General features: G+C 44.5%; 2 protein-coding genes across 5 annotated transcripts; one reads left to right on the top strand and one right to left on the bottom strand.

The window, feature by feature from the left end:
- The first annotated feature begins 26,281 nt into the window (after positions 1-26,281).
- On the top strand, positions 26,282-30,914 carry GAST (gastrin). Its single transcript, XM_075845556.1, is given in 5 exon segments — positions 26,282-26,608; positions 26,716-26,878; positions 26,881-26,902; positions 30,012-30,221; positions 30,646-30,914. Coding segments are annotated over 4 exon segments (435 nt in total). The 5' UTR covers positions 26,282-26,608; positions 26,716-26,782; the 3' UTR covers positions 30,753-30,914.
- A 1,360-nt stretch (positions 30,915-32,274) lies between these two features.
- Positions 32,275-64,210, bottom strand: HAP1 (huntingtin associated protein 1). Of its 4 annotated transcripts, XM_075847060.1 has the most exons (18): positions 64,135-64,210; positions 58,636-58,913; positions 56,137-56,331; positions 43,070-43,146; positions 42,245-42,361; positions 41,956-42,053; positions 40,849-40,957; positions 40,364-40,442; positions 39,918-40,048; positions 39,670-39,744; positions 39,247-39,384; positions 39,054-39,118; positions 38,622-38,855; positions 38,240-38,538; positions 37,938-38,156; positions 37,242-37,344; positions 36,463-36,554; positions 33,693-33,773 (listed from the first exon to the last, which is right to left on the bottom strand). In XM_075847060.1, exons 1-17 carry the CDS (start codon positions 64,152-64,154, stop codon positions 36,506-36,508), a joined length of 2,286 nt encoding a protein of 761 aa, XP_075703175.1. In that variant the 5' UTR covers positions 64,155-64,210; the 3' UTR covers positions 33,693-33,773; positions 36,463-36,505. The 4 variants fall into 4 exon arrangements, 3 of the variants coding, with proteins under 3 accessions (XP_075703174.1, XP_075703176.1, XP_075703175.1); XM_075847059.1 differs by lacking the exon at positions 36,463-36,554 and having other exon boundaries at positions 32,275-33,773; XR_012851742.1 differs by lacking the exon at positions 37,242-37,344.
- Between the last annotated feature and the right edge of the window lie 7,879 nt (positions 64,211-72,089).

Raw genomic sequence — 72,089 nt, 5'->3', positions numbered from 1 at the left:
GTCCCACCTTGTAACTTACAGGACCTAAAGGATCTGCTGCTAACATCTTGGAGTCAGATACCACAGGACACCTACAGAGATCTTGCAGAGTCCATGCCTCAGCGGGTCAGAGCGGTTCTGGTGGCACGAGGGGGGCCTACGAAATATTAGACAGGTGGTTTTAATGTTATGGCTGAATGGTGTATAAGCATCAGAGTTAGAAGGTGAGATGAACGTCATCGCCGCAGTTGTGAATGGTGCGGTTCCTTCTGGGAACGGAACACCAGACAAGACGTCACCCTACAGCTCGGTGCTATCCGGAGTATTCGTCAGTGCTGTTCAATGGAGGGCGTGAGATGAAGGGTTAAACTTCTGACAAGGGAACTTGTGTAGGTTCATGCATTTCTGATTCCTATTGTCGGCACTACATTGTGAAATGGCAGAAGACAAGCTTCAAGTCCTGTTTTTACTGTATTTAACTTTTCTTTTTATATATATAAAAAAAAAAAACATGACGTCATGATTTTCTTTAATTGGTGGCGGGTGTATGAATGGAAGGCAGTCTACGCTTGGTTCATTACTGGTGTGCGTATCGCGATATATCACAACGGGCCTGGATGTGACAAGCTAAACGTTTATTCCTACTGGTCATACCTGATATATATGTATTACTCACATTGAGGGAGTTCTCAGGAGAACAGGTCCGGTTATCCTAGGGGGAAGCTGCATCGAGTCAGACCCTACCGTGTCCAATGTAGTATTACACGGTGGCCAGTCAAATAATACCTAGAATGGGGCAGAGCAGGTCAGTTGGAGGATTTTTTTAATAAGGTTGTGTTTATTAAACAGCCCTTTTGATTGCTGGTCGGGATACATGGGTTAAACTTAACCCCTTAGCAACCTGTATGGCGGATGTGTGCTACTCCAATATGGCTCAGTAGCTGAGGCCACGCCATACGTGGTGGGTGCCAGCGGTTGCAATGGGAGCGATCAGAAACCGCTGATTCCAGGCGGCATAACCCCTCAGATGGCGCAGTTGATAGCGGCATCTAAGCGCTTAGATGGAGAGTGCTAATTGGTTGCCATGGCAGCTGGAGACCTATTGAAAGCCTCCAGATCTGCCATTAGTGTGCTATGATTAAGCCTTGCCAAAGACAAAGTTGTGGTCCCGGGCCGTGGGTCACTTGGTTTCCGATCCCTGGAAGCCGCAGTTTTTCGCCCGGAATGTCAGCTGCAGAAAACTGCCGCATTTAGTAGGCCGGCCTCCTGGGATGATGTGATTGGCTGGCAGCAGCGGCAGTCGCATGTAATGAAACGTCATCCCAGGAGGCCGGCGTGGAGGAAAAACCGACTTCTGGGGAAGTATAAGATATTTTATCGCTGCGATTCTGCTGCAATAAACACAACTACTCTTTGTTGCGGGTTTTACCTCCCCATAGAATTCAATGGGGAAAACCCCCAACAAATAAACAGCGTTTATGCAAATACAATTGGCATGCTGCCGAATAAAACCGCACCGCAGGGCAATTTCAGAGCGTTTTTTCCGCTCACTACGCAGCGTGTGGATGAGATTAGTTCTATCTCCATCTTTCCGGATATAGGGTCGGGACCCGCATCTATAAGACATATGTGACGTATTCTGTGGATATGTTTGAGACGGGAATACCCAATTTTAATGTCAGAAATAGCTGGATGTAGGTGGTGTTATATTATGACCAAGTAATCCAGCCCTTATGGAAATCTACAGCTGTTCTTCAAGGTTTAGATGTCCTCCAACCAATAAAATAAGAGGGGGGATTGCGTAAAGGTCTATGACGTGTGATATTTCGAATAGTTTGTTTACGTTCGGAGACTCCCGCACAGACCTAAGGGTGCCCATACACACTGCGGCCGTTCTGCGCTGCTCTTCACCTGTACCAAAGAAATGCAGCAAATTGCTTCTTATAGGATCGCGACGATGGTATTCAGATTACACAATCCTCTATGAGCAAAACCACCTGGTTCATTGTAGCAAACGATCAGAACTAAAGAGCTTTGTGCTGCTGATGTGTTTCGCTCTGAGGATTCCCTAGACTGCATCCATCTGTAGCAAACCCTCAGCTGTGAGAAGTTGTAGGTCTTTACAGAGTTTCAGCCTCTTAATGTAAACAAGAAATTTCCTATTCATTGACTGCAAGCAGGTATCTTGAAAATGGTGAGGAAATTAGTAAGTTGCAGAGCTTTTCATTGAACAATTAGGATTTATTTAGTGAAAACTGGACAAATTGTAAAGCTTAGCTAAACTTAAAAAACTTTTCACATGTCATAGCGACATGTCAAAAGTTTTGATCGGTGGGGGTCTAAACACGGAGACCTCCGACGATCGCTAAAACGAAGCGGCAGAAGAACTCGGGTGACTTTCGATCGAGCCCGTACACTGCTCCGAGAAAGCCGATCAGAAACTAAGTGGGACATCGCTCACCCAAGCGCTTCTGCTGCTTTGTTTTAGCGATCAGCGGGGGTCTCGGTGCTCGGACCCCCACTGATAAAAACTTCTGACATGTCACTATAACATGTCAAAAGTTTAGATATCCTTTAAATTAGGCACCAGACAGTATCTGGAGCTTTAGGTTATATTCACATGCGGAAGAATACCCATTTTGATTTGTGGAACTGATTTTCACTCACAAAAATTTCTGCAGCAAAACTGCATCTTGTGAATAGACCCCTATAGTATATTTAAAGGGATATTTTGCAGTTACGCTATACTATAAATATCTGTTTGGTGGGGGTCCCAGCACTAGGAATTTCACGGATTAGGGTAACGGTGGTCCATGTTGAGTCCTAAATCCTGTCTGCAAGGGGGAGAATCTGTATGTGGCACTTTCAATTATAATCTATGGAGAGTGATACCAATAGCCATAGTGCAATGGATATGGTATAAATGTCTCTCGCCTTTACTGTTCAGTTTAAAAAAGGACATTTCTCTGGTAAAGGGATTTGGGTCAAAGGTAGTGACTGTCCCTCCAAAAAGGAGATACTTGAGCAATATGATTGTAGAAGCTCATAAATGGAAAATAATTGGGGTATGCTTCATTGAAGGGAAATGAGGTTCCCCACCCGCTGTGCTCTGTACCCACACTTCACATTAAACGGGTTGTTTTATAAACATCACCATATTAGGGCATATGGGCATCATAGGGAGGAATCCCCTGTTTAGGATCTCCCTCTATGAGGTTGAGCTACAGCACCACTGGTGGACCAGGCCGTCCATGCATTATATTGTATTTTATCTTATGCCATGTGACATCCCATAGTGCTTAGTTATCTACTTATAAAGGTCCCAATGGCTTATCTTCATCATCATGTCTATGACCCATCACTCATAGTGAAATAATAGCCCCTAACAACCTGATGTAGAGCCTATGATGTCACCGTGCCCTCCCTGCTCATCCTCACATTTACTTCAGCCCCATTACTCCCCGATAATCTGTTAATGTGCTCTTGAGCCTGACAGAAGTTCGATTGTAGATGTAGAGTCAGTGAGATCATCGGGAGATGGCAGTGATTAGTTTAGCCAGGGCCAGTCTGGCCCACCACAAGATTCTTCACTTTGCCCAGTCTCACAATTATGGGCCCAAAGGTCTAGCAGAAGAGAACCACATCTGGAGGTTATTTTGGAGGCAATCACTTGCCACGTGGGTCTGTTTCTTGTATGATTCACAGATAACCTATAAGACCTTATTGATGATATGTCCTGTGTGTACAATGATCCATCACATTTTCCCACTAAAGACGTTCTAGAGACATTTCAATAGCCTACTTTATCAAAGGGTTTTCTTTTTCCCACAGAAACAGCGCCACCCGTGTCCATGGGCTGTGTCTGGTATTGCAACTTGCCTTCATTCAAGTGAAAAGGGCTGAGCTGTAATGCCAGACATGGACAAGAGTGGCTTTTTTTCTAGAAAAAAAAGCAGGCCTTTTTTTCTAATCCTGGAAAAGCACAAACCGTTCCATATGAATCTGGCCTAAGGCTCTGTTCACACTGGCGCTAGTTCTATTGCGTTCAGGTCTCTGTAGTCAGAAAAGTGTCAGTAAAAATACTTATACCTGGTGGTAACCTGACCGACCCATTATAATCAGATAGGGGGTAAAAAAAGCTAATCCTAATGGTTTATGATGGATCCCGCAAATGGATCATAATTAATCCGTCATGCCCATCAAGGATCCCGTACAAATGGAAGCCATGGCTCCTATGTAAACAGAGCCTGAGACTTAATCCCGGCATGTCACCGATCACGGCATTGTTAATAAGGCAGCCACAGACCGGGTCCCCATCGACCACGGCCGGGACTATAAGTATCCAGTTATAATTAATATAGATAAAAATAAGGAGTCATACTGTACCTTTAAGTATGATACTATATAAAGATGTGGGCATGATGATGCTCATGACGGCGTTGAGAAAGTCCCGGATGGGACGAAACGCGTCAGCCAATGAACATTGCAATTTTTCTGATACGGTGGTGAGTGACATCATCACGCTGTACGTGACCTCACGCTATGCTCACTGTCGAACGCTCCATCCCTTCACCAGGCGGTTGGAACCACATATGAGGTAACCAGGCCAGCTATTATCGTGGATCATAGCCTTCTCCTAAAGCTTAACATATTTCATCAGATCACCAGATGAGTATATTGTTTTCTTTCATTTTCATATCCTGCATCAACCTTTTGGAGATATAAATAATTTCGGAAGGGAACTTACCTTTAAAATTTCGATCTTGTCATATATATTGACTCTTTACCGTCATCAGCTCCAATTTCATTGGGATTTTTTCATGTTTCTGTGAATGTATAAGCCTATTGGGATATTTCGTATTGTTATCTTTCTCATATATACCTGGCCAGGTTTCCTCACCGGGCTCATCTCAATTATGGGGTTTTGTATTTACGGTCATTGACTGGGGAAATGGTAATTTTAAGCTATTATTATTCAAATGAACTGGTTATATATTTTTTCATCCTAGTGCGTGCTGGATATGTCCGGGAATATTGTTTTTCTTATTTTTTCTTGGCAATACCCTATCAGATCAACTAGTGGCATGGGCCCAACTACAGCCATAGGCCAAGTGTCGGGAGGGGCACTCGGGTGTAGGACCGTTGTTCCTTATTGTGGCCATTGAGTCCTACTATGTGGGTTCTCCTTTGTAAGCTGCTCTGATATATGACGTCACTATCCATCCCTTAGTGGTTGCTCAAGTAAAAGTAGTTATTCTGCTGTCAGTTCAGTTTATTGTCAAGAAGTTGGGGAACCCATTCCCCACTTTATTATGAGGCACTATTGATTCTACTTACACCCCAGACTACTGTCCACAATAGCACCCTTTTAATAGCTCTCGCCAAAGTGATAATATCTTACCCCTCAGCTCTGCTCATTGGCTGAAAAGAGTCACATATACCAGCCACAGTGCCCCCATAACAATGATAGCAATTCATAACAGTACAATCCTGAAATGCTCCATTTAGAGCTAGCCACAACCTGTCTACGAAATCACAAGTCCTGAGGCTACTTAACTTCCACACATGCTCTTAGAGTTATTAATCGGGAAAATATCCTGTTGGCAATATATATACGTTGCAATAAAATTGAACATTTTTTTAAGAACTCCCGGTGACTACCCATAGTGCCATGCAAGACTGAACTGGTAAATACTTATTCATCTGTGACCAATCACTGGCGTGATGTCTCCTTTCTCAGGAAGGACTCAATGGCTTATCTTCATCATCATGTCCAAGACCCATTACTGATAGTGAAATAATAGCCCCTAATAACCCGAGGTAGAGCCTATGATGTCACCGTGCCCTCCCTGCTCATCCTCATATTTAACTTCTGCCCCATTACTTCCCGATAATCTGTTAATGTGTTTGTGCTGCCAAGTCTGACAGAAGATTAATTGTAGATGAAGAGTCAGTGAGATCATTGACCTCTGTCCTCTGCTAGAACCGGGAGCCCCATTGATGACTGAAGGCATGAGCGGACTTACGATTCGGGCTTTAAGGCAATGCTCGAGGGCGTGCAACCCCCTGGCTAGTTCCAGCATTCAAGTTTAGATCTGCAAAAACAATTACTAGTGATAGGTGTTACTCAAATGCAATTTATTTACCCAAACCAGTGGTTGGTAAGGGGCCCATGACGTTTTGCGTATTCTGCAGGTTGTGGGATTTCAGGTTGCCTAGCATTATGTTCTTGTCTGGATGACCACCATTTCCGTACAACTAGCAATATGTACAAAAATAATCACATGAAATTCTGTCTGCCATACAAGAGACTGTCTCCAATATACACAGACTTGTTTTAAATCCTCTTATAGGAAGTATGAGACAAAAACACAGAAATGTCATGTAATGGCCGCAGACCGCCGGCGCTCCCAGTCTTTGGACGACCGCAGACTCTTGGCCTCCTTCTAGTGTCTCCCTCCTCAGAGACGCCAGCTCGTGCGGTCGTCCTGGACTGTGTGTTAGGGTGCGTGTGCGCTCGTCCCGTCTTAAAGGGCCAGCGCGCACACTTGCTAAAAGTTCCCCTACCTATCCCCAGATTACCCTGGAGTATAAAAAGGGCTCTGCCCTTCCACTACTTGCCTGAGCATTGTTGTTGTATTCCTGTTAGTTTTAGCAAATGGTCCCTTAGTTGTATCCTGTTGCCAGTGTTCCCATATCCTATATCCTCTGCTGTGTTTGTTCCTGTGCCTTATCCAGTGTTGGAGTCGTGTTGTGTCGTCTGCCACGCCTGCTGTCATATGCCACGTCTGGTATCATCCGCCATGTCTGGCGTCATCTGCCACATCATGTTCCATCCGTGCAAAAGCCTCTGCTATTCTCTGGACTCTTACAGGTAATCTTGGGCTAAAGTCTTTGCATAGACTTTATAGACTGTTGCTTGGCCAGCTGCTACTCCGCTACTTCGGTGCGGCCTAGTGGGTCCACATACCCCAAGATCGTGACATGTTATGTGACCAAGGAACCTTTTGGCCCAGGTGTGACTGCTACATCTGCACCCTCTATAGCTACTCCCCTGCTGTCTGCTATACCAGAGACTTTCTCCAGGCCACACTGACTGATTTCAGGAAAAGGACATATGAGATGATAACCCAGCAATCATGCAACTTCAGGATACAATTGTTAACTGGATATTTCAGCAATGTTTTCAATCATCTGTACAACCTCTAATAATTGTTGTCATATATATTCAGAGTCTGGATTAGGCTAAAGCATTACATTGTAGTGAAAATAAGACGACTCATAGTTTAATGAGTCATTTGAGGCCTGGTATGTTTAGAATAAATGATGTCGTAAATTTGACTTATGTATAAGAAAGTTCGTGATGTATAAAGCAGCTGCATAGATATCACCCCAAATACTCGACGCACCTTCAACTCGAGAATATCTACAAATCGTAACTTCAGCCAGAGACCTTGAATCTCATGTGCTCCAATGCAAAATTTGTAACCCTCGGGCTGGTTTGCCCCTCATTGGTTTTCTAAAGTTGTGTAGGCTGTGGTTGCAGTTTAGAGACCGGTCCAGGTTTATTCCACCTAGAGGTATGGGCCAGCCAGAGCTGGGACAACTTTCTCCATGGGCCCCATAGCGGCTGAAGAGGCTGACTCTATGGTCTCCATTTCATATCTTTTATAGTGCGTCCATTATGTTCAGTATATGTTATAAATCCATATGATAGTAGACCAACTTCAGGATTGTCACTCAAGCTCAACACCATCCTATTCCACAAGATGATAACCCAGAACATCTCTACCTAAAAATGATATGTGCTGGTCCGAAGACACGAGAGTGTCATGCCATAATATGGACCATGTGGTGGATATAAGTTAGGTGGAGTCTTATTGCTTGGTCAGTTCTTCCCGGCTGTCCAAACTAAGATATTTATGAGTGATACAGACACTTGCTCCAAGCACGTCTCAGATCACTGCGCTCTTAATCCTCCGCATCTCATATCTGGAATATATGATCCAACCACTTGAGTTGAGGCTATTTCCGAATCCGCAATTATCAATTCATTCCTATCCCTTTTTGTCGTCTTGTAGATAGCAGCAAATCTCCGCGCTCTGTATGAAGAGCGGAGCAATGGATGACGTTAGTCCAGTTTAGCGGTAAACAGGACAATGATCTCCTCTCCAGATCCCATTATCTTTGGTATGTAATACAAAGGGTCTCCAAAAATCTCATTACGTTTTGTCCACCAATCCGTTCCTTATCCTGTGGCCTTGCTTCTGAGCACCAGCGACTTCTCATATCTCCTAACTAATAAACCTCCTGTCCTTACTACTTGTCATAATAACTCATATTTAACCCTTCATCTTCTGCAGTTTCATGGAAAATATTCCATAATAAGTCATTACATTCCCTTTTCTTATAAAGGTATAGGTATTAAGATGTATAGGTATTAGTCTTCTATGTCTTTAATGGGGTTTATAGATTTATAAAACCAAAAGGTGCCTATACACATTAGATAAATGGTGGTAGAACCCATTAATTTTGGCTGACTATGTAATGTCTCCCGAATCTTCCTCTACATGTTTTGTCTGGGAAAAGGATTGGACATGTTGGATTTCAACATGCCCGATCCTTTGTTCCTGCAGGAGATTAGCCACTATGGGCGACAATTATCTTAAGTGTATGGCCGCCTTGAGATTGCTTAGTAGGTCCAATCCCTTGAATACCAGCGACCTATCTCTGGAAGCCTCATAGAATATAAACGGAGCGGTGGCCTAGCATGCGCAGTACTGCTCCATTCATATGGGGAGCACCGGCATGACCAGGTAAGCTCGGAATCGGTGGGGGTCTGAGCAGTCGGCCCCCAACAATCAGATATTTCTCACCTATCCTGTGGAAAACCCCTTAACCAGGATTACCAATTGTCCGTAAATTCCCTGACATTCAGTATTCCTGTACACTATAATAGCTAAGAAGGAACGCAGCTGCTAGGGTGTACATGGTACGGTCAAATTATATTTTTTGCGGCCATTTTGTAAAGAAACAAAGCGGGTCGATCGTACAGTGTCTCAAAACACATTTACAAGTCCACACTCCATCCCAACCCTCCAGGGCTTCAACCGGCGCTGACCTCACCTCCACTTAGGTAAAAGGAGGTGTATGTATGTAGTGAGCGTGCTGTATGTGTACACCTATAGCGAGAGTGAAAATGTGTGCTTGTATTTGTGTGTGTTATTTAAACATTATGTGGTGGTATTAATTCACACTCCAAAGGACAGTTTCTCACAGCCATAATATAATATATTTTAAAGTCCGTATTACGAAGGCAACACCCACATCCCTCCACGGTTCTACTGAACCAAACTTAGTTTGTTCAAGGAGTTGGCCTTGAATCTTGCAGGTAAGAGCGTTGGTGGCGCGGTGGAGTTGACCCTCAAATCCTAATGTGAGCTGGGACCACCGGTTCTAATTCCTTTTCTGCCTGATATATTGTACACATCTGGTTAATGTTCAGAAATGTCATGATGGCACTTGGCCCAGTGGGTTGTCCTGTAGCTCCAGGTTCTGGTCGCGCTGCTTTTGTTTAGTACATTATATTGCTTTATTATGAGAACAACATTGAGAAACATTGCGGTCACCCGGCCGTGGCTCTCATTGTGAACTTGTTTAGGGTATTGAAAATAAAAAGCGACTCTGGTTTGAAAACCTGGGGTTCTAGTCCCGTAATAACTAATTTTATAGTCTTTATGAAGATCACATTGAGAAACACACAGGAGCAGGTTGCAGAGGTGGCGATGGCTGAGTACCAGCGATGGATCAGTGCCAGCAATGGATCAGTGTGTTGGGCATGAAGCTTGGCCAGCATTTGGATACTTGTGGGGTTAGAACCCAAGTTCTACAATTGAAATAAAAAAAGAAAAACAATAAAGAAACACTGACCATAAATGTAAAAAATTATAATGTTCCCTTTTCTTATATTATATTCATCTTGCATCCAGTATTGACTATTAAATCTTAGTTTCTGATTAGAAGTCGGAAGACTCGGGTGAAGTCCATGAATTAACTTGATTTTAGCTTTTGGACTAGTTGCTCCGTGTTGCTGTTGGTTCGGGATGCCCAGCACTACGTAAATAATGAAAAGCCGCAGTGTTGAGGGGTGGGGGGGAAGCTTTTCTAAAAACCTTCTATCTGGAGCATGCCAGGTCTGTGTTCTCTTTTTTCTTTTTCTGGTCACTTCTCTCAGTTTTCCCTCTGTATAATTTCTAGGACATTAATTTTTTTCGTTGCGGAACATTTCCATTATTTTGGAGTGAAGAATATCAGAATCACCTATGGATTCCAGATCTGGCCGTAGGGCAGTGGTATGTGGGCAGTTGCTTGCATTGTGTGTGGGCACCGTGGGTTCTAGACCTCTGCCTGGTGATTTTTTCTTTTTTTACATTTTTTCTTTCTCCTTCTCGATAATGACATTTAGAAACGTACTATATCTATTAAGAGAAGGAGCCGGCTCAGTGGGTAAAAGAGCCAAGAGAACAAGCTGCAACGCTGGAGACCTTGGTTCGAATACTTGTGCTGGCTCCTTGGAATGGTGGCACATTGGAATAGCAGCTCCAGTCCTTGTTGGGTCACATTGGGATGTCAAATGCTATATAATAGTAAAGCTGCCTGGTGAGGTGGCTTGTTATGGCAAAATCTGCCATTCTTTTTACCCCTTGGCACTACTGCTCACAGTAGTGCTCAGTCCTCATTGATCTGCCCTCACTGCTCTTTCTACAGCTGGTATTCAAGTGACTCACAGACATTCGGGGATGAGAACCTGGGTTATAGACACGAGAGGCAGAGGACTTACCCTCTGATCTGTCGTGCAGCTCCTTACTAGAGGGTATTTTTTGGTAAGGATGACATTAATATTATGTAAAAATAAGCGACGTTCCCCTCAAGTTCCCGCCTTTGGCATTTATGGCACTTTGCGATGACAAAGGGAGAATTGTGTTCAAGATGCTGAGAATTTCTGAGGGTTTCCTCCTATGCTGCTAGATATCGGTCAGTCTAGGAAGTGGAAGACATGGAATCTTCACTTTATTCCTATCCATAAAGAGAGTCGGCCATTTATTGAGGGAGCCTGGCCACTTGGTCATGCAATAAACTATTCTAATTGTATGGACACTCAGAGGATTCCGTTTCATTGCTTGTGATGAAGAACCATGAACGCCCATTCTGAACCCATATGAAGCACTAGACCCATATAAACCCATGTCCATCAGTTTATATCCCATAGAAACAAGAGCAGACCATCGAGGGATCAGCGAACGTTTGTGTCAAATGTAAAGTGTCAAGCCCAATAGAAGATCTACGTATGTTGGGTGGAGGGTAAGTTAGTAGCTCCATCTTTATGTGCTCTGAGGTGGAACCTGCCCAATCTTCTTTACTACATAGACAAAGTGGTCTTGGGCCCTGTAACTGTGTAGTTTAGAGGACACCATAAAATGCTTTATTATATACAGATGGAAATAACCGGGAGTAAGACCGAACCACCATAGAAGAGGCAGCTGTTGCCCGTCTGAGGTCTTGGTATCATGGCTGGTCCAACGCTGTGGAGTGATTATTATCAATGGAAAAATGTCAGAGCTTTACCTCTGGGTCACCAAATTCAAAAACTTGGTCTACTGGGACATCAGGGTCAAGGTGTGAGGGCAGCGCGTCAAAATGAAATGGTCACTGGGACATGGATGCCCCCCCCTGGATCATTAGACCACCCATAATTTATAGTCCCGGCTCTAAAACTGGACATGATACAGTATAAAGTGTTTACACACAGGACGTAGACGTCTTCCGCTATGAAATGTGGGGCTGAGGGTCTGTTCACACGCTTATCAAGAAACAGCGGGAAATACGGAGCTCTTCTCAAGGGAAAACAGCTCCTGATTTTCAGCCATTTTTCAATCAACAAGCGTTTTTTACGGCGTTTTTTACATCCGTTTTTGGAGCTGTTTTTCTATTGAGTCAATGAAAAACAGCTCCGAAGACAGCTCAAGAAGTGACATGCACTTCTTTTTACGAGGCGTTTTTTTACGTGGCTGTTTTTAAAAACAGTCGTGTAAAAGACGCCCCCCAGGAACGGAACGCCGTTTTTCCCATTGAAATAAATGGGCAGATGTTTGTAGGCGTTCAGTCCTCGCATTTTTAGCCATTTTTCGGGGCGTTTACGGCCTGAAAAACGGCTTTAGATAGTCCATGTGAACAGACCCTAAATGTCAAGTTTTGAGGCCACTACTGCGACGTGTCCTTCTTGAAGCAGAATTGCAGGATGGAAGAAAATGCCAATGGGAACAGTCACACGTGGTGCATTTGCCTGTACAATGTCAGCCTGCGGGACAAACATTCCACAACCCAAGAAATTATACAGGCAAATACGCCACATGTGACTGCGCCCAAATAGTCCGTCCCAGCAGTAACGTCCCTGGAAAGTAGTAGAGCAACCGGCCCTGTTCACACTGAGTTTTTTTGCAGACAGAAAAATCTGCCACAAAGTTCCTTCAGCATTTTTGAGGCAGATTTCGACTTCGGTCATTGAGCGCCACTAACAAAAACGCTTTCTCTGCCTCCCATGGATTCAGAGGCAGAACCGCGGCAAAAGAATGCCGCTTTCTTTAGTCCCAGTTCACACAGATGTTTTAATTGATTTCAATGGGAGGTGGAGGCATTTTTTTCCGCAACGGCTTTTAGATGCAGAGAAAGCGTTTTTTTGCTGTTTTTTTTTTGCCCGCGGCACTCAATGGCGAAAATTGCGGCTAGAAATTGCAGGCAGGTCAAAATCTGCCTCAAAATTCCTTCAGGAATTTTGAGGCAGATTTATCTGCATGCAAAAAAACTCAGTGTGAACAGGGCCTTACCGCAAACGGCTAAAAGCCGCAGCGGAAATAACGCCTTTGTCTCCCATTGAAATCAATAAGTGGCGGTTTCAGATATTTTTTGCCGCTGATTCCGAAGCAGTTTCCGCGTCAAAATCTGTGTAAAAAAACCTCTGTGTGAACTGGGCCTTAAGGCCGGGTTCCCATGTAGCGTAAACGCTGCAGAATTTCCTCAACGGAATCCTGTGCAGAAATTCCGCAGCCTTTACAGTAGCAGCAAAGCTAAAATCTCCTGCCCACGCTGCGGAAAACAATGCGGCATAAACGTTAATAAATTGACCTGCGGTGTGGAATTTAAATCCGCGGGATGTCAATTCTTGCTGCATTTTTGTTGCTTTTCTGTTGCGGGTTTTCCACATTGAATTTAATGAGGATGCAAAACCGGCGACAAATATCCAAGTGATGTGACTTTTGCAGCGCAATCGCAGCGATTCCATCGCAAAAACGGCAACGCAGCGAAAAAATAAATGTATTCTTAGGGTATGTTCACACAACCTATTTTCAGACGTAATTCAGGCGTTTTACGCCTCGAATTACGCCTGAAAAGACGGCTCCATTACATATGCAAACATCTGCCCATTGCTTGCAATGGGTTTTACGATGTTCTGTGCAGACGAGGTGTCGCTGTCAAAAGACGGCGCGTAAAAAGACGCACGCGTCAAAATAGTGCAGGACACTTCTTTGGACGTTTTTGGAGATATTTTTCATTGACTCCATTGAAAAACAGCTCCAATTACGTCCATATTGGACGCCGCGAAAAACACGAGTACTTGCAATTACGTCTGGAATTCAGGAGCTGTTTTTGCCTGAAAACAGCTCCGTAATTTCAGACGTATTTTGCGTTTGCGTGTGAACATACCCTAACCCAGAACTTCCTGCTTCTTCCTCCAGTCCGGCCTCCTCTGATGACGTTTCATCCCATGTGATCGCTGCAGCCAATCACAAGCTGAAGCGTCATCCAAGAAGGCCGGACCGGGCAGAAAAGGAGGGGCGCGTCACCATGACAACAGAGTGAGGCCAGATTCACACGAGAGTGTGCGTTTGCGCGCGCAAAAAACGTGGCGTTTTGCGCGCGCAAAAGGCACTTGACAGCTCCGTGTGTCAGCCCCGTATGATGCGCGGCTGCGTGCTTTTTGCGCAGCCGCCATCATTATGACACTCCGTTTGGATGTTTGTAAGCAGAAAAGCATGTGGTGCTTTTCCGTTTTCATTCATCCTTTTCACTGCTGTTGCGCGAATCACGCTCGTCCCACGGAAGTGCTTTCGTGTGGTGCGCGTGATTTTCACACACCCATTGACTTCAATGGGTGCATGATGCGCGAAATACGCCCAAAGAACGGACGTGTCGTGACTTTTTCGCTGCGGACTCACGCTGCATAAAAATCACGCACATGTCTGCACGGCCCCATAGACTAATATAGGTCCGTGCGACACGCGTGAAAATCACGCGCGTTGCACGGACGTATATCCTGTTCGTCTGAATAAGCCCTAAGTATGAATTCATTTTTTTTCTGACGCTGTTTTCCGCTGCGGAAATTCCGCCCAAAAAACTGCACCATGATGTGATGTGTTTTTTGAAAAGGAATGTGCTGCGGGTTCCGGGTTGGAAACGCTGCAGAAAACTATCCGACCCGTGGGAACCCGGCCTAAGGGAATGTTCACACAGTTTTTTCAGGCGTATTTCGAAGCAGAAAACGCTTGCATTACGCCTGTAAGACGCCTCGAAAACACTTGCAAGCAGCTCGCTATTGAATTCAATGGTAAAAAGTTGTGTAGTGCATATAAAGGGTTATTTTACGCCGCTGTTTTAAAAAACGTGGTGTAAAAATACGCCTCGTATAAAAGAAGTGACATGTGACTTCCTGAGGACTTTTTTATGGTTGATTTTCCATTGACAAAAAGTGCTTCGAAAATCCGCCTAAAAATCCGCTTCAAAACTCTTCCAAATACATTTGCAAAAACGCTTTGAAAATCCGCTTCGAAACCGCCTGGTGGAGCTCAGGGGGTCTGGACCTTTCCTGGTGAGGTGGGATAAGTCTTTAACCTACGGGTATATTCAGACTGTGCGGTTGTCCTGAGATTTTTGCCGTACGGCCAAGAACCATAAGAAACTAACATGTGCCGTTTTATTGCGCATTGCGTTTCGTGGTTTTAATGAGCTTTACCTGTTCCAGCTGCGGGACCGCGGCAATTTATGCTAAATCTGCACAAGTTATTTGCGCGCACTTCTCCGAGCAGCAACAACTGCAGCACAACCGCACCATCTGAATTTAAGGCTAGAAACACACATGCAGTTTTTTTGTTCCTCTAGACCACCAGGGAAGATGGTATTAAGGGGATTATAAAACAAGGCTCCTTTCTTACAGAAACAACGCCACTCTAGTCCACGGGTTGTGTCTGGTATTACACCTTAGTCCCTTTTAAGGGACGAGGTCTGAGCTGCAATACCAGAAACGGCCATGAATAAGAGTGGTGCCGTTTCTGGAAGGGAGCAACCATTTTTCCAACCCCACCACTATCCGAGACAATTGGGTAACCTGGCATTAACCCTTCCACTACCCTAGATCACAGAGAACTTTTATTCAGTTATATATACGAATAGTCCGAAAAATATAGAAATCTTTACTGTATCGGACTCTAAAAGTTCAGTGTATCTTTCTCTGGACATTGCGCCAGCCTCTTCACTCGGAGTCGACTTCCTCATAAATTGTTTTTTTTTTGTGACAAATTCTAGTGAACCAAAAATACTGCAGCACCGGTAGAAAAACGGCAGCAAATGACAGGTCCCCTGGCCGGTATTTTTTTGGTTTAAAAGGTAGTAACCCTCATTGATGTCAATACATACAGTTCCTAAAGACGGTCTCTATAGATGAAAAGACTTGACCCTGATTATCCGCTGACTTGGATGGACTAAATGGTGCCAACTGAAGGCCAACAGCCAAGGGCCAAACATGGCTGCCACAAAGGTAGGACTCCTCCAGTTTTCTTTTCATGTCTATGTCTAGTTGTGGAATAACCTGGAATATGATGCTGATGATCGCCGGGTCTTGAGCTGGAATGGCTCAGGGCTTTGGGAGGTGTATTGTCATCTCTGTGCTCCAGGATCAAATTCTCCTGCGGCTTTTTTAGACATTGAAGTATTTTTTATACGGTTGCTTTTATGAACAATGGTTTTGTAGACCGAGATCAAGAAGAGAACAACTTTTTCTACTCACTTCTATTTAGGTGAAAAGTTTGTTCAGGGAGTTGGCCTTGAATTGTGCAGATAAGAGCTTTGGTGGCGCGGCGGAGTTGACCCTCAAACCCAAATGTGAGCTGGGACCACCGGTTCTAATTACCTTTCTGCCTGATATATTGTACTCATCTGGTTAATGTTCAGAAATGTCATGATGGCACTTAGGGTTGGCACTTGGCCCAGTTTGTTGTCCTGTAGCTCCAGGTCATGGTCGCGCTGCTTTTGTTTAGTACATTATATTGCTTTATTATGAGAACGACATTGAGAAACATTGCGGTCACCCGGCCGTGGCTCTCAGTGTGAACTTGTTTAGGGTACTGGAAATAAAAAGCAACTTTGGTGTGAAAACCTGGGGTTCTAGTCCTGTAATAACCATTGTAATTGTCTTTATAATGATCACATTGAGAAACACACAGGAGCAGGTTGCAGAGGTGGCGATGGATCAGTGCCAGCGATCGATCAGTGCGTTGGGCACGAAGCTTGGCCAGCATTTGGATACTTGTGGGGTTAGAACCCAAGTTCTACAATTTAAATACAAAAAAAGAAACACTGACCATAAATGTAAAAAAATTATAATGTTCCCTTTTCTTATATTATATTCATCTTGCATCCAGTATTGACTATTAAATCTTAGTTTCTGATTAGAAGTCGGAAGACTCGGGTGAAGTCCATGAATGAACTTGATTTTATCTTTTGGAATAGTTGCTCCGTGTGGCTGCTGGTTCGGGATGCCCAGCACTATGTAAATAATGAAAAGCCGAAGCTTTTCTAAAAACCTTCTATCTGGAGCATGCCAGGTCTGTGTTCTCTTTTTTCTTTTTCTGGTCACTTCTCTCAGTTTTCTCCCTGTATCTCTTCTAGGACATTTATTTTCTTCGTTGCGGAACATTTCCATTATTTTGGAGTGAAGAATATCAGAATCACCTATGGTTTCCAGATCTGGCTGTAGGGCAGTGGTATGTGGGCCGTTGCTTGCAGTGTGTGTGGGCACCGTGGGTTCTAGACCTCTGGCTGCTGATTTTTCAGTTTTTTACATTTTTTCTTTCTCCTTCTCGATAATGACATTTAGAAACGTACTATAACTATTAAGAGAAGGAGCTGGCTCAGTGGGTAAAAGAGCCAAGAGAACAAGCTGCAACGCTGGAGACCTTGGTTTGAATACTTGCTCTGGCTCCTGGAAAGGTGGCACATTGGAATAGCAGCTCCAGTCCTTGTTGGGTCACATTGGGATGTCAAATGCTATATAATAGTAAAGCTGCCTGGTGAGGTGGCTTGTTATGGCAAAATCCACCATCTTTTTACCCCTTCGCAGTTGGTCTCCTCACAGTAGTGCTCAGTCCTCATTGATCTGTCCTCACTTCTCAATCTACAGCTGGTATTCAAGTGACTCACAGACATTCAGGGATGAGAACCTGGGTCATAGACACAAGAGGCAGAGGCCTTACCTTCTGATCTGTCGTGCAGCTCCTTACTAGAGTGTATTTTTTTGTAATGATGACATTGATATTATGTAAAAATAAGTGACGTTCCCCTCAAGTTCCCGCCTTTGACGTTTATGGCACTTTGCGATGACAAAGGGAGAATTGTGTTCGAGATGCTGAGAATTTCTGAGGGTTTCCTCCTATGCTGCTAGATATCGGTCAGTCTAGGAAGTGGAAGACATGGAATCTCCACTTTATGCCTATCCATAAAGAGAGTCGGCCATTTATTGAGGGAGCCTGGCCACTCGGTCATGCAATATACTATTCTAATTGTATGGACACTCAGAGGATTCCGTTTCATTGCTTGTGATGAAGAACCATGAACGCCCATTCTGAACCCATATGAAGCACTAGACCCATATAAACCCATGTCCATCAGTTTATATCCCATAGAAACAAGAGCAGACCATCGAGGGATCAGCGAACGTTTGGTAATGTGTCAAATGTAAAGTGTCAAACCCAATAGAAGATCTACGTATGTTGGGTGGAGGGTAAGTTAGTAGCTCCATCTTTATGTGCTCTGAGGTGGAACCTGCCCAATCTTCTTTACTACATAGACAAAGTGGTCTTTGGCCCTGTAACTGTGTAGTTTAGAGGACACCATAAAATGCTTTATTATATACAGATGGAAATAACCGGGAGTAAGACCGAACCACCATAGAAGAGGCAGCTGTTGCCCGTCTGAGGTCTTGGTATCGTGGCTGGTCCAACGCTGTGGAGTGATTATTATCAATAGAAAAATGTCAGAGCTTTACCTCTGGGTCACCAAATTCAAAAACTTGGTCTACTGGGACATCAGGGTCAAGGTGTGAGGGCAGCGCGTCAAAATGAAATGGTCACTGGGACATGGATGCCTCCCCCCTGGATCATTAGACCACCCATAATTTATAGTCCCGGCTCTAAAACTGGACATGATACAGTATAAAGTGTTTACACACAGGACGTAGACGTCTTCCGCTATGAAATGTGGGGCTGAGGGTCTGTTCACACGCTTATCAAGAAACGGCTGTGAATACGGAGCTCTTTTCAATAGAAAACAGCTGCAAAAACGGCTCAAGAAGTGACATGCACTTCTTTTTACGAGACGTTTTTTTACGCAGCCGTGTACAAAACGCCCCGTGGGAACGGGACGCCGTTTTTCCCATTAAAATCAATGGTCAGATTGTAGGCGTTCAGCCCCAGCATTTTTACCCGTTTTTCGGGGCGTTTACGGCCTGGAAAATGGCAGAAAATATCCCGTGTGAACATACCCTAAATGTCACGTTTTGATGCCACTACTGCGACGTGTCCTTCTTGAAGCAGAATTGCAGGATGGAAGAAAATGCCAATGGGAACAGTCACACGTGGTGCATTTGCCTGTACAATGTCAGCCTGCGGGGCAAACATTCCACAACTCAAGAAATTGTACGGGCAAATACGCCACATGTGACTGCGCCCAAATAATCCGTCCCAGCAGTAACGTCCCTCAAAAGTAGTAGAGCAACCGGCCCTGTTCACACTGAGTTTTTTTGCAGACAGAAAAATCTGCCACAAAGTTCCTTCAGGATTTTTTAGGAAGATTTCGACTGCGGTCATTGAGCGCCGCAAACAATAACGCAGCGAAAAACGCTTTCTCTGCCTCCCATGGATTCAGAGGCAAAAGTGCGGCAAAAGAATGCCACTTTGTTGGGCCCTGTTCACACAGAGATTTTAATGCGGAAACCACATAGCAATCCACGTAAAAAAACGGCCTCCCATTAATTCCAATGGGAAGCGGAGACATTTTTTTTCCGCAGCGGTTTTTAGCCGCTCACGGTAAAATAAATTGGAATGCTCTTTCTTGCCGCAGTTTTGCCTCTGACCTCCCATTGAAATCAATTGGAGGCAGAGAAAGAATTTTCACTACGTTTTTTTTGCCCGCGGCGGTCAGTGGCGAAAATTGCGGCTAGAAATTGCAGGCAGGTCAAAATCTGCCGCAGATTTATCTGCATGCAAAAAAAAACTGTGTGAACAGGGCCTTACCGCAAGCAGCTAAAAACCGCCGCAGAAAAAAACGCCTCCGCCTCCCATTGAAATCAATGGGAGGCGGTTTCAGACATTTTTTTGCAGCTGATTCCGAAGCGGTTTCCGTGTCAAAATTCGTGTAAAAAAAACCTCTGTGTGAACTGGGCCTTAAGACCGGGTTCCCATGTAGCGTAAACGCTGCAGAATTTCCTCAACGGAAATCTGTGCAGAAATTCCGCAGCATTTACAGTAGCAGCAAAGCTAAAATCTCCTGCCCGCGCTGCGGAAAACAATGCGGCATAAACGTTAATAAATTGACCTGCGATGTGGAATTGAAATCCGCAGGATGTTAATTCTTGCTGTATTTTTGTTGCTTTTCTGTTGCGGGTTTTACCCATTGAATTTAATGAGGATGCAAAATCCACGACAAATATCCAAGTGATGTGAGTTTTGCGACGGAATCGCAGCGATTCCACCGCAAAAACGGCAACGCAGCAAAAAAAAAAATGTATTCTTACCCAGAACTTCCTGCTTCTTCCTCCAGTCCGGCCTCCTCTGATGACGTTTCATCCCATGTGATCGCTGCAGCCAATCACAGGCTGCAGCCAATCACAGGCTGCAGCAGTCACATGTTCTGCAGCGTCATTCAGGAAGGCCGGATCGGGCAGCAAAGGAGGGGCGCGTCACCATGACAACAGCCAGAGTATGAACTTTTTTTTTTCCTGACGCTGCTTTCCGCTGCGGAAATTCCACCCGAAAAACTGCACCATGATGTGAGGAGTTTTTTGAAAAGGAATGTGCTGCGGGTTCCGGGTTGGAAACGCTGCAGAAAACTATCAGACCCGTGGGGACCCGGCCTAAGGGAATGTTCACACAGTTTTTTCAGGCGTATTTTGAAGCAGAAAACGGTTGCATTACGCCTGTAAGACGCCTCGAAAACACTTGCAAGCAGCTCGCTATTGAATTCAATGGTAAAAAGTTGTGTAGTGCATATAAAGGGTTATTTTGCACCGCTGTTTTAAAAAACGTGGTGTAAAAATACGCCTCGTAAAAATGAAGTGACATGTGACTTCCTGAGGACTTTTTTAAGGTTGATTTTCCATTGACAAAAAGTGCTTCGAAAATCCGCCTAAAAATCCGCTTCAAAACTCCTCCAAATACATTTGCAAAAACGCTTTGAAAATCTGCTTCGAAACCGCCTGGTGGAGCTCAGGGGGTCTGGACCTTTCCTGGTGAGGTGGGATAAGTCTTTAACCTACGGGTATAATCAGACTGTGCGGTTGTCCTGAGATTGTTGCCGTACGGCCAAGAACCATAAGAAACTAAGATGTGCCGTTTTACTGCGAATTGCGTTTCGTGGTTTTAATGAGCTTTACCTGTTCCAGCTGCGGGACCGCGGCAATTTATGCTAAATCTGCACAAGTTATTTGCTGCGCAGTTCTTAGAGCAGCAACAACTGCAGCACAACCGCACCATCTGAATTTAAGGCTAGAAACACACATGCAGTTTTTTGTTCCTCTAGACCACCAGGGAAGATGGAATTAAGGGGATTATAAAACAAGGCTCCTTTCTTACAGAAACAACGCCACTCTAGTCCACGGGTTGTGTCTGGTATTACACCTTAGTCCCATTTAAGGGACGAGGTCTGAGCTGCAATACCAGAAACAGCCCACGAATAAGAGTGGTGCTGTTTCTGGAAGGGAGCAACCATTTTTCCAACCCCACCACTATCCGAGACAATTGGGTAACCTGGCATTAACCCTTCCACTACCCTAGATCACAGGGAACTTTTATTCAGTTATATATACTAATAGTCCGAAAAATATGGAAATCTTTACCGTATCGAACTCCAAAAGTTCAGTGTATCTTTCTCTGGACATTGCGCCAGCCTCTTCACTCAGAGGTGACAAATTCTAGTGAGCCAAAAATACTGCAGCATCGGTAGAAAAACGGCAGCAAATGACAGGTCTCCATTTACATACGCCGTTATTAATCTAACTAAAAGGTGCCAAATGATCCAAGTGTGATTTGCCCCGATTGGCACCTCGACCATGTTCTGAAGTTGAAATGGGTCATGGGGAGGAAGACCTGTATATTGTTCTGTCTCCCCTGAAACATTTGCCTTATTGCGCACAAGAAGAATAATTCCAGCAGCTTAAACAGTTCCGCTCTAACACAGAAGTGACTAAAATGTCTCTGTTTGGCCAGAAAAGTGTCTTCTATTCAGATCCTTTTTTAATTTTGAAGACCTTTTTAAAATGCAATTCTTTTCTGGAAGTTTCCGATGACCAGGAGCTGATGACATGCCCACTCATCTATCACACAGTGACGGACTTAAGAGCCATTAACCCCGAGCATGCACATGGCGTACCTGTGGCAGAACATGTGTAGAGGACCTGAGCACCATGCTCGAAAGTCTTTGTGGTTCCTGTAGGTTGGAAAACTTTGATGGTTTCCTACATTGTGGCCTTCAAAACCCTAATGAAAGTGGAGAAGATCTGAAATTTTAGCAATGTATGTAATGTGAATTAAGAAAGCGCATCTCTACTTGTCATCTTCTGAGACACCGGCCCCAGGAACAATAACTGAAGGCTTCCTTGGTGGGGTCGGTGTGGCACCATCAGAGTCTTTAGCAGTAATGCTTGTTACACAGCGAAGCGTGGAGTGGTAAAGTGCCACCAGGGTTTTCTGATAGAGATGGCAACATGGATGGGGTAGAAGGCATTGCAGCTCCGGGGCCCAAGTCCGCTGTTAAAAGTGCCAACGAGGTGAGCCTAATGAGGAGCAGATGGAAGGGTGGCAGCATATAGGGGACAGCAGAGCCCAGAAAGGCCAAGGAAGGGAGGAAAAGACCCACAGGACAAAGCAACCTTTCTATTACTTGAACACACTCACTAATGATGGTGGTCGTTGCAGAGTGGGGCCCCCTTACAAGTTTAGCTAGAGGGCCCCGTAGTTACTTGTGACACACCTGGTGGCAACGTTGGGTCTTCAGTTTCCCGCCACACAAGCAACTTGCCCAACAATGCAGGCAAGTGTCCCACATTTCTGATAGACGCCCCCCCTAGTGAACCTTGTGTGCCAGGGCTGTAGAATGAGGAATGCAAGATATGGACATCGCTGTGGTATTGAGCCCCCTAAGTAGAGATCTAAATGGAGACCTCTTGGTGGAATCCACTAGAGAAACATTGAGCTTCAGGGTTCTCCATATTACTCCAAGTGTTAATTATCTCATTGTGCTTGTCCGCTTTATCTACAGGTACTTCCAAATACATAAGAGCCCTCCATTGAAGGGTATACATTCTATTCCCAAAGACAATCAGGTTTTAATCAAACACAAAAGAACCCGTGTAATGAGAAGAACCAATTGTAAGGAAAATAATAGACAAGAAAGACATGTTGCTTGTAGCATGGCAATGTCAGAACATAAATAAGAGCTCACGGCATATTAAGGGATCAGGCAGCCTGCCCGCTCTGAACTCACTGTCCTCATTGCTGGAAACTTGCTGCAGAGACAACTTGACACAGAACTGACTCATTATGGACGGTAGACGAACAGAACTGGGAGCCTTCAAGACAACCAGACAACAATGGGTAAAAGCAACTCATTAGGACGTGTGTCTATTCTTGGTTTAGCTCATCAACTGTATTGGCTTCAGATTTGTAGGATCAGATGTTGTAAGATAGGTGAGGAGATGTATGTGTATGTATATATATATATATATACACACACACACACACACACACACACACACACACACACACACACACTCTCTCTATAGGTTTCCAGTCAGAATGCTAACAAAATATCTGAATGGATCATGCAGACAATACTTTTTCCATAGAGGTCCCGAAAGCCATCAAGTACCCCCAACAAGTCCTGATTTAAAGAGGCTCTGTCACCAGATTCTCAAACCCCTATTGCATGTGATCGGCGCTGCAATGTAGAGAACAGTAACGTTTTTTTTTAAACTTTCATTTTTGGCCAAGTTATGAGCAATTTTATATATATGCAAATGAGCTTTAAAATGGACAACTGGGCGTGTATTGTGTTTTTAACTGGGCATGTTTACTTGTTTTACTAACTGGGCGTTGTGAATAGAAGTGTATGATGCTGATGAATCAGTGACCAATCAGCATCATGCACTCCTCTCCATTCATTTACACAGCACATAGTGTTCTCACTAGAACGATGTGCAGCCACATACACAAGTGTCCTGATAATGAATACACATGACCTCCAGCCTGGACGTCATGTGTATTCAGAATCCTGACACTTCTGAATCTTTTCTTTGAGATTTCTAGCAAGGGAAACGAAATCTCGCGAGATTACGGAGGTAAACGAGATTTCGTTTCACTTGCTGGAAATCTAAAAAAAAAACGTTACTGTTATCTACATTGCAGCGCCGATCACATGCAATAGGAGATAGGGATTTGAGAATCTGGTGACAGAGCCTCTTTATGGGTGTCTGGGAAGAAAAAACGTGCACAGCGCCACATGGTGCAAGATAAACCTGATAGGTAAGATAATTCGTAGTGGTGGTAAGTTATAGCACTCACCTAAAGAAGTTTGTACTGGCAGGTACAACTTAGAGATGTAGGTAGTAGTAAAATAGGTTGCATCAATTGTATTGTGCCGCGATAAATCGCCATTTAAAAAAGTATATATTTTTGGAAAAAATATAAAAAATGGATATAAGAAAGTGCTTAAAAGTCATTTTTTGGCCTGAAGACGACGCAGGTTCTTGCCCTTCTTTGCAAAATAAATCCACCCATTATTATTACTCTGCCGATCCTTCCTTTTGTGTAGCTCTTTCTTATATTCATTTTTAATATATTTTTTCCAAAAATATATACTTTTTTTTAAATTATGATTTAAGGGTATCCTCTACAGAAAATGGTGGTAATTCCTGATGTACTGACAATAATTGTTTCACCTGTATGCTACTAAGGCAATCCTGAGGGTACACTGAGAAACACTGGTCCACATTACACCGCACCTCATGACTATGAATGGTATAAGTACAGGCTCTAACATCAAAGACCTTATCACACACAACAGAGTATATTGAGATCGGTATGAACAACATCAAATTGGCCAATAGAAGATTGGGAAGGCCATTTGTGCACCCCCAGCAGGTCATAGTGGTGTGCCAAATGTTAGCAAACACAGTTCCTTGGCACAAGTGGGTTGAAAAACAAGAAGTGTTAGGAGATATGGACCAAAATGGCAAGCTTACAATGTTCAGCTGTCATGATGTCAAGGAGATGGTCAGTGATGGACAGTAACCACAATGAGGAAAGCCTCTCATATATTTTCTTAGGTTTTGAGTATTTTGAAGGTCTTATCAGCAGAGGATCTTCTGTTCCTCTGGTGGGAGAGACCAATTCTGCCCATCTGTATCTACACTCCTCAATTGAAACTGCATCACCAAGAAGGGCAGGCCGTAAGATCGAGGAAGTAGCAGCTGTCGCTAAGATCTGCAAAGGATCAATTCTCAGGCACCGAACTCCAATCTGTGGCATGTGGGAGGGGGTTAAAAGCCATATTGAAAGCAAAGTTTTTTATCCACATGAAACCTCAAAAATCGTATCAAGTGGTGTGGGATGTTTGTGCGATGCCTCCTGTTCCTCGATGTGCCAGTTATCACCACTTTTCGCAAACTGAGATCGATAGAATCCTTGAACTGAGAGACCTTGGCTTATTACTTATAACGTTGCGTGTCCCGGAGGTTGGGAGAAAAACAATGTAGGGGATGGATACCAAGGGGTGCGTGGAGGTGAACCTGTGCACGGACAGATCGTCTGATTGTTATAATGGTGCGTAGTGATCCATTCTGTACTAAAGTGAAATTAGATGTCACATCCCAAGCCTAGGGCGGCAACCAGTGTCGACACAAACCATCAGAAGGCATTAGCACGACATTGGTCTTTTGAGCCAAATGTCCAGCTACAGGTGTTCCATTGACCACATGCCACCGCTCTCAAAGGCTATCATGGTGCACAAGACGGCAATGGAGGCTGGAAACAAGGTCTATCCTCTTCAGTGATGAGTCCTGCTTTTGTCTCGGACGCAATGTTAGCCAGAGATTAGTCTGGAGACTACGTGGGCAACGTCATGAAGAGACCTTCACAATCGAACACTGGTCCTACTCTCGGGATTTTGGTGTGGGGTGTCATAATGTACGATAGCCGGACCCCTCTAGTCTTCATTTCAGGTACACTAACAGCTCGGCGTTAGATTGATTTGGTCGTACAACCAGTGGTGCGGCCCTTTCTGCAAAGTGTTCCAGAAGCCATTTTTCAACAGGACAACACCTGTCCGCATGTTGCTCGTGCCACTGTGACCAGCCTGCCCATTCTAAACGTGATACCATGGCCTGCAGCATATCCAGACAGGTCTCCTGTCGAGCACATCTGGGACGTCATTGGTTGGCAATTGCGCAGGGAGCTGCCAGCAGCCAATCTTGATGATGTGCGTGCCCAACTGCATTCAGCGTGGCATAACATTCCTCAGACAACCATTAATAACCTCACTGATAGCATGACAAGGCGTGTAAGTGCGTGTATTTCTGCGCTTGCCGCTCGTACTCGCTACTGAATAAATCAAGATATTTTGAATATTTTGTTTCCATTTTCTTATCATTTGCATATCATTAACATGTCTATCGATCCTGTGATTTCCACAATTCCAACACTTTTCCATCTTGGTGTTGCAGTTTCAATGTTGAGGAGCGTCCCAGATGTTGGGAGAACAACGACGACCGAGATGGATAGCAAGAAGTGTGCGGAGTAACTTTATGAGGACCACTGCTTGGTGGACCATAATGAAACGAGGCCTTGAAGACACTGGACACCCCTCCTCAATGTCGAACATGGACCACAGAGAAACTTACGACGTATAACTACATACAACATTCAGCACTAGGCAGAGTTAAAAGATATTAGAATTTTTTCTTTTGAAAACCTCATAGGCTGTAAGAGAAAATGAGTGGAAAATGTTCTAGAAATGTAAAGATCTCCGCAGTGTAAGTGTCAGGTAACGACGTTACGATGATTTGCTCAGCTATATTTGCGCATCTTTCTTTGTGTTGTGTGATCCTCTTGACAAATAGTTAATCTCCATGTATCTTAGGACAGGGGGTGTACTGACATCATGAGCAGAAGTGGCACTGAATAAGGAGGGGGTTGGAAGGTGGGTAATGGCTATGGATGGGAGGAGACATCCTGCATTGCCCTCAATAAAAAGGTGCTCAGAACCGGCAGAAAGCCAGAGAGATCTCCTGCACCACCGTCCAGGCTCAGAGACACCATCACCACAGGTGAGTTATATTTGAGCAGTAGGGGGCGATGGAGAACTTTTGGAAACAGCACAGGACATCTTATGGTCTATATTCACTCTATTTTAATAGTTTTAGAGTTGTCCATGTTCTTAAATGCCCGTTTAGCGCAAATTTTGCTAATAGTACAAGGGTCACCTGGACTTCCTTAATACCGAAGGTCAAGAGGCACCTTCATGGTACTCAAGCTGGTAGATTACCCACCCCAAAAACAAAAGAAACCTGGTAGCCGCATTGTTTAGATGAATTTGCTTTTATGCTTTGGTTTTTCTTAACCAAAGTTCAAGAGGCTCAGCCAGTTGACCAGGGTTGGCTGTGGTCCCTGACAGGGCGGCTCTTCATGGTCATGTATTCAGAGGCAGGCATAGATGTTTGGTCAACTACGTGTAATATATTTGTATGTTTATGATGGAAATGATGAATTGTAGGAGTTCAGAAATGGAAAGGGATCTACAGTATATAGAACTCTATCTCTTCATTACAGTATGAATAGAAATAGCATTGACTATGGTGTCCCCTGCTCTTTGGAAAAATGTCTTCTGGTCAGAAGAGTAACCTAATGATAAGTTGATAATAATAGGAGTTGCGATGCGAGAACACACAATTAGATTGTCGCCTAGTTATGAAAGGGTAAATAAACGTTCGACGAACTTCTGACATGTCATAGTGTCATGCCAGAAGTTTCGATTGGTGAGTGTCCGAGCACTGAGACCCCCACCAATCGCTAGAAACATTCATGTGAGCGCTCAGCCGTTTAGTTTCTGATCTGCTTTTTCCGGAAAGCCGATCTATCGGAGTACAGGCTCATAGACTTTCTATTGAGCACGTACTCCAATACATTGATATCTGGAAAAAGCTGATCAGAAACGAAGTGGCTGAGCGCTCACACAAGCGATTCTACTGATTCATTTTAGCGATTGGTGGGGGTCTCTGTGCTCGGTCCCCCACCAATCAAAACTTCTGACATGTCAGAAGTTTGTCGAACGTTTAGTTACCCTTTAATGTTGAAAAAAAAACAAAAACACACAGGTCCATCAACTCCAACCTGTAATCCGTGTAAAAAACCATGAGGTTGATGCCAATTTCCTCATTAGGGGAAAAATTCCTCCCCGACTCCAAATATGGAAATCAGAATAAATTCCTGGATCAAGGTCCCATCTACAAAATCTAGTACTCATAACTTGTAATATTATATTTTTCAAGAAAGGTGTCCAAGCAGTCCTAGAACTTGCTCAATGAACCAACCATAAGAATATTGCGTGACCGAGAGTTCCACAATATTACTGCACTGACCGTAAAGAACCCTGCCTATGATTGTGGTGAAATCTTCATTCCTCTAGACATAGAGGACGCCCCTTGTCATGGTTATAGGCCTACGTGTAAAAAGATCATTACAAAGATCTCTGTACTGTTCATTCATATATTTGTACATTGTAATTAGATCGCCCCTAAACAGTCTTTTTTCTAAACGGTTAAGCCCCAAGTTTGATAGCCTTTCTTGGTGCTGCAATCCACCCATTTCCATATACCTTGGTTGCCCTCCTTTGCACCTGGTCTATAGTGTCACTAGTGACTTGTATAGAGGCAACACTATATTCTTGTCACGTGCATCTATGCCTCTTGATGCATACCATTATTTTATTTGCCTTGTCAGCAGCCGCCTGGCACTGGTTGCTAAAGTTAAGTTTGTTGTCCACCAATATCCCCAAGTCTTTTTAAAGTGGCAGTTTTACCCAGTGTTTTACTATTTCATGAATTATTGCAGAATTTGTTTGCTAAGCCAAGTTGCATAACATTACATTTATCCAAATAAACTTAAAGGGGTTTTCCCATCAGAGACATTTATGATATATCCAATGAATATGTCATAGATGTTCGATAGATGCGGATCCCACCTCTATCTCTAGAACGGGGCCCCCTAAACTCCGTTCTGCTTCTCTGTGTTGTGGTTGATGTGTGTGATTTACTATCATGAGTTACGGAAACAGCATAGCTCGCTGAGCTACGCGGTTTCCTTAAGTCCTATGAAACTGGCTGGTAGTTACGGAAACAGCATAGCCCGCATGCTACACTGCTTCCGTAACTGCCATTCACTACTATGGGAGTAACAGAAACAGCCTGGCTCAGCGTGCTACGTAATTCCTGGTCGGAAATTACAAGCTTCAACCGCAACACAGCAGTAGAACGGAGCTTACGAGGGCCGTTCTAGAGATCGATGCAGGTCCCAGAGGTGGGACTCGCATCTATCGGACATCTATGACATGTCCTCTGGATATGCCATAAATGTCTCGGATGGAAAAACGCCTTTAAATTGCCATTTCTCTGCCCAAGCCTCTGGCTTCCCCAAATCCCTCTGCAATATTATATTATCCACCTCTGTATTGATCATTTAACATAACTTAGTATCATCTGCAAATACTGCCAGGTTCCCCCCACAGATTAGCATTTTACAGAGTATAATTTCAGTAAGTGTTCAATTTCTCTGCAGTGCCTCCACAGGTGATATGAAGCATTACACATTTTCAAGTGAAATCAATAAGCTATCTGTGTAATACACATATGGCCTCTCCCGACTCTGGGTAACAGATATAGGTTCTGAATGGGGCAACTCCCTTTATTAATTCAGAATTCACTATTGCCTAAGACAGACAGATCCCTCACTTTCAGCCATATTTCCTTATATATTTTATTAATTGCAAAACTGAAGAACCCCCTTAAAATAATTATAGGATCAACAAACTGACAACGGGAAGAGATCATGAAATAAGTAGGACTATATCTGTCATGCAGGCAAACCTGGCACTTATCTAGTGTCATTGGAATAACCAATTTTCCCATAATAGTGCAGTGAATTGGATAGCGGGCATGGTTATTGTATATAGTTGCCCAGTTATTCATGTGCCCACTCACTCATGGTGCCTATAGCATTAAAGTGTGAAATATTTTAATTTTATAACTTGAGCAGAATGAAAAACGGCGTTTGCCTATATATAGCGATGGATTTGAAATTGTAAAAAAAACATGCACACATTTTTATGTACACTAGATGGCAGCAGAAGCCAAATACTAAATCCTTGTTCTTGCATTGCAGAAATGGACAGAAAGGTTTGTGTTAGTATTTTGTTAGCTATGCTGGCCACAGCTGCCCTCTGTAGGCCAATGACCGAACTGCAGTCGGCAAGGTATGGACCACAGAAGAACCTCTTTCCTTCTGAAGTTAACAAGCGGGACCTCCTGGCATCCTTGTCCCATGAACAGAAGCAACGGATTATGTCACAACTTGTCCCTCAGCTACTTGCAGGTAAAAAGTTACAAAAACCAGGGAGATAATGCTCATCGCCCACTCCGTACTCACAAGGACACTTCTAATCTTGATAAATCTTCAAATGTGACATCCCCCATACACACATAGAACAAGGTTTGCTCAGCTGTTAGGAAAATGCGGTGTGCCAAGTCACTATGGGTATTACATTACAATGATGCAGGGGCATGGCGAGAGGGGGGCATGTGCCATGGGTGTTAGGGGGATGCCAACATACCACTCTGCCTTGGTCAGGGTATTTAGATACACTGCTAGGGCAGCAAACCGAATCTTTGCCCGGGTGAAGGAAATCCGACGTGTCCTTAATGCCGCCATTAGATCCCTGTGGTCCGATAGGCCGCGTTTGCTGAAATACAAAATATATCGCATTACAGCTACTAACCTGAATGATGTTACATCCTAGAAATCTCCAATGCTGAAGGCCACCTCCACCCCATGCACGACCGAGACTACGCTGGCTGGATGGACTTTGGCCGCAGGAGTTCAGAAGATCAGGTCCCAGATTCTTGAGACCATATTGCTGTGAACGTCCAATAGGGGAGGGGGGTATGGAGTTATATTATTATTAAATTATTGTTCCGAGAAGTCAGTTCTGGTGTCTGATGAGAATTGCGCTATTTATGTGAGGAAAGGCAAAACAAAATGTAAAAAAAATAAAGATGTTGGAATAAATTCCATGTTTATGTCCATTTGTCAGCTCTTGGTGTGTAATATTGGACAGTATTTTGTAATGGGTCCAGTGTGTATGTTCTATGTGGATGACGTCACCTCACTACTGGAGAAGGCTCCAAGGCTCTGTTCACACCGGTGTCATGGCTTTCAGGAGTTATGACGGATCCACTTGATATTGGATCTCATTGATTTACAAGGGTTCTGTAATGCAGTGTGAATGGGCTCCAAGGGTATGGTTGGACACTAGCTGAAGAATAGTTGGTCTTCTACTCCACTGTGCACCCGCTCTCATCTATTCAGTGGAGACAAAGATGGTCAAAACACGAAAACTAGCCATGTTCTGGTCTTAAAGGAGACCTGCAAGTAGAACATTATAAGAGGCTGCACTACTGAGAGATTCTGATAACAACATGTCACCGTTTTCTGATTTCAGTCAAGTACAGTGGTAGTCGTAGTCGTAATCTGGATCCATCCCCGTCTTCATCAATTTCTAGATCTCTTGTGTATTTGGGAGTGCTCGGCTGTTTCTGTATCACCCATAGACTTGTATGGAGCAGACTGGGCGCAAGCTCAGCCACCATTGCACACACAACTCTTCCCACAGGAGGGGGAACAGATGGGCAGGGGTTTCTCATTCAAGTGAACATTGTGGGGGTCCAACAGTCAGACACCAATCTAACATTCATTAGTTATAGTGTGAAAACTCATTTAAAGATCTTCTGGTCGATCACAGTAAGGGTATGTTCACACGAGGTCATTACATACGTAATTGACGGACGTATTTCGGCCGCAAGTACCGGACCGCACACAGTGCAGGGAGCCGGGCTCCTAGCATCATACTTATATACGATGCTAGGAGTCCCTGCCTCGCTGCAGGACAACTGTCCCGTACTGTAATCATGTTTTCAGTACGGGACAGTAGTTCCACGGAGAGGCAGGGACACCTAGCGTTGTACATAAGTATGATGCTAGGAGCCCGGCTCCCTGCACTGTGTTCGGTCCGGTACTTGCGGACGAAATACGTCCGTCAATTACGGACGTAATGACCTCGTGTGAACATACCCTTACGGATCAGGAGCAGTTTTAGGGGGTGGATAACTGGGAAATTTCTCAGGTGGCCTCCGAGGATGGGAACTCCAGGAGCCACTTGACAGTGGAGTAGAAAAGTGTATTATTTGGGTGCTGTTCGGTGGTATTATGTGGACTCTACATGACACTAATATTTTGTCACTAATGGCAGTATTATGAGGAAGGCCCTGCTTTGCTTCTTCTCAGGTCCCCATTTTCTATATAACCAGTGGGGTTTTTAAGGAGTCCAGAGGGGTAGGACTTTCTTCTTCTGCCTTCCGGACAGACACCGTCTCAGTAAAAACGCTCATTTAATGGATATTATAGCAATTGTTGTCAACCACTGATCCATATACATCTTAAATTTATTAGAGTCGCATCAAATCAGTGCAGAAGAATATTCCATTACCCTAACATTGAAGTCTGTCTGTACAGCACAAGATCTTCAAACATGGGCGTTATCACCAGCCCATGTACGCCAGGGCAGCCCCGTCACAGACCTTGTGTACAGTATAACAGCCATTTATCATCAATCGAGGCATTTTAAAGAATATGTTGCAGATATGAACCCCAATCCAGTCATAGCGACCATATCTTCTAAAATGTGCAGTACTTAGGCTCACTGGTAGATGGAGGTAGAGAGTAAGGTGGTTACTGATCGCATTTCTCATTGGTGAGAACATTAAATTATGTATACAAAAAAATAGAACCTCTGTCCTGTGGAACCAGGATATAGCAAATCATGAAAAAACATGGATTTGGACCCAGTACTAGTACCTTTAAAAAGTAAATAGTCCAGATGTTCAATGTGGTCTTTAAGAAGACCTTCGCCAAGCCTCACTAATTTACAATATACATTCTGCAGTTAAAAAATGAGACATTAATAACATTAAAACTTGAATTCGTACCAGTGAAGAAACCACCGAGATGTCATACAGAAGGAAACAAGTTGGTCAATAGGCCACCGTTATCTGTACGCAATTCCGGAATGGCAAATCGGTGAAGTGCCTTGTAACGCATCACTATGTGGGCAGCTACACGTCTACTTATGTCCTCGTGTCTCTCTTATAATATGCATAGAGGAACGTAAGAAGGTAGGTTTGCATAGCCATCAAGTGCTCATCCCTAAAATCCTTTTGCTTCTACCACCCTATCCTACTGGAAGAACATGCAAGCTAAAAAAAAGTATCAAGAAGGCTCCGTGGTCTCCTCATGCCAGAACATGGTGTCTCTTATAGGACATCCCAAACCGTTGTCAGTGCAAAATGAGGTCTTTAGTATTTTTCGGCTTTTCTATTCAGTAGCGTGATCTGGAATCAGCTTGGAGGCTTCTTGGCTTCTGTTGTCCTTGGAAGAGACACAATACCCCTCTCCACAACCCGATTCAAGCCAAGTCTTCGTAACTGCTCCACCAGGTTTATACTAAAGATGCTTTTCTGGGTTCCACCAGAATCCGGTGGCTTGTTCACTGAAGTACTGTCCACAAGGGATTTTCCAAAGCCGAGACCCCGTAAAGTCCTACCCCAACCCAACTGGAAGAAAGGTGGGTATGCAATGGGTGCAGGTGGCCTAACTTCAGCTTGAGTTGAGGCTTTGCTGCCGGGGTCTGCATTGGCAGATATACCATGTTCTTTTAAGAGGGTAACTAATCCCAAGGGAGTGTTGCGTCCAGAGTTGGGTTGGTCATTCCTTGGTGGGAAAGAGGTCACTACGGGCGTCTCTTTTTGAGTTTCAAGGCTGAAGGAACTCAAGCTCTCAAAGCTGCTACACGAGGGAAGTACTGTGCGAAGACTGAAGGAAGAGAAGAGGAAACCAGGATGAGGAACATAAGAGCTCTACAACATTGTTCATAACCACGTCTCCCCATAAGATGCCATGTATCACCACTTTACTTGAATGATAAATACTCAATTAAATGTAAAAATGTCTAAAACATCTAAAACATTGGAAGCTGTTGTACAATGAACATAGGGATTATCACATCAATGCTTTCAAAGCCGACAAGTCCTGAAGTAATAGAGTAAATGATCCCAGACCAGTGAATAAACACAAGACTTTCCTGTTCCTCCAAGAGGATATGAAGTGGTTAATGAAGCCAAGTGCGGAGGTTAGCGCATGCAAGAAATCAAGGAAATGGTTAAGGGTTAAACAGAGAAAGCTTTTTCTGCCTCTATGACTCAGGGTTCTATTAAAGGAACACTCCAAGGAAAACGGATATTGTGTTATACCTAGTGCAGGGCCTGAGGAGGCGGAGCATGACAAGAATTTGAAGAACCGTTCATGTACAAGTCTTGCCCGCCCCCTCAGGCCCTGTAATAGGCATACATTTTTCCTGGAATGTTCCTTGAACTCCCACAGACCTGTGACTTTTAGAGATCATTCTCCTTGAAGCGCAATGTGTATGAGAAGTTCTCTCAACATGGCTCTTTTGCAGTAAATTGTTTTAATTCTATCATGACCCAACCGTCCCAGACCCAGCGGGACAGTCCTGGATTCCGAGCGATGTTCCACTGTCCTAAATGGCCAGTGGCATGTACCGGGTTTTAACTATCTGCGTCCTCCGAAGCCGTGAGCTCCCTGCTCCATAAGTTTCCCTGTGCCTGCAGCTGCGAACGGCTTGGTGCAGACAGGCACGATGCGGAGACATCATCGCGCCTGCTTGCTCCAAGCCACACACCATACAGACAGCAGAAGACCTGCAGAGGGATCTCCTCCATTTCTCGGGGGAGCTACTCAATTTTATTATTTTTTGGAGGCACTGTGGGGGCCAGCATACTGTGTGGGGACACTGTGGGGGGCCAGCATACAGTGTGGGGACACTGTGGGGGGGCCAGCATACTGTGTGGGGACACTGTGGGGGGCCAGCATACTGTGTGGGGACACTGTGGGGGGGCCAGCATACTGTGTGGGGACACTGTGGGGGGGCCAGCATACTGTGTGGGGACACTGTGGGGGGGCCAGCATACTGTGTGGGGACCAGCATACTGTGTGGGGACCAGCATACTGTGTGGGGACCAGCATACTGTGTGGGGACCAGCATACTGTGTGGGGACCAGCATACTGTGTGGGGACCAGCATACTGTGTGGGGACACTGTGGGGGGGGCCAGCATACTGTGTGGGGACACTGTGGGGGGGGGGCCAGCATACTGTGTGGGGACACTGTGGGGGGGGGCCAGCATACTGTGTGGGGACACTGTGGGGGGGGGCCAGCATACTGTGTGGGGACACTGTGGGGGGGGGCCAGCATACTGTGTGGGGACACTGTGGGGGGGGGCCAGCATACTGTGTGGGGACACTGTGGGGGGGCCAGCATACTGTGTGGGGACACTGTGGGGGGCCAGCATACTGTGTGGGGACACTGTGGGGGGCCAGCATACTGTGTGGGGACACTGTGGGGGGCCAGCATACTGTGTGGGGACACTGTGGGGGGCCAGCATACTGTGTGGGGACACTGTGTGCCATACATAAAGAGCACTATGGGGCCCAAAGAACAGCACTATTACTGTTTGGGGGCACAAGGAGAATTGGGTGTATACGGCCAGAGGTTTGGAAGGGTTAGAGGCGTGGCATAACAAAAAAATAAAATAAATTGTGGCATTAGATGTCTCTCTTTTTGATGGTTAAAAGTTGGGAGGTATGTGCCATTGGGTGCGCTGATCCTCTTCAACTACTGTGGGGCATTTCTGGGGTGGAGATAAGAGTGTCCCAACATCTGGGATTCATTGGCAAGTATACTTACTGAGTGTGTGGGGTTCAGCTCTAAATCGGATGTTACCAGTACATTACTATTCAGATTTGCCATGTCAGACTTTAGAATAGCTGGCAGGCGGCTGTGTGGGTAGCAGTATGGGATTTGGAGCTCTAGGATGTAGCTCCGACCCTTATACTGATATATTATGAAGTTATGATGGACATTCAAAGTTCATTTATAAAACATAGCACATTTGAGGAGATGGAGCCCTATCATTTGTGTGTACACCCCTCGCTTGCCCAATGTCTGAAGCAATGAAACCATTAACACCTATAAAGTAAAGAGTCACACGTTGTGCGTCAGTCACTTCTGGTCAGTCTGGAGCAATCATTGAACCCTGAGGAGGAGTCATACAATTTGCAGTACCCTTTCTCAGGACAACTCAGTGACCAAAAATGTCCCCAGCAAGTATTCCGTGAAAATTTCTTCTTTGATTTGTGTCTATAAGTCAATGGGGGCCGTTGGTAAACATGGTATAAAGGATCCGGCACTGCGCCATGGTTTTTGTTGCAAACAGAAACTATAACGCAGATGTGACCCCAGCCTAAATTACTGATTTTAAACACTACTAGCTGCTATGAGCAAAGCGTCCACAGAGGGTGCCATTTCAAAGTGGTTAGTATATTAAAGGCTGGTCTTCTATAACGTACTGGACAAACACTCCGCCAGATCGGTCTGGTCACTGAGTCACCCTCGAGAGACCTGCAGGCCGCTGCCAACTGGGCTACCTGATGCTTTGCTGTGAAGTCTGACCCTGCACTCAGACGCCTCTCAGAAAGTCAAGCAATGGAAAAGGCGCTTCCACCAGGACTTGAAGTGCCTAAAACCGTGAGGATGGAAAATGGACACATGAGTGGGAGACAGGGAGGACACAGTAAGTGGCATAGGAGGAAATTCAGCAGATGGCAATGCGGCACCCATACACCGGCAGCTGCAAAGTAACAAACAACGCAAAACATCAAGAGGCAAGGGGGGGGGGGGAGGGAGATGTCACAGAATCGAACATATCCCCCAAACTAACTAAAACCTGTAAAGAATAGGTCAAATAAAAATGTGAGCATTGGATATATGGAATGCTAGGATCAGCGGCGGCACAGGAAAGGCAGAGAATTAGAAATCTATGTATATTTTTAGTTTTCCTATTCTTTGCAGGTTTCTGTCTGTATGAAAAAAAAATACAAAAAACTTTGGACAACCCCTTTAAAGTGAAAGGCAAATCAACAGCGCCCTCTGCTGGAGAGGATATTAAAAAATAATGGGTGAAGTAAATGAAGCTGAGCTGTAATACCAGACATAGCCCATGGACAAGAGTGGCGCTGTTTCTGGAATCTAAAAAAAACAAAACAACCTACAACCGGTTTAATAGAATGCGGCCATGTCCTCCACACTACGGTCTATGTCATTACAGTATATTTAGTACTCATGTATGGGAAGAAGAGATATCAATGTAAAGTGATCTGAGACAACAGACAAGTGTAAACCATGGAAGACCTTGAAGAAAACCCACCTGGATGTGACCTGTGTAATGTCCTGCAGAGGGTGCGACATGCGACATGTGGTTATGGTGTACGTTGACGGAGTCTGGGGAAGGTTGTTAGCGGAACGGAACACTGAAACATACAAGGAAGTGATCTAGGTATTACAGACAATGACATACATGATGGGTATCACACAACAACAGGCAGGCTACTTCTAGAGAGACACCTGGAGGGTGAAGGAGTGTATGAGCAAGACTGACCGCCCCGCTCTCCTCTACGATGCGGCATAGAACTCCGATATAACAACTCCTCCATTATTAAAAACCCAGGAGTAGGCAGCTGTACCCTACGTGGCACCTTCGCCAGGGGTCTGGGCCATGCACTGGACATAGGCGGGCTACATGGATCACTGGTGTAAAGCCAAGAGGTCCCAAGTCATGGTAGAGTAAGGAGCTCATTGCTCAAAAACACCCTAAAATACTTTACTGTGGTTTGAAATAGAGGAGGGCTATGGGGTGATGCCATAAAGTGGGTGTCTGACCGCCGAGTCCTCCTCAATGAGAATGGGTGTACTGACACCTCCCATTGCTTATTAAAACCTGGTGGAATCGAGAAGTTTAGAGAGTCCTTATTGAGGTTTCTGAAGAGTTCCAGGGACTCCCAAAGACTTCTGACTGATTCCGGATCTCCTGTAGATTTCCATAGTGGTGCAAAGAAATACTCACTGTTTTTACTGCCTTTATTTTTGGTTGGAGTAGATGTAGCAATGGCTTCAAAAGACATAGGCTCAAGGTCGTCCTCCTCAAAATCATTGATGTTGTAGACATCTTCAACGTCAATGTCTAGTTCCTGGAAGTCTTTGGTTAACACACCAGGCCGGGGGTCCAGAATGCCACCTAAGTTGGGCTTAGCCAACTTCTGCCAGTGCAGGAGGGTTGCCGATCCTAGATATAAACCATACAATATAGACTATATGGAATTGTTGCCCTTTTCAGACACATTGTCATGATCTCGAGAGTCTCCTCACCTTCTATAGGCTTGACGATCTGCAACTTCTCTGGTAGATAAGCCCTTGAACCCAAAGAGAAACTTGAGCTGCCACTGGCCTCAGAAATGCCAGAATAGTTGGTGCCGTTGGATAGGACGCTATCATTGGGGGTGAGGAACCCACTAGATGTGTCACCATGTTGTTGCAGCTTGTGTTCCCTTTGTTCAAAGAGGCTGACAGGAGAGTGAGAATCCTGCTGCGCTGTCAGTCTCTGAAGAGCTGCTGCCAGGTCATGGCCTCCAGGTGTTCCAGGGGTCCCCAACTTTTTCCCTCCAACACTGTAACAATTAGATGAAGGGTTATTAATGGACCATACAATACCGCACTTGGGTTCTTTAAGATTTATCAAATTCTAACTTACATAGGAGATTCTTTGTCTTGTACTGGCAGCAGGGTCTCCTCCTCCTCGAGCACCATGCTGGCACCCTCAGACTCACAGAAGCTCATTGGTGGAGTACCAACACGACTCGGGGCAGCTGACGGTCTCTGAGAAGGAGCACGAGAGCCTGGGACATTCTGAGGGGATGGGCAGCGGGATCGGGTCCTCACCACTTGGTTGGCAGCTTTGACAGTCTCAAACACCCGCTTGTAGCTCCTGCGTGGGTGAAGACATTGGAGGACACTGGTCAGTTGGCTCGCCCTGCTTTCCTTTATAAAAACTACATCATAGATTATAACTTTACTGTAGTCGCAGACATACAATGAAATAAAATTAAGGGTTGCAAGATATTCCTAGTAGTTGTGCAGCGATTTAGGTGAAGGGAATGGATCCCATCATAGGTCAGGGACGTACTTGAGTTCTGAGGAAGCATCAATGCCTTTTCTCATTGTTCCTTCAATCTCCGCCGCTAAGGAATCCTGTAGATATGAAACCTATATTAATGCTGGAGACCCCAAAGTCATGACGTCGTCCCCCGAGAACCGGGAGGACGTCCTGCCACGAGAACCGGGAGGACGTCGTCCAATAGACTGGGTCAACTGCTTACCAAGGGGAAGATGTTCATGGTGCTGTATCTGCTGATGGTGCTGTTGGGCAGGCTTCGGTTTCGTTGGTTCTTTAACTCTTCCTGGGCTTCATGTAACATGTCTTGGCATTCTTTGTTTTTCTCCTGCATATCCTGAAGCTAGAAAAATAGAATCATAATCTTACTATCCAATAATTATCAAAGAGATCATGTATGTTATACTAAATCCTGTATTCCCTATGAAATCGCACATTCTTAGAACTGTGTTTTGTTCCTCTGTTATTCCTCCTGGAAATGGTTGAATACATTAACAACTTGGTGTTAACATTCCTCTTGTCAATAGGATGTGTCTCTACACCATCTGACACTGTTCGCACTGATTGGAGAATGTCATACCATGTAGAAACCAGAAGTCCCATTGATAAGTGGTAGGGTATTCTTTACCTCTGTTTTGCGCAGGCATTCTCGCTCCTTCACTGCAGCCAGATGTTGTTGCAGTTCTTCATTCTCCACTGAGGTCTATAGAGACGATGAAAGAGAATAAATTAGATAAGTTAATGACAGTAAATGTATATTTTACTGTAAGAGTAATAAAGTTTTATTGATGAATGACAACGCTTTATTCTGAGAGGCGCTGTATGATCTCAACTCTAGAATACAGCGACCCATCCGGGTTACTACATCACACTTACACTGCGGCACTTCTTCTGTAGATTTACTATTTGTGCCAGGAGCTGGCTGATCTCCTCCTGCTGCCGGGCCGCATCTTCTCCCCTTCGTGCCAACTCTTCTGCCAGCAATGCCACCTGTCTGCTGGCCTCAGCTAGAAACACAGAGCACAATGGTCTTATACTGCAGCCAAGAAAACAAACACGTTACAAAATCCATAACAGAGCCCCCCCCCCCCCTACCAAGTGCCATTTATAATACTGGTAGATTGGGCTGATATGGTCCAAGAAATGCTTTCAATGAATGTCGCGTCAAGCTATATGCGTGCGTCTGCCCGCAATATACATCTGGCAATAGACCGTACCGCAAACGTTAGATACAACCGAAAACCAAACAGCCGTACGAGAGATGATACGGGGGTCCATAGACAGAAGTGATATTATTACATGCTTATTTCATGAAAACTTACAGAATTGTTCGACACAGTCCAGCATCAGGGACCCTTCCTGCTCCTCATAATCATTGGTGGCTTCAAGTATATGATCGGCCTAACAGGAGGGAAGCAAACCACATGTGAGACACCATACAGGGCACCTACACCATATATACTTTATCTCCTCCAAGTGGCCGACACCATGTATAGCACCTCCAGGTAGTCAAGACCATACAGAGCACCTTCAGGCAGCCATCATCATACATAGATCCTACAGCCCCTGATACCATGCATAGACCTCCAGGTGGCCGACACCATATATAGCACAGTCACGGTGGGCAGCCAACACCGCGCATAGAACCCTCAGGTGGCAGACCCCATATATAGCACCTTCAGGCTGTCGATACCATGTATAGCACCAACAGGATCATAGAAATCTCACGTGGCAGACACCATATATAGCACCTTCAGGCTGTCGATACCACGTATAGCACCAACAGGATCACTACCATACAGCTCACCTCACTGCGCATCTTCTGGTTCTCATTTTCTAAGTTCTTCAGCTTCTGCTCCAGGGTGTCCAGCTGAATGCTTTGTTGAAGACAGAAGGAAGACTGATTCCTGCGCAACCTAACAACGAAAGCAAAGACGTCAACAAAAAGACGGATATACGGGAAGGTTATTTTTTCAACAAATTTGTGTTTGTCAGACCGTTCGATACAATATGGACAAAAGTATTGGGACACCTCTTAATCATTGAATTCAGGCGTTTCATTCAGTTCCATTACCACAGGTGTATAAAATCCATGCGGTCGCCCTTACAATCATTTGTGATAGAATGGGTCATTGTGAAGGTATCACTGACTTCCAGCGCGGTCCTGTAATAAGACGCCACTGGTGTAACAAGTCAGTTCATGAAATTTCACCCCTCCTAGATATTCCACCATCACCTGTGACTGATATTATTGTAAAGTGGAAGGAACCGCAGCAACTCAGCCACGAGGAGGAGACCACGTAAAGTTATAGAGCGGGGTCGCCGAGTGCTGAGGCGCATAGTACATAAAAGTCGCCAACGCTCTGCTGACTCAACAACTGCAGAGTACAGACCTCTAGTATTAACATCAGCAGAAAAACTGTGTCCCGGGAGCTTTATATCATGGGTTTCCATTGCCGGGCAGCTGCATGCCAGCCTTACGTGACCAAGCAGCGGATGGAATGGTGTAAATCACGTCGCCACTGGACTCTGGAGCAGGGGAAACCTCTTCTGTGGAGTCTGGGTTTCGCGATTTCCAGGAGAAGGTTACCTGCCTGACTGCATTGTGTGTAAAGTTTGGTTGAGGAGGGATAATGATATGGGGGTGTTATTCAGGGGTGGGCCTAGGCCCCGTAGTTTCAGTGAAGGGAAATCTTCAGCATACCAAGACATTTTGGACAATTTTTTGCTTCCATCTTTGTGGGAACAGTTTGGGGTTCGGTTCTTTTCGCTTCCAGAATGACTGCGCCCCAGTGCACAAGGTCCATAAAGACATGGCTGGTTGGTTGGTTGGCGAGGAAGAACTTGACTGGCCGCACCGAGTCCTGACCTCAAAAATTATGGTTTTAGTAGAAATGAACAGAAATCTACTTACGGAGTAGCAGTTGCAGACACGGGCTCGCTGTGTGAGTTGCTGGTGTACAGTTGGAGTAAATCTTCCCGCATTGAGATGTCGTGTCGCAGCTGAAAGACCTGAAGATGCGTTCAGAATTACAAGCTATAACCGGACCGATGTAACATTTGTTGGGATATTTTAGACAATCTTTAGGGAGACTCTCGGTTTAGGTAGAGGGGGTTGTATGATATTAGAACACATGGCTGCTTTCTTACGTGCCCCTCTTGTTCGTGGCCGGTTAGTTCTGGCAGGAATTTTCCCCTCTTACCTCCTCTTTGGCAGCCTCTAGCTGTTCCTCCAGAAACTCGTTCCTTGCTGTCAGTTCTAGATTCTGCTTTAAAAGAGACTGTCCAATGCGGGCGGCCAGCTCCAGGTCTCGCTCTTTCTAAAAAAATTATCCACAAGACAATTTTAAAAATGTGGCCAAAAAAAATTAAATGCTCATAAAAGCCAGGATTTTAGAAGATGTCTTAATAGAGCAATGCAAGTGGTGCCCCCCAAAGTTTCCCTCTAAAGGTCCAAATTGTTGCCTGATTTCAGGGATCATCTGATAACGCAATTCCCTGGATTTATTCTACTCACTTGCAAACACAGATCTCGGATGATGGGAGCGATTGTCAAAATAATAAACTGAGGAATTGCTACTGATCAGCACCACACATATCATAGACAGGTACTGCTAAGGTGAATAATAACTGAATAACTCTATATGCAGTGAGCTCCCCCTAGTGGTGGGGGCAGGCAGCCAGAATTTTATCATTTAGGAGAGAAGGGGATTTGAAGCTACGACCGCTATCCTATCATGATATATTATGAAATTATGGTGGACAATACCTTTAATAAAGGTGTAATACATTGGTCTAATGTTTCGGTGAGGCTCATTCTGAGTTCTGCTCTGGGGCCTTATTCATTTTTGTGCAGCCTATTCCCTCATTACTCAACAGCCCTGTAATCTAGAATATTTGATAATCTGGCACCTGTCAAGACCTATGAATACCAGATAAAATCTGAATCTAAGGATTGTTATAGGGATCAGGTTACAATTAGGATAAAATCATGACGCCTCCATGTGGTCTCGAGGTTACATTTTTACCTCCTCCAGCAGACTGGTCACTGCGTCTATGTCCCGATAGGTCTTGGTCACTCTGCCCACGCGCTCAGAACACAGGACTGCAAAATAAGGTGAAAAATAACCTTTATAACATGAAATAAAATATTTTACGGTCTTAGTTTCAAATGCATCAAGGATGAGGTCCAGATAATGATTTTGGTGACTATTATAAATAACTTATTCAACCTAGTGTTGATCTAGGATTTATGCGACCCTGTAAATGGCCAAAATATGTAATATGAGCCTTCCCTGAATCTACCATTATATTCAGTACAGAATACAAATAGTATCAATGTAAAGAAACTGGAAGGCAAACAATGGCGCTCTCTCTCTCGAGCTAAAATATAGACTCAAGATGAACAAAATGAATTGTCCTCCCCCATATTATTGGAATATTCCATTCCTGGATTAATTAAGCAGCCTAGTCATGGGCCCTACCATAACCTTGGTGCAGGGAGGGGAAATCGTGTCATTTGGCGTAGACACTAATTGGCGATAATTGGGTAAACACTAGCCACGCATTCCAGACAGTCGCGAGTAATGGGGTCAGCATTTCTTTAACCCTTTGTAAACAAAGTTGTCGCCATCTTTTATGAACACTTGTCCCAGATTGTGACTATAGGATAGTGTTTATTTCTACAAGCAGTCGTGACGCTACATCTTCAAACACGTCTAGCTAGATGCTGGGAGTTGTAGTTTCACGATAGCTGGAGTCTCAGGTTTCCGAGCACTGATTTATGCTCGGGTGTTGCTTCCTATAGAATATACATTGCCTGGGGCCACACATCAACGGTCTGCAGATCTATATGTTCTTGTCTAGGGGAAGGAAGAGTCTTTGATTGTGTGTTATTAAGAAACTAGAAGGTGGATCACAGACGATCAGATCGCCCCTCCAATACCGCTGATCAGTAAGGGCACTTTTGCATTTTTGAGCATGGTCGTCTTGCATTACCCATTATGTAACCATATACAGTGGTGTGTACCATTAAAGACTGACAAAACCCGTTCCCATTAGTCAGAGTCAACAGTTTTAGTACCATAGACATAATTATTGCAAACCATTATCAGATATATAACGTTCCTAACAATAAATATAAAACTGGTTCTCTGGGACTCCTAAGGATATGCCATCAATGTTTAAATCCTGGAGAACCCCCGTAAGTCTAGGACAAGCTTTCAACTTTTTATCACCATGTAATTTTTAGGTCCCATATTCTGTGCAGATATAATCAAAGCGGACAGGGGAGCATAGACAAATCTCAGTTAACTGCAGCCACCACTAGGGGGAGCTTTCTGCTTACGGTTTTATCAATGTCTACACAGCATGCTCCTCAGCTCCCTCTAGTGGTGGCTGTAGATAGATGGAATGTTACAACTCTAGGGGTTATATCAGAAAAACAGAGCTCGAACCGCAATAAAGATATATAATAAAATTGACCCGCACACAATTTTGGATCTATTTAGAGAAAAATTTAACGGTTGCAGACTGAAATTCCTAATGCTAGCCAAAGACTATGGGGATATTATCCCGAATCAGACCAACGGAGCAGAAAAAATAAAGCAGAATTTTTTTTGAAGATCCTCCGATAAATGTTCAATCACATTTTAATTGAATGGCTTTGTATCATAGAAATAATAATTATTTCTAGTGATATTAGCGTAAATACTAACCTGCGATCCATAGACGCATATCGAATTGTATCGGGATGCATCTTTGTCGTGACTGGTTATGATTGGATCGGCTTTACTAGCCGGTTGCCAAAAGAGAATACAAACTGCATTCCAATTTTACTACCCCGAGTATTGAAGACCTGTGACATGTGCAGTGAAAGCTGGAACTTGTACAAGCTTCCCCAAGTCCTGGGAGGAAGGCGCAAAAACATAGTTCTACTCAAAGCCAAAAAACATCAGGAGGCCACAAGGATCTGCAATAAATCATCTGCACCGGACAAGGAAGACTTCCCAGGCCACCCATACACCAGGGATGTATAGACCATACTATCTGAGGTCTTCAGACCACCAGCAGACAGCGGTGGTTCTTCTCACCCTGACACTTCAGAGATCTAAGGAAAACAAGTGTCTCCAATCTGAAGAAGACATCTCCACCATTAATGATTTACTCCAAGAGCTTTGTCAGCATGCAAAAAGTGTGGAAGCCTAGAGCGAAGATCTGACAATCTAATTTACCGAAGACCATTATCTTTCATCTACACTTGAGCGTTGGGTCTTACCTTCCAGGTCATCTGCCATGGAGTCCAAATCAATTTCGTAAAGAAGATTTCCATTGCATTCATTCTCATTTGCAAGATGGCAAGACTGTTCCCAGAACTCCATTACAGCTGGCAGACTAGTGGTGGAAAGTATCTGCACCCTTCTGGCAAGTGCAATTCAATGGGGAACGTGAACCCCTACAGGAACTTTGCTGGGAATTTTGGAGAACAGGCAGCTCCCAGCACAGTGCCCGGTCATATCCTGATGTGCCCAGTCTGCAGGCATCAGAGGAGGTGGCAATGAGTGGCACTCTGCAAAGTACTATGTCCAGTGTGTGAAGTTGTGGAGCTCGCCCTGGTCTAGTCATGTACAAGCCTATGCTCCGGTGTATATATTCACCTGGCTGGGCCGTCCTACTCCCCTGACAAGAGGGTGGGACAAGATGGCAAAACAAAACACTGTCCACTCCGCATTAAAATACCAGGCTCCTTTCAGATGGTAATAAGTAAGAGTCCCACCCCCTTCACTCCTATGGGAAAAACACCTCGGTGGTCTTCTGCATTGTGATTATGGATAAAACCAATGTAAGTAGATCCCCCTTTTTCCCTTTTGAGACATGGTATATTCCAAGCGCTGAAAATCTCACACTCCACCTGCTCTTATCTCTAAGCCATAAACATCGGAATAGAATACAACAACAAAGTGTACAAGAACACGTCCACAAAACGTCACATACATGAAGCAAAAATAAGACACAAAGCAAACTGCAGCAAAGTGACAATCTGCAGATTTTATGCCCAACGGGAGGTGGATAATAAAGAGAATTCATAGTCAATTGATCACAACAAAGAATATATTAAAAAAAACAACTAAAAAACACAAAGCAACAAAACTGCTACACATGGCTGCAGGAATCTCTCTAGGATCTCGTCACACCATAAGTCTCCACACCCCGTGATGGTACGTGTAGGCATACCTTACCTTTCTGCGTTGAATAGCGTAACCTACTGCGCTTTCCTATATAGAGGCATACAGTAAAAAAAAAAACAAATTAAAAAAAAACAAACAAAGAGTAGTGGTTTTTTTTTTTGTTTTTTTTTTTACAATGCGTTCCTATGGCTATACAGTAAAACATTTTTTATACAGCAAACATTTTTTAAAAAAGAAGCACGGCGCTCCATAGCATAAAACCTTACAGTCAAAAGAAAAAAGTGAGGTGGCGGTACCAACATGCAAACTGCCTACCGGGTGTAGTAATTGTGCAACACGAGCCCAAAACCGTGAAGGGTTCAGGATAAAGTCAATGTCGTGCGCTGCTGCTGCTCCACCTGTGAACGGGATTTGTATCTGAAGAACATCTAGAAATGCCAGGAGAGGTCCAAATTTCAGGTATGCCGGACGCTGAAGGATTGAGCCACGAGACCGAATTATTTAAAGGGAACCGATCCGTAGGTTTTCAGCCACTAGCCTAACAGTAGGTCTTTATGCAGGTTCCAAATCTGCCTATACCAAAAATGGCTCGGTAAGTTGTATCTTACTTTACTATCTACTCCCGCAATGGCCGGTTTTGAACACTAAACCCCAGCTGCATTACTACCGGATGGGGGTTTAGTGGCTCCAAAACTAGCGATAGGTTCCCTTTAAGATCCTCCTCCTGCAGCGCCCAGAAAACACTCGTACCTCTCCTGGTATGGCAATACAGTGACATACATCACATCCTTCTGTCGGAGGTAGACATAGGGAAATACTTCCAACAGACAAAAAAGCAAAGTGTAAACAGAGCCTTACACCACTGGTTAATGTACAGTAGGAGGTCTGAGGACGACCATGTACAATTCAATAGCCTTTTTTACATACCAAGGATCAAAATCGCATGACTAAAAATGATCCGGCTGATACATGCATGTTTATTGACGCGTGGGATAAGTGGCTGCCAGACACTATTAATGCCGCTCATCTCACGGGGAAGAAAGGCATACTGAAAAACATCATAATTGAAGCTGGTTTCTCCTGACAATGGGACTTCCCCTATACATAGCCGTAGGATCTGCATATATATGGCTAGTTTATACTGCATGATTCTGCTCAGGGGCGCAGATATCGGGGTGCATTGGTTGCAGTCACACTCAGGGGGCCCAAAAGACCCTCTGCCTCATAATTAGACACCAGTATTATAAATGGCACATGTTAGGTTGGGGGCCTCGTTACCGATTCTGCACTGGGGCCCAGAAGTTACGTCTCCGATTCTGCTACAAAGAATGAGAAAAATAAATTTGAAGCTTGTCCCACAAACGCTGCATTTGATGGCACAGATAAGGATCAGTTGTAAACATGGATTATGTGAGCACACAAAGGTTATTGCAAGGAGTGTTAAAGGGGAATAAATTTGCAATGTAGGGGTTAATACGCGAGAACCTGCAGAGCAAAAACGGTGTCTCCGGGATCTGATGGGGGAGAGCAAGGTTTACGAGTTTATGGCATGAGCCAGGGGGAACGATCACAATAAATCCCACGACCCTAATAGTTGGCTATATGCCCAAGGACGTAGTTCATATGGATCGAATATAAAAATAGGATTTCCGTGCACCACCGTATGGTTCTCCATGCTGGGAGTGGTAGTTCATAACAGCTGGAGAGCCACGCGTTTGAGACCACTAATGCGGGATTCATGTACAGACCAGGGATTAATATGGACCCAGGGGGACCTAGTGTGTCGCCGAATTTCCTGCCTTCTCAAATCTCTTCCCGAGGCGCTGTGTATTACACGTCACACTGATGTATGGAGCAGGACGGCTAGAACTATATATACCAAAAGCTCTACATGAGAGGGCTCTGAAGGAGAAGACTAACTCTGTACAGTCCATCAAATGGACAAAACATGGAGAGCCCTTCAGGGGGTAATGAAGCCATTTTCCAACCAAATGTGACAGCAACCAAACTAATATCCAGCGTAAACCCAGGAAAGCTCAAGCTACAACATACTTCATGCCTCAGTGATAATCATAAAAATCTCCCCCTTTAATAGCAGAGCACATTCTACAAGACCCCTGTTAAGGAGTCGGCTAATATCTATATGATGGAAGTCCACAACTCAACACCAAAGCTCTTGATTTCACCACGGATCATAGATTGGAATCCATAATTCACATTGGAGAAGGTATTGCTTTATTGTAGATGCTGGTATAGGAACCGCTCGTACTACTAATGCCCATGATGGATCTGCAGGACCATCCATGATGGATGAAGAGGAGCCTGTACGTCTTTCTCCAAACAGCTGCTGGATCAGAACAGGCCCAAACCTTATATTTTCTAAGAAAAAAAGGGAAATCTCCATATTTCGACCCAACACTGGACCAGGTCAAAATGTTTGTTGATGTTTGGCCAAGCTTCGGACTGTATGACAAGGATACCAAGGTTCTGGTCTAAGAAATATTTACGTCAGGCAGTATCTGGAATTCTCATTCCATTATAACTTCCAGGAGCTTATGCGCTATGGTGAGAAGACCTGAATGCAAGTTCTCACATGAGCTTTCTACCCAACTAAGTACCTTCACGGCCAACTGAATTGAAGATTGTAATACCGAATGATCAGTTGAGGACCGATGAGTCTGCACAGTGTCATTTAGGGGAGTAATCTACATGGGTAGGAGTGAACACCCACGCCACCTGTGATAAAGGGAATTGAAGGAGTTCGGGTTCTTCGCTCCAAGCCGAGCACATTGTGTCTTACCTGCATCTGGTGCTTGAGGACCATGGATGCAACATGTAATATAGATGTGAAATGGCTGAATAGAGGAGGACTTTTATTTACGGAGGAGATTTTGGGATGTATGCACCTTATCCAGAGAGGACCCCTAAAAGGCTGAATGGTCGTACCCGCAGAACAATATCCACATTACTTCTAATTGGAAAACTTGATATGGTCTTCGGATAGCTCCTCAAGGTTTTAGCTCTTATATCGGATACCATCAATAACACCACAAGGGCAGGGCATTTTGGAAAAGTTTGTAAGCACACACCTGTAGTATCACTAGAACATGGGTTGGATGGATGCCCTGACTTCTAAGGAAGTGTGACTGATAAAGTGCCGTGTGCAAGTTTCCACAAAGTTACGGACATGGTCCAATGACGCGTTTCTGTGGATAGCCACTACTGCGGACGATGTCTACCCAATCAAACCTTCAACGTGTTAACAACTGGCCGCCAGGAGCGGGCGCACCATGGGACGTAACAAAAGTGGGTGCAGAGGTTGCAGCTGCACATGGGCCCAGGTGTCTGAGGGGCCCTCTAAAGGTTTGGGGACCCGGTTATAGATTCGGATTGTGGCCCAAGCTTCAAGTTAGACCCTTGCACTAAAGCCAAAGAAGATCTACACCAACCATATACACAACTTGAAAACGACAGCCTAGGATTTGAAGTGGATATACCATCTAGAACACCAATTTTGGTTGGAAACGTCTTCAAGGTCATAGTCCAGTATAGTGGCACGCGAAAATCCAGAAGTTCTGATAATCCGGCATGATTCCAGTTACGAACTGCAACATAATTTGAAAGCAGGAGACGGCACGGAGAACCAATTGGAAGAAAACCAGATAAATAAGTGTGGAAGAGAAGAAGTGAGCAGTGGTCCCGTGAAGGAGAAGCCTGGATTATAAATGAGGAGATCAAGCAACAGGACAACGCAACCCAATCTATTCTAATGCAAATGTGGACATATGAAATTCTCCCATGATGGATGGGCAGCAGGCAATGTTTTTGTGTTCCTACCGAAAACATTCTGGGAAGATTTTAGAAGGTCCCAGAGGAGGAAGAGAATCGGGACAATGATATAAGGATGAGGATGAAGTCCTATTGATATGCAAGTGGAATACACCATGAACTCTACGGATCCAACTATTAGCCATCCAACTAGTGGTTTCCAGCCTGTGACTCTTCAGCTGATGGCTGTCAGGGCATGATAGGAGTTGTAGTCTTCAGACGTTCCAGCAAGTTACTAAATGAACCCAAGGTCCATCTAGCCTCCCATGCAGTTCTCATGATATTGAAGCCATCTTACATGTCCTTGCTGCATGGAAACAAGGAATTACTACAAAATCGAGATTTAACCGAAAGTGTTAAGTCTGGGAAAACATTTGGAAAGAATATTGCAATATGGAACATATACTACAAGAAATGTACAGCCCCACCCTACTACGCAGTCACATTATAATAGACAGTTCTCCATTATATTTTCAGCAAGCGATACCAAAAAAGGAGGACATTCAAAACATTTTCATGATTAATCAGCCTCTAGGTGGAGCTGCTCCATAATTTTGCTGTAGGCGTCATGGACATGGCTAAGCTGTGTACAAAAGAGCATGGAGTCAGACTGGAAATCCACTTTTGCGGAGTCGTAGGCCCTTTGTGTGCCACCTTTGTACAGCATGCAAAGAAAAATGACACATATATATATATATATATATGTATATATAGTGTGTGTATATACATGATAGATATATTTATTTTTTTGGTTGTTTATTTATATACACACATACTTCTGAGGGTATGGATCTGTATACATTTAGGAGCTATTGACACCACAGTATTATATTTAGTCTGGAGCCGGATACTTTGCTCACATTGTGATACATGAAGACACTAGGTTGGCAGGGTCTAGTACCCGTCTCCTGCTGATCAGGGCAGCTGGTGCTATCTGCCATGTGTCATTAGCATGATGGCCGTGTTTACCAGGCTGCGTGAGGAGGGTAAGAGACCTCGAGGGCTAGAAGTGAATTACTGCTCTGACATAAACCATGTGAACAGTGATGACGGACAGATGCACGGCCCAAACCTCAGCTCCATCTGCAGTAATATCCCCGGACCCAGATCATCCCTGACCTCGTTTTATTAGAGGAGCAGATTGTGTACCTCGTAGGGATCTATACATTCCTTGGTCTGTAATATGTAGAGGCCACAACACACAACACATATAGAACACTACACAAATATAAAACACTCCTATATAGTGTAACACATACTATATAATACAGACCAAACACATAAAAGCAACACACAGATATATAACACTACACAAATACAACACATATAGAACACTACACAAATACAACACTGACCAAACACACCCATACTATATAAATACTGACCAAACACACAAAAGCAGCACATATATATATATATCTATAAACACTACACAAATACAATATAAATAACACTACACAACCACAACACATATAGAACACTACACAAATAGAACACTTCCATATACTGTAACATATACTATATAATACTGACCAAACACATAAAAAGTAACACATACATATATAAACACTACACAAATACAACACTGACCAAACACACCCATATACTGTAACATATACTATAGAATACTGACCAAACACAACTACAACACATATAGAACACTACACAAATATAACACTCCCATATACTGTAACACATAGTATACAATACTGACCAAAGATACAAAAAGCAACACACATATATAAAACTACACAAAGTATAAACACTGGCCAAACACACAAAAGCAACACACATACACATATATAACAAACACAAACATAACAAACACACAAGCATAACAAAAAACACTACACATATAACACTGGACAACCACACACAAATATAAACACATACACATACCACTACATATATATATATATAAATAACACTGGACAAACACACAACAATAACACACACAACGCACGCCAACACACACACACACACACACACACACACACACGTAACACCGGCAACCACAATGACAGCCAATACAGGGGTGGTCAGTGAATGGCCCTTCCTCCTAGTCCCCCAGTAATACAGCAGCAGGGGCCCCATCACTGCGTTACTAGAGATCTGTAGAGGAATACACAAGGGTGAGGTATAATAATAGTGTCTTAATTCACGGATAATCCCTGGGGGTGCACGCGGCTTAATCTCCACAGATCGTTCCATCTGAAAAGCTCTTTTCCAGACTAATAATCTCCTTAATGATCCCGGGCTGAACGACATTACAGAATCATGTCGTGTGTGACTGCGCCGAACATCCGTAATATCCTCCATCTTATTCCCTCACCTCAGACCGTGGTGGCATAATGCTAGGCTATACCGCCAACGTCCCATCAACGGGGGTCCGACCGCCGTAACCCCGGCTGATCACTAGAACTAAGTGGCAGCGGCGCTAGGAAAGTGGTGTGCCGCTATGTCTCCTGTCAGCTCGGCTCAGCCTCTGCCGGGCACCCGTATTGTTAGTCCTTTATAGTCAATGGCCAACCACGCGGCATCCGAAGAAAACTAAGACCAGCGCTGCTGCCACATCATTCTGCCATTTGGCGGGGATTATGCCCACTAATCGGATATTAACCCTTTTAAGGTTAAATCAATGCACCACCTTTCTATACACTAACTAATAGATTAGGGAATTGCACTATTAGCAATTTCCTAATATATACTTATCCCTCAAATCGCTCCCTTTATGAACAGAAGTTGTATGTACGCACCTATTTACTCTATGAATGAGGCCCTATGTCTATTCTGCAGGTTATCAAGGGAATTTGATGGGTATATATAAAGGCAATTGCTATAAATACAATTCCATAATATATTAACGTAAATCGGAGTGCCCCCTTAAATGAGGTGCACTACTTACAGGAATGCTATGAGCAGTTGCAGTGATTTCTGTAATTAGAAAAGTGCTCATATTGCAATTCCATACAATTATTTAAGGTGGTTTCACTAGATTTTTTTGCATACACTTGTACACTGACTATTTGACGAATTACAGCGAGATTATAGTTGTCGATACCTTTGTCTGAACACGGCTCTATACCCTGAAGCGTTCAGTGGTTAATTATTTTGCAACCAGTCGGGGCTCTAAAAAATCTCCTCCAACAATAAAGGTTAAGTATTGCAGAAGAGGTCACAAAACAAGTGCAGGCAGAGGACGAGGTCCCACAATCCTTTGCTCCCTGCCTCGTGGCTACACAAACGTTTGTTCTGTAAAATGTGAGGGGTGATATCTGATCTGGGAACAAGCCCTGGGTCCTTCTTCTACCCGATGAGAGTCCTCCATTGGTGATGTGCGGCCTGTCACATCCGCAGCACACAAACCGGAGAGACAGGATCGGGAAATCCAGACGTCACTCAGGAATCTGGACAGACATCTCCTCAGCACAACAAGAAGAAGCAGTCTATGGAGAAGTGTGAAGAGGGGGAGCGCGGCCAGGGGTCATGAAGACCGCAACGCCACGTTCATGGACCCCGTATGGCGGCATATGGAGTTACCCGCTCCGTATCCTAGACCCAATGGCACTACATGTGCTGCCATATGGTGGCGCTATAATCTCCCCTACAAGGATTGCTGCTAGGGAAGAATACCTCTGTAATACGGCATGCAATGAGGCGCACACCCAGCCTAGGCCTCCCACACACGGGACTGAAACGCTGTGAATTTTCAGTACGGATTTTCGCACGGAAAACGCCCAGTGGATCACAGCACCGGCCATGTGGATGAGATTTGAAAAACATTTTCTGCCCGGATATCAGTCGGCTGCGCAATTTAAAATCCTCAGCACGCTCATTCTGTTACGGACGTTCACACCGGATTTCAACGTTTTCAATGTAGAAGGGGTGACATTTGTGGTGAATGCGCTATGTGTGCGTGGCCGTGTTCGCACAGTGCAGATTTGCTGCAGATTTCACATGCATTTTTTTTTTTTTTAGCCGAAACTAGAATTGGATCCAGGACAGCAGACCTATAAGGCCTTCCTTTATATATGTCTTCTGTTTAGGTTCTGTTCCTGGTTATGGCTTAAAAAAAATATATATGCAAAATCTTCACTGTGCGAACAAGGTCTAAGGGTGAATTTAAACGGCAGATTTGCCGCAGCAATGTCATTATCTGAATGGACTCTGCAGAAATCCACGCACCTGCGGCAGAAACGACCACGTGTACGGAAAAGAAAGTTCTGCAGAAAAACCCGCTGCGTGTGAGTTTACCCTTATACTGACAAACCGTGTAGCACCAGTCACACCAGCCACTATTTAACAGCATCTGAGTGGCACCTGATGGTTTTCACAGACCCAGTCACTGCAGCGGGTGAATCGGGTCTGTAAAAACGGTCCAGATTCTCCGATCCGTGAAAAAATAGAACATGTCCTATTTTTCCACAGGTCCCGGACGGGACTCGGGTGGCACACACGGTCGTATGCATTAGGCGTAATACCTACTGCAGGGCAAGACAGGAATTCTCTCTTTGGTCTTCTTTTAATCCCTGTGTCATGCTCCGCCCCCTCGTGCCCTGCACTAGCCATAACACAGTATCAGTTTGCCCAGAGTCCTCCTTCAAGGAGTAAAAGGCACAGGTTTGGGCCCAACTTTTTTTAAATGTGCGATGACTCAATGACATATTTACGGGGTTGTACTGGCCCAGCAGAGTAACAGAGGATCCTCCGGTGGTCCCAGGCTCTTATACAATAAGGGACCCCAAAAGTTCTAGGAGAAGACAACCCCATTTGGCAATGACTTTTTTTATGGGATTATTTAATAAACTCCCTATTAGACCTATCGCTGTACAGACAACAAGGCTGCAGGCGAGAAACCTCCATGTTATGTGGACACAAGCCGTTCCATCTAATCTCTTATTAATCTTCCCATCGAGTCTACCCAGAACTCACCCCGGCACCGCACACCATCTCTTGGGGTTTCCATTGACAACAAGTACGAAGTCCACACATCTGAGGAGACGACGGACTACACCCTCATCATTGTGATAAGGAACAAGGAGTGTACAGCTCTCATGCTATGGTCATAGCCGCTCACTGACTATAAACACCTGAGCACCCCATCCCCCATAGCTCCGAGGCACACACCACGGACAGAACGCAACACGACTTCACCAATCGTTACCAAATTCTACCTGAGTGGACTATGGCGCTGGACTGTTACATAAATCACTTGTAATGCATCGCATAGGCATAGAAATATTGTGTATACAGGACATTACAACGAGTGTTTGGCTCTGCATCCCTGGTTATCTAGGAGAAAAAGAAAAAAAGTCTGTATTTTCCTCAAACAGCGCCACTCTTGTCCACGGGTTGTGTCTGGCATTGCAGCTCAGACCCATTCAAGTGAATGCAATACTAAACACAGCCATTGGCAAGGGTGGCGCTGTTTGAGGAAAAGCAGCGGACCATTTTATATAATCCTGGATCATTTCTAAGAAGAAGTAGAAAGCCCCACTTTGCATATTCATTAGGAGCAATTCTGTGAATGCGGCGATTCTCTGATATGGCAAAAGATGGGGGAGGGGTTCCAATAGGGGGACGACTCTTATCCCAAAATGCCTTTATAGGCCTGTTTAATGCAACACAAAGGGGTTGTTTGTATTTCTAAGAAACAGCACCACTCTTGTCCATGGGCTGTGTCTGGTATTGCAGCTCAGCTCAATTGAAGTGGATAGAGCTGTGGTGCAATACCAGACACAACCCATGGACAGGTGTGGCGCTGTTTGTGGAAGAAAGCGGCCATGTTTTCCTAATCCTGTACAACCCTGCAATACCAGACAAATCCATAAGGAAGAGAGGCGCTATTTCTGGGGCAAACCAGAAAGAGAAAACTGGACCTTCTCATGCAACTATATCTCCATGAGGCCAGTGGTTCAAATCTGTCCAGGACAACATTGGCATGGTTTGCATATTCCGTTCTCGAGTGGGTTTGTTCCCTAACCCCAAAAACCATACAGATAGGGTAATAAACCTTCTATAAAAATGGCGCTAGTGTATAAAGTCTACTGGAAAACAGAACATGTCCACAGTGAACTTACGGAAATATTTGAGGGTTTCCGCTATCTGCTCAGGGGTGAGGCGCAGAGGCAAATCTGGCGGGAGCAGCGGGGTGTGCAGCCAGTCATCGTGCTCATATCCAAACATAGTGTCAGCCCGCAGGGTGTAGTGCGGGAGCTGCTCCCGCAACAGGCTGAAGATCTCCACCTCCGGGACATCCCCACTGGTACACACATCTGGAGAGGAAAAAAGAAAGGGTTAATCCAAGACACATTGTAGGATGCACCACTCTAACCCGGTTTGCGTTTATTAACAGAGGACTTGTCACCTCTCCTGACAGGTCTATTATAGTAAATTATTCTATTCCCCATGAAATAATATCTCTCAAATCGATTTTCTTAGAAATCTGCATTGCGAGGATCCTCTATAGTTCCTCCTAGAAATTTATGAATAAATTGACAACTGGATGTTACCATTCCTTTTGTCTAAGGGGCGTGTCCTTACAGTCAGCACTGATTGGACAGTGTCAGTCTATGTAGGGACACCCCCCCCCCAACTGGAGACACCCAGTTGTCAATTTATTCACAAATTTCTAGGAGGAACAACAGAGGGACGGTACATCACAGAGTTCTCGCTAAAGATGATCCAGAATTGTTTTTTCTTAGGGAATTATTTACTAAAACAGGAGAGGTGACAGGTCATTTTTAAAGGGTTATTCCACTTTCAGCAAATAAATAATTATGACATTTTCTGCAATTTTCTAACATACTGAATATTAGCTACTCATGGTTTCAAGTTCTCTGCTTGCTGTCAGCTAACTGTGATAACTGTACAGTGACGAGCTATGCAGCTGTGTGTCCATCACATTACCAGGACAGAATTTCAGCTACCAGCTGTAAACATTGAAGATTTTTATTCACTGGCAGTAAGCAGAGATTTTGAAAATGGTAAGGAATTGATGCACAAAGCATGTTAGAAAAACGCAGGCGTTGTAATTCTACAAATGTATAAAGCTTTATTTGCGGATATTGGAAAACCATTTTTAGGAAAAACTGACATAATTAATATAGATGCCGAGGATGGTCATCTAGTTTCCCAGACAGGGGATTCTTTCACTTTATGGTAATAAAGTATTATGATGCTGTGTTTGCAGTTACAGATGATGGCAGCTAGGGGGCTCGATGATTTGAGACAAACCACTGCCCTCTGCTGTTCACACAATGACATTGCCATAGTAAATGGCTATTTCTATGGCAATAATTTTTTCTGTAGGAAAAGTTTGAAAATGATCAATTTGTACCATATCATACAATATATTATCTATAACTAGGGGGATATGTAACACTGCCCTCTGCTGACAAACCAGGATATTGCCACAGTAAAGAAGTTTTGCTTATCAGTGGGAAATGTATGGAAAATATATAAATGGAAAAAGTGTTGCCCAGGATAAGGATTTTCTTGAGCCGGCCGCATAGATGTAACAGGTTTTACAAAATCAGATAAAATTAGTTGATATCCTTCAAATTTAATTTTTTGTTGTGGACATGTTGGAGGGGTTGTCTGATTTAGATAACCGATATTCATTTACTCTATTAGGCAATTCTGAGTTAGTTGAGGGGGGGGGGTCCCCATTCTGGACCCTAATCTATCGGCCAGATTAGGAAGCGGCTACAAAGAGCATCTATCTAGAGAACCCAGTACATCCGGTGCTTTATCTGGACTATTCATTGATTTCAATGGGCACCGTGTAATGCTTAATTTTCCCTGTGGTGGCGCTGCAGGGAATTGAACATTTCCTGCAAGGTTCCCCCACAGTTTACATTTGATCGCTGGGGTTCCCTGCTTATTATCAAGAATAAGGAGTGATGTAGTGATCTGCATCTGGCCAACGAAGATATGCGTGTATATAAAGCATGTAATATGACAATCACGGACGCGATCGCTGCCAAGGACAAAATATACAAATACACATACGTGTGTTTGCTGTGTTCAATTTCCCTGCAGTGCCACCACAGGGGAAACAAAGTATTACACAATCCCCAATGAAACCAGTGTGTTATCTGTGTGCTGCACGGAGGGGCCGGGGCTTCCAGAGCAAGAGACTCTCTTTATAGCCGCTCTTCATGCCGGTAAATTGACGGGGGCCCTGAACGTAGAACCCCCTCCTCCTATTAATTTTGGGGATACTTAAAAATTGGGTTTCCTCCCCAGACCACCCGTATGCTTGTGTTTTACAGACTATACTTGTATTATGGGGTATTGCAGGATTCTTGAACGTACTTCTGTTACCCAAATGACTTTCTAGGAGAAGTTTACCAGAGAACTGCTCATAATGCAATTCCCTAATATATTAAAGTGTATAAGGAATTTCAGAACCGTATCCCCACCAAAAAAATAATGTGTGTAATGCAGATAGTAAATGGGAATGTTAGAATAAAAATGTCTAACTCTGAAAATATGCCACCAAAATGCCCTGTGTGCCTGCCGCCTCTGGCATAGTAAGGTTGGTGGTGGCACCAGGTGACCATATACCCCCTCACCTGTGATTGTAGAAGCATCTTTGACATGGCGCCTGTTCTCCACTGATGTAATGTGTCGGTCATCATCCTTGGCGGTGGGTTGACGGTCAGGCACTTGGATATCACTTGAGCACGCTGGTGGGTATCTGGCAGCCTCCTCACAGAATTCGGAGGGGTCCAGCTTGGCAGGAGTCAGCGGGAGATGCAAGCTGCCATGCACTGACGATTTGAGGAAGCCGTGCTCTGGTAGGCAAAACAGATAACCAGGCCTGTCCTGGGTCAGGCTACTGGCGAGAGCCCTGTGTGAAGACAGACAACATGCTCAGGTCTGCAATAGAACTGATAACAGAGAGTAATAGAATTTGATCAATGACATTTTCACAAATAAAACTTCTAGTGGATTTAAGTCTTTGAGGTGCAAATTTGCCAGAAGACATCACTGCAGAACTAGGTAGATTTACCATTCAGGAGTTTGGGAAATCTGAGTGGCAAACAGAGACCCCCTCTATGAAGTCCATATGCCCCCAAGCAAAATTAAAGTTTGAATTCTGTTAAAAAAAAAAAAGGTAAGAAACACTATTTTCACAGCTGTGGTTTCTGCCCGCTGTCTTGTCATTGGAGATGTGCTGAAGTTGTTTCTGTTACAATTTTTTTTTTTAAATCTTGTAGTTATACCATTCCACCAGCAGAGGGCAGCAAAACAGCATAGTCACGTACATATCAAGACATTTAATGGGGGGGGGGGGGGATGATATTTACCTCATTAATTGGATTATTTAAAAAAAAATTAAAAAAAAAGGGACTTTTTTTTTTTCCTGGGAACATCACGCTTGTCTATAGTTTGTGTCTGGTATTGCACCATTCAAAAAAAATGGGATTGAGCTGCAATACGAGACACAACCATTTACAAAAGTGGCGCTGTTTCCGGAAAAATAAAGCCCTAAACGCACACTTGCCCTTTAAGAAAATGATCTGAATTATCGCAGTTACGGGTATTCTCTGAAAGCAGTGGGCAGCACGTCTGGAGGAGCCATTAACCAGGCCTAGTAATCGTTTTAGATCAGAAGTTTATGGGGAAAGAGGGGGGGGGTTATTAAGACTGGCGTTTCATACGCTAGTCTTAATCTGAAGAGCGCTGGATTAAGAAAGTAAAGTCTACAGAAGCCGTGAGCTGGCGTCAATTATAGTAAATTTGTCAGGCAGTGTAAGGCTCCGCCCTCTTCCTCTAAACCACACCCACTTTTTGGTAAATAGCCGTGAGCAGCACAAATGTCACAAAAGTTGCAGATTTTTTTTTTTTACACAAATTGCAACCATTGTCCCTTTTCCAAGTCAGAAAACTGGTGTAGAACAATAAATGCCCTCTGGCTACTAGGGGAGCGGCAATGACAGGTGAAATGTATTGTCCAACATCAGCCACCAGGGGCAAGGTCCATGTCCAAGGAAGACATTATGGTCAAGTAGACCACCAAGGAGCTGCTAACCGACAAACACTACAGCTGCTATTGAAAACGACATCTGTGGCACCACAAGGAAAACCTGAAAATTCGATTTTGTGTGGCACAGGGGCAAGTCACCAGGGCCCTGGACTACTGCAACCTCTGCAATGCCCATAATTGCACCACTGCGGGTATTAACATTGCACCATTGTGGTAAAATATTATAAATGGCCGGCTTAGGTGATCATTCACACTAGAAAGTTAAAAGGAACACTCCTGGCAAAAACGGATACACTGTGTAATACCTAGTGCAGGTCCTGAGGGGGCGGAGCATGACACAGATCCAAATAGAATCCCTGTCATGCTCCACCCCTTCAGGACCTGTAGTAGACATAACAGTGTCAGTTCTGCCCAGGTTTATATTCCAAGACCTAAAAAAATAATAGCGCGATTGTGGTCCACAAGTTCATATATCATCGCTCAGCATCTATGCTAAACAATAAATTAGGAAAAGTGTGTTAAGTTTCCATAATTATTCTGCTATTCATTACACAGGGGTTGTGTGACATTTTGAAAAAAAAAATTAAAAAAAAAGGTGTCTGCTTTTTCTCGCTCCAGAAACAGCGCCCCTCTTGTCCATGGGCCGAGTCTGTCATTGCAGCCAAGCCCCATTAATACTGGGCTGAGCTGCAATATCAGACGCAGCCCATGGATAGGAGTGGCGCTGTTTCTAGGAACGGTTTATTTTTAAAAAATAGACCCTTTTTTTTCGAATCTCATACAATGGTAGTTCCGGATTTGCCTTCCCGATAAAGCTCAAGATACAAGACAACTTGAATTCCATGATGTTGCACCAGTCCCTAGGCCTGTGTGACCTCCGATCACAGCATTTTTGTTAAAAATCTGGCTTTTACTTCTCCTCAACTAACCATTATCAAAACTAACTTCTTACAAAACATGGAGGGGGGGGGGGGTCCGGTAGGAGTGGGGTCAGAGGGCACTAGAAGCCTTCAACACAAAGGAGGACGTCCGTCCGTTTACTGCTGTGCTAACCGGAGAACAAACACAAGAACAAAGGAACGAAGCCCTCAGCTCAACAACTTCACAAACTAATTTCTCAAAAGGATGTCCTGGCTGTTTACCCAAATAATCCTCAGATGAAAGACCTGGAGCCTTCAAAGCCTCCCGATAACTCCACCGTTTGTGAGATAACGTTACTGTAAACTAATAAAACAACCCGGCCCCTTGTTTAGGACCCACATTTTTTGATCATCTCCACCTAAAACGGGGAAAAAAAAATACCTCCCAGTACGCAACGTTGTGAAAAGTAATTCTCAGCAGTTTCTATATTTTTCTGTGAAAGCTGGGTGACTACCAACAAGGCTGCCATTACAGCCGCCAATGGGGTCATTACCCAGTTGTCCTACACATCTAGATGGCAAATCTGCAAAACTACAGATCCGGTGCACAACAGAGAATCCATGGGCACCGGATCCGTCACCATTGAAATCAACGGTGATGGAAACGGAAACCTCTGGTTTCCGTCTGTCTGTTCAGGGTCCCGTGGAATGTCAGAACGGGACCTCAATGCAGATGTGAACAAGGCCTAAGCCATTCGCAAGTCTCAAAAACTCCTGGTGACCACCCGTGTGAGAGCGGTAACGGAGATCACAATGGTGGTCACCCAGCTTTTATTTATTTTTTTAAACAGATATAAATATTTGAGCGACCGGACAGAATTTGTAATGACTTCCCAGGGGTTTTCAGATGGAAATGCCCTTTAAGTATATAAAACAAAAGTTACACAGATGATGTCTGGGACGAAGAAGAATCTGGTTATGAAAGATTTTATAAAAAGGGAGTAAAAACCACACCAAGCACGGGGGAAAAAAACAACATTGATGGAGAAGACACATGGAGGGCAAGAAAACTTTTGGAAGTGATCATGAACTAGGTGCTGTAGTCCAGCAGAACCATGTAAGGTCCCTCAGCACAACCGTGTAGAATTCTTGTATTTTCTTTATATTTACCGTGAAAAAAGTTGCAAACTAAAAAAGGGACTCAAAACATTTGGCTACTTGAAAGAGAAGAAAAAAAACGGTGACCCACCAGGTAACGACATGTTTCATGACTGTGGTCAGTGTTAAGATTCTCATGGATCTTCGGGAGCTTGGTATTAACTTCTTCCTTGACGTCATACAAGGCTGCCCTTACAAATGGTTTTGTACTCTTGACCACATGATCATTCCTGAGGTTGGCGCCCAACAAACATCTGTGGAACCATAGTTTGGCCATGTTGGGTTTCTTCGGTTGTCCATGATCTTGGGCTTGATGACAAATGACGTTCCTCGCCTACTGAAAACTCAAGACTTCAGATGATCCTGTATGATGAATGGTTTACATAGGACACCATAGCCAGATGATACTGGAAGGTAACGTTTTTTTTATATTGGGGGTCTGAGTTTTTTGATGACTCCTCTGATCAACTGGACTTTCCTCAGATGTCTACATCGAATATAAAGTTGACCAGAGATTTTAGATAACTGGACAATTTTTGACTGGCAGCCATCACATTCGATCCGACCCATTATTGTTCAAGCTTGGCCCAGTTAAAACACACGTTATCTCTATGTAGGGGAGCATCTGCCAGACATTGGTGAACCAATGAAGGATAAGCTGAAAAAGCCCAAGAGGAAGACTGAAGTCAATGCCAACTGTGACCTGGATATCATTGTGCTGTACGGATCTGTTCATTGCTTTGAATATTGAGACGCCAATAGAGGAGGGTTGTTGTCTTCACTTTAGGAAAGCCCAGAGACAAGTTCATGAAGGATTCTCTAAGGCCGTCCTGTAGTGCTCTGACTGGTGTGAAATGAGCGGCCTATAGACCATAGGGGTAAGAATGATTTTTGTACGAGGTAGTTGGCCCTCATTTTCTTGAGGCATTAAAGTTGTGAACTCTACAGCACCAAACAATGGACAATAGCGGACCTTAGGTGTAGACAAAAGTTACGTACACGGATAGAAATGCTTACACACTATCATTTGTTAGTACAGATAAAACGCTTCACATAAGACACAAATGATGAATGTCACACCATGACTATATAGCTACAAATGCATTCACAGCTGCAAAAGATACACACAAAAATGAGGAACTTAGTCAAACGCAAAAATTCTGTCTGACCGCAAACACCACTAGGGGGAGCCGAGGAGCTTACTGTATTATTATGGAGTCCAATGTATAAACAATATGTAGTAAGCTGCCCTCCTATACAGGACACCTTGGGAATCTAGGATACCGTCCTCTATTTAAAAAACAAAAAAGACTTCTCCAATACTAAAAAGAGCTGGCAGTGACCCAAAGCCCCACAATCTCATCACGCTGGGGCACTGAGGTCCATCATGAGGTAATAGGAGGTCTAATTATTAACTCATTGACTACCACTTAGAATGGGGCCCACATTAGCTGCTTCTCTCCTTACCATGTCTTTAGATAAAGAGCTTAGGTGGCAAATATGGACTTTGTCCCCTATGTAAGAGCGTGGTTGTGCCCACCCCCACCTCACAACTAGTGTCTGCCAATCTAGACATTTTACCACAAATGTTCAATGACCTTGAAATAAAAAAAAGTGAATATCAATAATAAAAATTTAAATAAAAAAAATGCACTAAAACCACCTAAAAGTAGAAAACCCATTTCCATAGAATGAAATACTAAACTTTATAGGGCGTCCCCTGCAGGAGTTCCCTATATCAACACTTCTATAAAACTGGCCAAGGGTTGGAATCTATAATACAAAGATATGTTAATCTTATATATTAGGTATGCAAATTAGATGGAGAAAAGTAATGAGTGGCTGCCAATACACAAGATCATTGCAGCCCACAAGCACCTATGACTCCCTGCGATACAGAACATTAGCGGAGATACCAAGATGGTCCAACAGCACAACATTAAAGACTTTACTCTGGATGAATGGTCAGTATACAGCTGTTGTGAGACTACAACTCCCAGCATCTCTTATCATCGGGAGCTACAGGTTGCAGACCATCGCTATAGATAAGAACTCCTACTAACCTCATGAGCTTGTAGTGCATGTTTGTATGGAGAGAGGACTTCTGCTGCAGATACCCCAGGGAGGTGGCGAGATTTACCCTTTACATCTTGGCTTTGGAGCAGCAACAACCTGCACCTGGAGACGGCCGCCTGAGCCAGAGGGACTAAAGAGCAAAAAGCCGGCCGCTATCTAAGAACCTGGAGGAGGAGGAGGCAGAGGAGGAGGAGAGACTGAGCACACAATGCAAGTCAACTCTCAAAGACACCAAGATACAACCAAGAGACTGTCACACTGCTGAGGGACACTAAAGTCTGCTCTAATGTAGGCCAATATTTTACACTAAGGCTATGTTCACACGCTTAGCAAAAAATGTCTGAAAATACGGAGCTGATTTTCAGACGTTTTTTAAGCCAATCGCGTTTTTCACGGCCATTTTTGGAGCGGTTTTCAATCGAGTCTATGAAAAACGGCTCAAGAAGTGACCTGCATGTCTTTTTTGGTCGTTTTTTTAAGCAACAGTTTTTCAAAACGGCCACGTAAAAAAACGGCCCGTCGGAACAGAACGCCGTTTTGCCCATTGTGATGTTTGGAGGCGTTCTGCTCCTGATTTTTCGGCCCTTTACAGCACGAAAAACGTCAGAAAATAAGCTGTGTGAACAGACCCTGACAATCATTCACAAGCCGATCGAGATCGAACAAAAAATGGACCAACCACGTTGGATATTTCAGCTGTTTGTTGGTGATTTTCTTCAGCTTGACAAATAAGTTTATGACTTGCTTAAAACATAGGCATAAGCCCATTGTACTAAAACAGAGGTACAAGGACCCCTACTCCTCCCTTCCCACTAATACATAGATACCGGCCCCCGACTCCTCCCCTCCCACTAATACATAGATACCGGCCCCCGACTCCTCCCCTCCCACTAATACATAGATATCGGACCCCGACGCCTCCCTTCCCACTAATCCATAGATACCGGACCCGACTCCTCCCCTCCCACTAATACATAGATACCGGACCCCGACTCCTCCCCTCCCACTAATCCATAGATACCGGACCCCTACTCCTCCCCTCCCACTAATCCATAGATACCGGACCCCTACTCCTCCCCTCCCACTAATCCATAGATACCGGACCCCTACTCCTACCTTCCCACTAATCCATAGATACCGGACCCCTACTCCTACCTTCCCACTAATCCATAGATACCGGACCCCTACTCCTACATTCCCACTAATACATAGATACCGGACCCCTACTCCTCCCCTCCCACTAATACATAGATACCGGCCCCCGACTCCTCCCCTCCCACTAATCCATAGATACCGGACCCCTACTCCTACCTTCCCACTAATACATAGATACCGGCCCCCGACTCCTCCCCTCCCACTAATACATAGATACCGGACCCCTACTCCTCCCCTCCCACTAATCCATAGATACCGGACCCCTACCTTCCCACTAATCCATAGATACCGGACCCCTACTCTTACCTTCCCACTAATACATAGATACCGGACCCCGACTCCTCCCCTCCCACTAATACATAGATACCGGACCCCGACTCCTCCCCTCCCACTAATACATAGATACCGGACCCCGACTCCTCCCCTCCCACTAATACATAGATACCGGACCCCGACTCCTCCCCTCCCACTAATACATAGATACCAGACCCCGACTCCTCCCCTCCCACTAATACATAGATACCGGACCCCGACTCCTCCCCTCCCACTAATACATAGATACCGGACCCCGACTCCTCCCCTCCCACTAATACATAGATACCGGACCCCGACTCCTCCCCTCCCACTAATACATAGATACCAGACCCCGACTCCTCCCCTCCCACTAATACATAGATACCGGACCCCGACCCCTCCCCTCCCACTAATACATAGATACCGGACCCCGACTCCTCCCCTCCCACTAATACATAGATACCAGACCCCGACTCCTCCCCTCCCACTAATACATAGATACCGGACCCCGACTCCTCCCCTCCCACTAATACATAGATACCGGACCCCGACTCCTCCCCTCCCACTAATACATAGATACCGGACCCCGACTCCTCCCCTCCCACTAATACATAGATACCGGACCCCGACTCCTCCCCTCCCACTAATACATAGATACCAGACCCCGACTCCTCCCCTCCCACTAATACATAGATACCGGACCCCGACTCCTCCCCTCCCACTAATACATAGATACCGGACCCCGACTCCTCCCCTCCCCTCCCACTAATACATAGATACCGGACCCCGACTCCTCCCCTCCCACTAATACATAGATACCAGACCCCGACTCCTCCCCTCCCACTAATACATAGATACCGGACCCCGACTCCTCCCCTCCCACTAATACATAGATACCGGACCCCGACTCCTCCCCTCCCACTAATACATAGATACCAGACCCCGACTCCTCCCCTCCCACTAATACACAGGAACCAGGACCTTACGCCTTTGTGCTGGTACTTCAATAAAAATGTAAGCCCCCCCTCCTAAACACACTGAAAAGAAGTATCTTAATTTTGGGCAAACAATATTTTGAATATCTATTATTTATTGACCCAGTGTGAAGATCTGACACGGATGCAATGGAACAGGGAACTTAACGCACATATAATGACACAATACATTTCCATAGTACAGACGTGGATTACCAAATAGCGATGAAGGACATCCCCTCCGTCATCTCCTTGTAATATCCCAACATCTCCAGCGCGCACACAACTCCCCAGCCTCGGGAACACAAGCTTTCTATTCCTTGATTAACATGTGATAGGTACAAGACGACATTCCTGACACACTGCCCGTTATTTTCCATGGTCGGCTCTTATCACACTGCCATTGAGAAAGGACACAGTGGAGAAAAGTATCAAGTACTGATGACCCGGGAAATGGCTATTCACAGTACAAAACCAACTCTAGAGAGAGTGACAAAGTATTATCCATAGGGAGCGAGCTCCACCAAAGGCCGTAGGGAGCGGGCTCCACCAAAGGCCGTAGGGAGCGGGCTCCACCAAAGGCCGTAGGGAGCGAGCTCCACCAAAGGCCGTAGGGAGCGAGCTCCACCAAAGGCCGTAGGGAGCGAGCTCCACCAAAGGCCGTAGGGAGCGAGCTCCACCAAAGGCCGTAGGGAGCGAGCTCCACCAAAGGCCGTAGAGCGCAGGATCCACCAAAGGCCGTAGAGCGCAGGATCCACCAAAGGCCGTAGAGCGCAGGATCCACCAAAGGCCGTAGAGCGCAGGATCCACCAAAGGCCGTAGAGCGCAGGATCCACCAAAGGCTGTCGAGAGCGAAAAATACAACACGAAGAGTGAGATAGTCCAACGCGGTCCCCATTCTACAATAGCTAAACTCCTCCACTAGCTCACAATTGCGGCCTCATGCTGGCATGCTGCAGCGGTGTGGAGACCAGGGACCAGAACCCCCATCACCACCAGGTAGGTTCACAAAACATCATGTTCATGCAGAAGTGTAACTTGAAGATCTTGGATCCCAATACAATATTTGTAACAAAACCCCTCATCTACCATGTGCCAATTATAACACCGGTGTCTTCTTTTCTGTCAAAGGGCTCTTTGTGCTCCCTCAGGCACCAGAGACCTGAGTGCGGCTGCTACCTCTTAACCCAAATAGCTACACCCCTGCATTCATATGCCTGTTCTATGGACATACTGAGACATCCCACAGCAGCCTTATGAATGACGTGTAAATATATATATATATATATATATATATATATATTCCATCTCCCTTACAGGCATGGTCCACCCCTTCTCCTCTTGCCTTGACAAGCGGATACTGTAGATTTAAAAACAAAACAATATTATCCATCTCTCATTGTTATTCCCACTGAAAAAAAAATTGCAAGCATTTTTTGCAGCAATTTTCCATCACCTAATTCTAGGGCATCAGACACGGACAACGTGCCGGAGCAGCGATCACTGGCACAGAAAATGTCACTCTATGTGATGTTTACCCAGCAAACACATGGATGGAAATTGTACTTGTGTGGCTTTTGTGTTGCTATGAAGCCAGAGAGTAGACATTTTGCCCTCCCTCCCTCTCAAGGGCCTCTGGTTGCCCAGAACAAGCAGCTTCTGTGCCGTCCCACACGTACGTTATGTGCACCAGCCAAGCCGAAGGAATAGAAAAGAAAGCCTAGCATTTATTTATCTCACATTGTTCCGGGTAACGCGGTGCCACAGCTGTAAATAACCCCGGTCTGTCACATTCATTGTAATGATTCCAGCCCTTCCATTCACTCTAAATACAAGGGTCATCCAGAATGAGAAAAAGAGGTTGCTTATTTCCATAAATAGCGCCACTACTGGACTATGCCTGGTACTGCAGCTCATCCCCATTTAAGTAAACGCTGCAATATCAGACATGAGCGATGGCATGAGTGGCACTGTTTCTGGGTGGGGGAAAAAAAATAAATGATATAGACCTTGGAGACAGACTACAAACAACCAAGTGGATCCTGAACATCATGTGATTATGTCTGCAGGATCTCGTATTGATGGAGCACGATCCACATGACAAGAGGGTCTGGGGTATGAAGTTTGGCAGTAAAACATATGCATGCTCAAGGTAATGCCATCCATCAAAAAATACCAAAGACCCATTTAAAGTGATGAAATAATACAATACCTGCAGTTGCCACTAGAGGGAGCACAGGGGGTTTATACAGCTCCCATTGTACTCAATAATAGAGGGGGGAATTTGCTAATGGCGTTACGCCTGTTTTCTGGCGTTAAAAAGGTACAAATCATGGCGCACCCCATATTTGGGACTTTTTCTAGTTTTCCACAAAACTTGGTTGGAGTTTTGCAGGACTGTCAGATTTACAATAATTGACACCAGAAATTGGCATCAATTATTGCACAAAGATTTGCATTTCTGGCACATAGACAGGCAAAAACGTGCCAAATGTATTAAAAGAAGAGAGTCCACGCCACATTTGTGCAATAATCTGCGATTCTTTGCGGTTTTATGATTCTGGGCGGGTTTGAGCGAAGGAAGCAGGCCATCCTCGGTCCGACAGATTTACTATAATCTACGCCAGAAGGTGTAAATTACGGCGCAAATCTACGCCTGCTTATAGTAGATGGAAGTTTCAATTGCTGCCACTTGGACAGCCGAAGATGTGCATTTTGGCATGTGAAACCCCAGTCTGAGTAAATCTCCCCCCAACGTTTCCTCCTGAAGTGCTCAGATTTGTCGTAGAGGTTAAAATGAGAGAAACCTATAAAACGGAGTGAAAAATGCAGCATTGCAAGCAAAGTGTAAACATCTCCCCATAGAAGTTCACTTTTTTTATGTCCTCCTACACAATTCACACAACAGTCGCGTTTCAAACACTCCCCTATCTTCCCTTGACCTGTAGCATTGTAATTACTGAGCTTCCTGGTTCATGAATAGAATTCTAGAACTACAGTGAAGACCGACACAGTTAACGTATTCAAACTCAGACATGATCTCTGGGTCAGACTTTACCTTACTGAGCAATCCTCTATTATCTGGTCCTACGGGGCATCTCTACCTTATACGGGAGGTCTCTTGAAAGTAATCCATTCCCTTGTATAATATGCAAATGTCTCACTTGTGATTCACTTTTTGGGGTCTGCGTGTGACGCGTCCCCCTTCTTCCTTAGACTACCTTTAGTTCCTCAGTAGAGGCGTCTTTTATACTGGATTCTCTTTCCTATCATTCGCTCATTAGAGCATAAAAGATCATTGAGGGCGAAGGGAAAGCCTAGAGGAAAAAAAGGGGAGCCCCTGCAGATAGGGGAACAAAGGAGGGATTAGGGAAGAATAATGAGCCCCTTTGTGCCGCAGCTCAGACAGGTCTTCAACCCCTGGTTCTGCTTCATTAAGGACTTTACCCCCTCAAAATCCAATCTGTGGCATTGTGTGTGCACAGGCAGGTGTTTTTTTAACATAAAGTAAGGGTCCTATAATACATACCAATGTGGGTCGTGTAAACGAGCGCCGATCAACTAGACAGCTCGTTGATCGGCGCTCGTTTGGCCCTTTCACAAGGAGCAATGTTTGGTTATGGATGGGGATGAGTGATGGACACTACGATCATTCGTCCCCATACATTTCCATTATGTCGGCAGAGCGTCTACCTGTTAACACCGGGAGATGCGCTGCCGACAGGGATAATATTTAATGCTGCATAAACGATAGGATCAGACGATCTCGCTCATCGGCTGGTCGCTGCAGGGCTCACACAGGGCAATGATGAACGCTCGTTTCCCTGATAATTGGCCCGTGTAAAAGGCCTGTGTAGCTGTCCATAAGAAAAGAGGAGTCCAACTGTCCCCTGATGTCATCAGAGTAAACAAGGATCAGACAGATTGGATTTCTATCTGTCCGACCCTGTTTTTTACCTCTAAGATAAGCGGTAAGAGAAGTATCTGGTAGCCGCTTATCTTACTTAATCTCAAGTAATAGCTTAGCTGTGAAGGCCACCTAGAAAAAGTGCCATCTTGAAATGTTGTCTAGTTTACAAACCCCCTTATTTAGGGAAATAGAGAGTTGTCCCTCTTATACTAGCCAAAGTGGGAGCAGCTCTGGAGGATCCAGGACTTCCATTGATTTCAACGGGAATTTTGTAATTCTTAGTTTCCCCTGTGGAGGCACTGGAGAGGAATGAAACCAGATTCCCACACACACCACAGCTGATCGCTGGGGGTCTCAGCAGCAGGACACTTTGTAATCAGTTTATTGTCAGAGGACCCACCTAAGAAAAATGGATTGCCAAAACGGACATCCCCTTTAAATCTATTGCCAGATTACGGAGACTCCTGTTGGCCAGTAATCTGACTAGGGATGTCACAATACCAGAATTTGGACTTGGATTCCGATACTTTGTGTAGTATTGCGATGTAGATACCAAAACGATACTTTGCCAATAGTAATAAAGAAAAAAAAAAAAAGTTCTTCCATTTGCTGATGTGAGGCGCGAGGTGTGATGATGAATTTAACCTCCATGTGCCTCACATTAATAGTAATTAACCCCATCATGTTTCTCAGTCACAAAGGGGTTAATTACTATTAATGTGAGGCACATGGAGGTTTAATTCATCGCACCTCATGCCTCACATTAATAAGTGAAAGCAGTTTTTATTTTTATATTTTTTACAGCGTACACATCATAAATGACACAAAAAAAAATGTTGTGCAGGTTACTACGGCCGCGCAAATACCGAATATGTATATATTTTATGTATTGAGACTTATTTAATGTTTATTGTAAAAAAGGTGTATGTGTATTTTTTTTAAAATTTAATATTACTTTGTTTTTACTTTATTTTTAAACTTTAATGCACTGGCGTATATCTATATACTGATAGTACACAAGCATATATCTATATACTGATAGTACACAGGCATATATCTATATACGGATAGTACACCGGAAGCTGTTAAAACATAACTCAGTATGCCCTAACAGGAAATATGGTCAGACAGCCGTGGGGTCCTTCAATGGACCCTGGGCTGTCTGCCCATATATGGTATGGCCCTCGATCGCGTCACATGAATTCCCTGTGACGCGATGCAAAGGGGCATCCCCCTTCTCCTTTTCCCCTTGAATGCTGTAGTCAGCTTTCATCGCAGAATTCAGGGGAATAGCAGTGAAAATGAGGTTTCTCTGATCTCCGCCGTTATAGAGCGGGGCTGCGGTTGGGTAATACAGCCATTGCCCCGCTCCTGACAGTAAGTGCACGGTCAGCCTGAGGTGATGCGGTCGGCGCTGCACTAATGAGCGGCGGTTCAGGCACTGAACACAGAACATGGGGTTGTTTTGCAGTGCGTCCGCCATGTTCTGTCTTCAGTGCCGCCGTTCATTAGTGCAGCGCTGGCCGCATCACCTCATCCTGACAGCGCGCACATGTCAGGACTCGGGAGCGGGGCAATGGCTGTATCACACAGCCGCAGCCCCGCTCTC

The sequence above is a fragment of the Rhinoderma darwinii genome, chromosome 13, assembly GCF_050947455.1.
Source record: "Rhinoderma darwinii isolate aRhiDar2 chromosome 13, aRhiDar2.hap1, whole genome shotgun sequence".
Taxonomy (NCBI): domain Eukaryota; kingdom Metazoa; phylum Chordata; class Amphibia; order Anura; family Rhinodermatidae; genus Rhinoderma; species Rhinoderma darwinii.
This window is presented reverse-complemented; position numbering and strand designations above follow the sequence as displayed.

Bases quoted from the DNA above. Each gene is read 5' to 3' on its own strand.
- HAP1 (XM_075847059.1), bottom strand. From the start codon at position 64,154: ATGCACTACAAGCTCATGAG. The intron at 56,332-58,635 runs GTGAGGGGGTAT...TTTCCTCTCCAG, and splicing joins AGATGCTTCTACAATCACAG to ATGTGTGTACCAGTGGGGAT. The intron at 43,147-56,136 runs GTAAGTTCACTG...CTTATTTTGCAG, and splicing joins GGAAACCCTCAAATATTTCC to TCCTGTGTTCTGAGCGCGTG.